The sequence below is a fragment of the Corapipo altera genome, unplaced genomic scaffold (assembly GCF_003945725.1).
Source record: "Corapipo altera isolate COAL_440 unplaced genomic scaffold, ASM394572v1 60972, whole genome shotgun sequence".
NCBI classification, from domain to species: domain Eukaryota; kingdom Metazoa; phylum Chordata; class Aves; order Passeriformes; family Pipridae; genus Corapipo; species Corapipo altera.
In genome coordinates, this window is record NW_020885013.1 from 645,628 (window position 1) to 706,929 (window position 61,302).

Here is a 61,302-nt window from a genome sequence, read left to right on the forward strand (position 1 = left end):
TCTGAACAGGTTTTTGTTGGATTTTAATGCTTTCATGTAACCCTGGTTAATTGGAAAAAAATGCTCAACACATTGCAAGATGAATTAAAATTGGAGCAACATATTAACTCCAACCACATGATGCCAGGGTAGACATTTATCTTCCCTAATTATGTTGTGTATTTAGTACTTAGAGTTTAATATTTTTATGGTTAAATGAGAAAGATGTATGCTGTAGAAAAACACCAGCAGAAAACATGAGCTCACATTTAATTTTAAATTTAATTTGTCAGACAGAAGTTATCTATGTACAATCAGCGTGTGTTGTAATAATTCTAGTAGTAGAAAGCCATTAAAATCTAAAATATTAACTGGTTGCATAGCACATTTGACATTATTGCCCATTTCAAGAGGGAAAACAATAAATTTCCAATAAATTTTGTCTGATTTGCATTCAAAAGTGTTCAGATATTGAACACTCATTCTTTAAAACAAATCCAAAACATGTATCTGAAGCATCCGATAAAAAGGGGACACTAAATGGAATAAAAAAGTTTCTGTCCCCATTTTTGCATTCTGAACAGTGATTTCATAAAGATATTTTATTAAAAAGTGTTAGCATACTGACTCTGTGATAAGAAGGACTGAGTAGGTGGGGAAAGGAACAAGCAAAAAAAAAATCTCATTGAATTGGTTTGCAAAAATTTTCAGCCATTTATTTTATTTTGAAAAAAGACATTATTACAGTTGATCACAAACAGGAGAAATCCTGGTTATTTTACAGTTATAGGTACAGAACTTAAATATTCAATCTTGTGATGAAAAGCAGCAAGGTGGTTGCAGTGTACAATGTAAATAAATAGCTTTGAAAAGTGAACAAATGTCCTTGAGAATTCTTTTTTAAGAAAACAAAACAAACTCCTCATTTCTCCCTGAAACATGATCACAGGTCAGTGTTTAAAAATTCATTTGCAAACATAATTTAAACTGTGTTCACTGTAAAAACAGTTTTATGAGATCCAGTCTGAATAGGGCAGTGTTGAGGTCCCTGTAAAAGTAAACATTTTCCATTTCTTAAAGAGGGGAAAAAAAACCCCACCTGCCACAACATTTGCAGCACAGTGCAGTATAAATTTTAAATACAAAAATATTTTTCTATTGTTGGGATAATAGACCTTGCATCCTGGAAAGAAGTAACAATACTGCTAGTGACAGAATATCCAGTCCATATCTTTCAAGTCACATAAGGCAATTATTGTGTTAGTTTACTGTATATGGCTAAAAGATGGTCCAGAAAATGTCAGTCTTTGTTATGTTTTCCAGCTACTCCATGTATGTTCAGGTGTACTTTTGTGATCTGATGAGTGTTCAAATGGAGATCTTGAACCATAAGGAGACCTCTGATCTAATGGTGACCTTGGACCACTACCAGAAGCTCTGTGGTCCATTTGCCAGTCTGAGTGGTACCTATAATCTCTGGAAGATTTATGATGGCTGTACTCTGAAGTGAAACGGTGATCTGAATGTATCCTGTGGTCTGAATGGGAACGGTGATCTGAATGAGGTCGACTGTCTTTTAAACTTCCTTCCAGGTTTGACCTGTGATCTCTGCTCCTGTGGTCATCCAGCTTTCTATGTTTACTATCACTATAGTATCTGAAAAAATTTACTTATTACTGAACACATAGTAAGAACTACAATTATGTCAATTCAATAGAACTGCATAAGAGAAATATCTTTGCAATTCTGCATTGCTTAGAAAAGATTCTTTGGTGCTTACTACAAGCATACTGCAAAACCAGGAAGGGAATTCTTAACAGAGCAATTTACCTGCTGTCTTGTTTATAGTGATCCCAGTCTCTGTGGTCTTTTCCATTGCTGAAGCCTGAATAGGACCTTTTCCTTGAGTCACTTTTCTTATAAGCATCTCCCTGATACCTGTCCTTATGATGATCATGGTACTGTGACAAATATCTGTCAGAAGAACTGTCCCTGCTACTGTCATCATGGTTTGTATTCTCCTTCAGTCTTTCAACATCTGTTTAATAAAGCAGAGGTTATAAGGAAGTCTCATATAGTATAATTTTTTTTCTTCATCAGTTCAAACAGCACTTCTATCTGTCAGATTTAAAGCAATGTGAAAGTGGCATTATAGTTTGCCAGAAACAAGATCTAAATAATTGAAAGACAAATGCAGTAACGTAAACGAACTGAGAGAAACCTTGGAAGTAAGGAAGCAAGCAAGATAGAAATGTAGATATGTAGGGCTGAGAAACTAAATTTTTCAATCTTACAGACTGAATGGAGAAGATCAGTGTGGTCCAAATGAGCAGTGAGTAGAGACCAGGTGCCTTTAGCAGAGCAATTTGAAACAAAATGGTAGGAAGTTCCTCTCAAAGAAGAGACAACCCTAGTGTGAACACCAGCTTTAGAGGTACACCTTAATGAAAGGTTATTAGTGGTATTCCTAAAATACATTATACTCATTTTAAACCCATGATAACATACTCTAGGTTTTATATAACATGGTATAAAACCAAGTATTACAAGAAGGTAACAGTGGGAGCACAGAAAAACAGTATTATTGCCAATAATAAAAGACATCCCATATAACTGATTGCTAACCATGACTTCAGGGAATATCTTTCTTATGATATGGTGACATTACAACTGCTACAGACAAGTATAGAGCTTCCAAGAAGTTTACAAGTGTTGAGTTGGTCTCTCTCCCTTCTCAAAATTAAATACAAAAAAGTGTGGGTTTTTAAAATTAATTTATTTACTTTAAAAGAATGGTCAAATAACTTGCTACTAAAATCAGTAAGTGCCAAATTTATTCCATGCTCAGTTGAATTTCATCAGCAAACTAGTGAAGTTATGCTAAGTAATCCTATTTCTATGATATCCATCAGTATGGGAGTTCTAGGAGACAGTTTTAAATTTATTTCACTTTACATAACATCATTTAAGATATACAGCACAATAATATGCTCAAGATTTCTTACCTGGATTTCTAATTACATGTGTATTCACGTTGTTGCTAATATTCTGGTCACTGTGCTAAAAGAGACAAGTATAAAAATAATCATTGATAAATCCCAGAGTTGCATCTGAATTCTTCAGAAAATATCCTAAGAAAACAGACTAGTTTACTACGAACAGTAAAATACATTTAAAGTGTATTGAGTGTAGACAATTGATACATAATAATAACAATTATAAAACTTAGAATATATATTTGTATATTTAGAGAGTCTGAAAGTATTACCTGAGATTCTTGGCGTTTTTTGATTGCATGTTTATACAGCTTGTGCAGCTTTCTGGCATCAAATTCTGTAAACTTAGAGACAAAAATCCACAAGTTTCTGAGGAAAAAGAAAGAGAGGTTATAATTTTCCATATATTAGTTTTTATTGTGTCATTGTATTGGGTTTGCATGGCCAGGTTTTGGTAACAGGGGGGCTACAGGTGTGGCTTCTGTGAGAAGTTGCTAGAAGCTTCTCCCATGTCTGACAGAGTCAATGACAGCCAGCTCTAGGATGGACCCGCCGCTGGCCAAGGCCAAGCCAGTTAGGAATGATAGTAACGTCTCTGTGATAACATATTTAAGAAGGAAAAAAGTTGTTGCACAGATGAAATGGCAGCCAGAGAAGAGCAGAGTGAGAACATGTGAACAACTCTGCAGACACCAAGGTCAGTGGAGAAGGAGGGGGAGGAGGTGCTCCAGGCGTCAGAGCTGAGGTTCCCCTGCAGGCCGTGGTGCAGACCATGGTGAGGCGACTGTCCCCCTGCAGTCCATGGAGGACTGCAGGGGTGCAGAGATCCACCTGCAGCCTGTGGAGGAGACCCACGCCAGAGCAGGTAGATGCCTGAAGGAGGCTGTGATCCCGTGGGAGGTCCATGCTGGAACAGGTTTTCCTGGTAGGACTTGTGATGCTGTGGAGCAGCCTGTGCCTGAAGTACTGCACCTCATGGAAAAGTGACCCACGTTGCAGCAGTTTGTGAAGAACTGTTGCCCTTGGGATGGACTCAGGCTGGAGAAGTTCATGAAGAACTGTCTCCCGTGGGAGGAACCCCATGGTGGAGTGGGGGAGGGACTCCTCTCTCTGAGCAGTGACAGAAACAACTTGTGATGGACTGACCGTAACCCCCATTCCCCATCTCCCTGCGCCACTGGGGGAGGAGGAAGTAGAACTTGGTAAGAAGGGAGGGGTGAGGGGGATGGTGTTTTTAAGATTTACTTTACTACTTATTATCCTGCTCTAATTTTGTCAGTAATAAATTTAATTAATATCCCCACCTTGAGTCTGTTTTGCCTGTGACAGTAATCAGTGAGTGATCTCTCCCAGTCCTTATCTCAGTTCATGAACCCTTCGTTATTCTCTCTGCCCTGTCCAGCTGGTAAGGGGAGTGATAAGAGTGGCTTTGATGGGTACCTAGCATCTAGCCAGGGTCAACCAACTACAGTCATACAACAGAACATGGACTTAAATGAAATTATTTCAACAGTACTTCAGTAAACTGAAATCATTGTAAAGTCCGTTACACAGATTATTACCTAGCTGCACAGCAATCATTACTTAGTTGCATTTCAAACTTCACAGAAATTAATTACTTCAGGAATTTGTCATTTTGTAATAGTTATCACAATGACTGCAGAATGAAAAGTGCATGAAAACTAGTGTTTAGTTCAGAAACATCTCGAGTGTGTACATTCAAGAAGCATCTATCTGCTCTTTCACTGTGATGATTTAAACGTTATAGTTTTGGCCTAGAGGTTTGCAAAAGTAGACACAACCAGACAATGGTGTGCCCAGTGACATCTGTATAAGAAATATAGCATGAATACCTTTACTAAATTCTGTCTTATTAAAGACTGATGAAATACATGTTTTAATAATCTATGTATGGTACTGTAGCGTTATTAAGAATTAACATTATAGTAGCTCTACTATACTGATTCTTCACTGAAAGGGTGTTCATGAATTGGAACAGGTTGCTCAGGAAAGTGGTGGAATCATTATCCCTGGAAGTGTTCAAAAAACATGTGGATGTGGTACTTGGTGACATGGTTTAGTGGTGAACATGGCAGTGTTAGGTTAATGGTTGATGATTTTAGAGGTTTTTTCCAACCTTAACGACTTTATGATTCTGTGATCCTACTATGAATTTCCACTTAAAGAAACATAACATTTACCAAAGTGTCTTTAAGACATGGATATTGTTTTTGTATTTCAGTTCACCCCAATATTTTAAAATAAAGCAAGTACAAACAGCAGAAATATTCTGTTAACAACAGACTGCAAGAAAATTAAACACTTGACTGAGGAGTGTCGTATATGGAGGTGCAACCATATTTGCAACCGTGAAGGAATTAAGTACACTTTATGACAAAACAAACTCAAATTGTATTAAGAACTTAACAACAAAATATAGCAAGTTTATAAACCAACATTTTTCTTATTGTTTCCAATGTTATCACCTCACAGATGCATAAGAACACTTAAAACTCTTCTTTCATTTTGAAATACATTTCTGGGTATGGCATAAATATTTTCTGTCAAGTCAGTTCACATCTGATTTAATTTTAGAGAATATTTTTAAAAAGAATAAAGGATTCTGCAACTCAAAATCAAAGTTAAATACACAAATTTATAATGGTCTGTTTTTAGCATGAATAAAAAAACCAAAACAAACTTCAAAGTTGAAAAAGCCAGATTCTTTAATGATAAGAACTTTTTCACTAAACATTAAATAGTTATTTTGTTTGCTTTTGGTTTTAAAAAGTATACTCCACCTACTGGACAAAATGCATTGCTACACAAGTATAAAAAAGTGAATCCAATAAAAGTTTGAACCATCTATAATCATCTTTTTATAAGTCTGTCATAGGTTTTCTTGTTTTAAAGAAAAAAAAGGAGGGGAACTCTGCTTGGAATTTTTTTTTCCCTTTACCACTGTGAAAGAAAGGTGAGAGCAGGGGGGCTGCTTGAGAGGCTGCCGTGCCCCCTGGGAGGAGATGGTTGGAGTGAGCACACACACAAAAGCCCCACATTCCAAGCTAATGGTTTCGGTGGCTGTGGGGGGAGGTGAGCTTTTGGTTTTTTTTTCCTTCCTCTGGGGAGGGAACTTCACTCCTTTGTCGGACTCAGGGAGGGTGTGTGGGAGGAGAGAGAGCTCCTTTCCCCCCTTCAGTGGGGGGTCCCGTCTGGCCACCTTCGGTGCGCTGGGCCTCACGCCGTGGCCGCCAGAGCTCAACAGTGCCCCCTGCTGACCACCAGAGAGCAACTGCACCCTTTGCTCCACCAGAGATCCAACAGTGCCCCCTGCTGGTCGTGGTTAGAACTGTGCTGAAAGGTGAAAAGAACTGGGGGTTTTTTTTGTGGGAATTTGGGTGCAGGACTGTTGGGGTTTTTTTCTTTTGTTGCGTTTACCTATACACATATATTCTTTAATAAAGAGTTGTTATTTTTTCTTTCTCCACATTTCCTCGACTCGAGTCTCTTAATTTTGGAGTTAAAATTGCTTAGAGGGAGAAGCTTGGTTTTCCTCATATCTCTCCCTCCTTAGCAAACACTTCTGTCTTGGTAAAGTGAGACAAAGTCCTTATTTAATACAGCAGAAAAGTAAAAGAAAGGGAGAATAAGACACAAATAATTAAAAAGTGTTCTGATTAATAGAAGCTATTATGGATTTCCCATTTTCAAGAAATACCATGCAGAATAACTTACTTTCTCCACTGTTTAATTTGTTCAGGATTTGTGTACTCCTTTAGACATTCAGTAATGTGGTCCCCAATTTTGATTAGGCACTGTCTAGTATGCTCCAGCTGTTCCCTTTCAGAAAGGCCTTTCTCTGGTCTATCCAATTGTTTCAATGCTGCTTTGACAGGCCTCATTCTTTCTTTGCACTATAAAATGTAAAAAAGGAATACATTAATTAAAAAATAAAAACATAATAAAAATTGTAAAACATAACTCACCCTTACATATGCAAGGACAGTACTGTTGTAAGCCAAATGAAAAAACAAATCTTTGCTTGCAGCTCTTTTAGTTTTACTACAAGGTTTCATTTGGAAAAAGTAGTTTTTTAAATAGTTGAAAATTTACTCCTATATGAAAGTATTAAATTATATGTAAAAAATATTAAAGATTTAAGAAAGCACTAAGTTAATATAAAAGATGTTCTGAGAGAAAGGAATTATTATAACTAGGTTTTCCAATCATGGGTTTAACTTTCAGCACAAGTATATAGGACTGTTATGGTTACAAGCCAGGGAAGAGAGTTATAGCGATCAGTATTCATATCATTACATCATCTGAAGGGGGTCACCCCGCCCTCCCGATGCAGGGAGTTGGAGGGAAGGGGGGGGGTTTCAATGCAGGTAAAATTTGTTTCTGGGGTCTCAGCTGTGGCTGGAAGCCATCCCTGCCTGGTGGGGACAACAGAAATGCCGGGAACCAGAAGTACGCCATCTTGCCTTGGTCACTGAAACAGTGTGGACTGTCCCCAAAAAAACCATGGAGAAATTTGGTCCCTTCTGCCACCTGCCAATTCTCTTCCTCCCATTTCTCCTCCAGAGTGCTAGTACAGAGTTTCGGTGCTGAAGCGGACATCTCTGAGGTACGACTGAGCCAGCTGGGAGACACTCCGCTTAGCTCGCTGCTGCTGCTCGCCTGGCGTGGTATGGCTGCACACCCCCCCCTCGCCGCTACGCTTTGCTCACTGCTCACCCAACGTGGGACAGCTGCACCCCCTGCTGCTCGGAAGCCAGGGAACAAAGAGACTTCGAACTGGTACCACCGCTGCAATTAAGACCTGAAGGAGGGAGTTGGTGGGGAAAAAACCCCTCCATCATTTTGTTTCCCCTTTGTTCCTGGGGGACCACGTGGGTGGTGCATTCCCCTCTCTGTGGGTAAATTGTTTCTTCTGTATTTTGTAGTTACTGTTATTTCCTTTTAGTAAACTGTTATTTTTTTTCAATTATAACCTCCTCTCATTTTTTTTTTTGGGTTCCTCTATAAAAGGGGAGAGTTCATCTTATTAGAGTTCCGACCTCCCAATATTTGTCTTTAAACCAAGACAAGGATAAGACTTATTTTATTTTTTAGAACCTTGAAAGCTATACAAACTCAGTGTCAAGAATGAGATGATGCCTTAAGCCCCTAAGGGTTTTTTATTTTTCTAATATTTGTAAACCTTGTAAGTTTTATAAGTAGATTTTAAAAGCAGCAACCCTCACTCCCTTGTCCCTTTCCCTGTAGCACCCTTAGTTTACACATTCCTTAACCCTCTTACCCCATTCTATGTACCCCATATCACTCCTACCCCTGAATCCAGTAGAAATGCTTAGTCTTTTGTCAAGGCAAGGTCTAGACTATTAAGGGAACAGCCATATCAGGGCCTGAATAACAAAATGAAGTCAAGAACTAGGTGACTATGTACCCTTTGTGCTCTGAAGATGGTGAAGATGATGAAGTAGGTGGTCCCAAAATACACCCCAGACCCATTTCTCAGGGGTGGACCCTGGGCGGTTCAGAGTAAAGGCCACAGGGTGGACACATTTGGGATTGGATAGATGATATTATAAAATGTAGCATCTGGGGCACAGCGGGTGCCCGTGTCGTAACATCTTTGCCTTGGCATAATAAACCCTTTCTTATCTCACCCCTAATTAACTGCTCTGGAGATTTTTTTGAAGCACCTAAATCCCATGGCATCAGCGAATATATTTTAAATAGATACTTTCTGCAATAATTAAACTTGGCATTCAACAGAGGATCAGCATTCCTCTGAGCAGTTTTTAAGTCTGAGTTCTATGCAGATACTAGGATAAATCTAGTTTAGGTGTGCCTAAATTAGTAACACTGATGACAACACATAAGTACTAATAGATATATTTCCTATGTGTATTCTTGAATTTTCACACTAATTCAAATGTGTTAATAGTACTCATGGCTAGGCTTCGCGAATGAAGATTTGGGAAGGCACTATCCACATTTGCTACAGGCACGCTGGTGGCTTATGAGGCCAATACGTGACAGGCATGTCCGGCTGCAAAAGGCACAGCAGAAAGACTCCTTAGAAGGTGTATTCTGCAAGACACGGTTCTTTCTGCGTTGCCTTTTTTCCTCGAGAGTGATCCTGCATGTGTTCTCGAAGGAGACAGTTGCGTTATAGATGGTGTGTCTCCAGGTCTCCCGATTTGAGGTCAGAGTAGACCAGTTATGGTGATCAATAAGGCCAAGGCTGAGATGTTGTTTCAGGGAGTCCTTGTATCTTTTCTTCGGGGCTCCTCTCATGCGGCAGCCAGTGGAGAGTTCACCATAGAGCAGGATCTTAGGGAGGCGGTGGTCCTTCATCCTTGAGACGTGCCCTGCCCATCGCAGCTGCGTTCTCAGTAACATGGCCTCAGTACTTGTGACAGCTGCTTGCTCTAGTACAGATGTATTGGTCACATAATCTGACCAGCGGATGTTAAGGATTGTACAGAGGCAGCGTTGATGGAAGCGTTCTAGGAGTCGCAGGTGGTGGCGGTAGATGACCCATGATTCGGAACCATATAAGAGAGTAGACAACACTATGGTTTTGTAAACACTGATCTTGGTGCTTTTCTTCAAGTGTTTATTACACCATACTCTTTTGTGGAGTTTTCCAAAAGCACTATATGCCTTAGCTAACCTGTTGTCTATCTCTCCGTCGATCTTACCATCTGAGGAGATGAGGCTACCAAGGTAAGTAAACTGTTGGACTGATTTGAGCTCTGATTGGCCAATGGTGATGTGGGGATGATGGGGGACTTCCTGAGGTGCAGGTTGATGGAGGACCTCTGTCTTCTTTAAGCTGACTTCCAGCCCAAAGAGCTCAGCAGCATCTGCAAAGCAGGATGTTAAACGCTGCAGGGCTGCTTCTGTGTGGGCAACAAGGGCGGTGTCATCAGCATAAAGCAGCTCCCGGACAAGATGGTTTAAGATCTTGGTGTGGGCCTTCAGTCGCCTTAGATTGAATAGACTTCCATCAGTACGGTATCGAATGTAGATACTGTCCTGATCATCGCGGTCTGCTGTGACCCTTTGGAGCATCATGCTAAAGAAGACGGTGAATAGGGTTGGAGCGAGAACGCACCCTTGTTTCACACCATTCTTAATTAAAAAGGGTTCAGAAAGTGTATTGCCATATCTGACTTGGCCGTGCTGATCCTCATGGAGTGAGATGATCATTTTAAGGAATTTAGGGGGACAACCTAAACGTTCCAAAATCTGCCACAGACCTTTTCGACTCACAGTATCAAAAGCCTTGGTGAGGTCGACAAAGGTTACATAGAGACCTTTGTTCTGTTCCCTACACTTCTCTTGCAGTTGTCTGAGGACAAATACCATGTCTGTGGTGCTCCTGTTGGCTCTGAAACCACACTGACTTTCAGGAAGAATTCCTTCTGCTATAGTGGGTATTAGTCTGTTCAAGAGTATTCTTGCCAGGATTTCGCCAGCAATGGAGAGCAGAGTAATACCACGATAGTTTGAGCAATCTGATTTAATACCTTTCTTCTTGTACAAAGTGATGATGATAGCATCACGAAGGTCTGATGGTAGTTCACCGAGCTCCCAACAGTGCACCACAAACTCGTGGAATTTGGTGTGGAGTGCAAGGCCCCCATGTTTCCAGACTTCAGGTGGAATTCCATCAACCCCAGCTGCCTTGCCGATTTTCACCTGCTGTATGGCCTTGAGGGTTTCTCCTAAAGTGGGGGCAGTATCCAATTCATACTTTACTGGTTGTTGTGTGATGGACTGAATTGCTGAATCTTGGACTACACGGTTGGTACTGAAAAGAGTCTGAAAGTGTTCAGACCATCGATTCAGAATGGAGGTTTTATCTGTTAGAAGGGTTTGACCATCAGTGCTGAGTAGAGGGCTTTGTACCTGGTATGTAGGCCCGTATGCTGTTTTCAAGGCCTCATAGAAACCTTTGTGATCACCTGTATCTGCGCATAATTGAGTTTTTTCAGCTAGATCGATCCACCACTTGTTCTGGATGTCACAGAGTTTCTGTTGGAGTTTGCTGCATGTGAGACGAAAGGTTGTTTTTCTTGCGTGAGAGGATTGGCAGGGTAAGGTGTGCTTGGTGGGCGGTTCTCTTCTTCCTCAACAAGTCTTGGATTTCTTGGTTGTTTTCGTCAAACCAGTCCTTGTTCTTCTTGAGGGAGAACCCTAAGGATTCTTCAGAGGATTGCAGGATGCTGTTTTTAATATGGTGCCAGATTGTTTCAGGAGAGGAATCTGCAGAAACTGTGGGAATGTTTTCGAGCCTAGTTTGAAGGTTTGCCTGGAAACTGTCTCTTACTGTGGTTGATTGGAGATTGTTAACTTGGAGTCTTCTCCTTGGGATGTTGCCCCTTTTTGGTTTGAATTTGAGCTTGAAATTGAGTTTACAGCGCACAAGTCGATGGTCTGTTTGGCATTCTGCGCTGGGCATCATGCGGGTATGGTGGACATCGCGGGCATCTCTCTGTCGAACCAAGACATAATCGATGAGGTGCCAATGCTTAGAACGGGGGTGCATCCAGGTTGTCTTCAGACTATCTTTCTGCTGAAAGATAGTATTAGTGACGGTGAGTTGTTGCTCTGCACAGAATTCTAGCAGAAGTCGACCATTATTGTTGCAGTTTCCAACCCCATGCTTGCCTAATACTCCTTTCCAGGTTTCAAAATTCTTGCCTACTCTGGCGTTGAAATCACCAAGGATAATGATCTTATCGTCTGCAGGAACCTTTTGGGTAAGGAGGCACAGGTCAGTGTAAAATTTATCTTTTTCAGCAGGGTCAGCTTAGAGAGTTGGGGCATATATACTAAAGATGACAACATGTTGCTTGTTGTTTAGTGGAAGGCGTAGGGAGATAATGAGGTCAGAGTGACCTGTCGGCAGATTTTCGAGTTTAGGAACAATGGAGTTTTTGATCATGAAGCCGACTCCTGAGAGGTGTTTTTCGGTTCTGGGCTTGCCTGACCAAAAGAGTGTGTAACCGGCACCATGTTCTCTGAGGTTGCCTTCTTCATGAAGGTGAACTTCACTGAGAGCGGCAATGTCGATGTTGAGACGAGCCAGCTCATGGGCAATTAGGGCAGACCGACGCTCAGGACGTCCGCTATCCGCAGAATCGAGCATGGTTCTGATATTCCAACATGCTAGAGTTAATTTAGGTACACCTTTGGAGGCAGGTGCATGCCTTTGTCTTTTGATCTTTGTGCGACCGCATTGGAAGAAGATGCCCGTTGGCCTGCGGTTAACCAACCGGGTGAAAGTGGAGATGTGTGTTAATAGTAAATACAGATAAAACAGTTAGTATGTTTTAAATTATAGACGCTTGCTTGGAAATACCATTCAATCACAATGGCACGGTAGACAGATGAAATGCATATTTTTACCTGTCACAAGGCAGACAAGAAGTCAAATGAGTTAGCCTCAACAACCCACAACAGTAATTTCCATTTTAAAATATAAACATGTTAGTTAGATTTCATCTGATTATGGCATAATGATGAATATACCTTCCAGAACAGAGGACCTGGCCAAAAAACGTTCTATATGCAAACCCAACCTAGAATTGCTCCCACTTAGGAAGAGAGGCAAGTCTGTATATCCAGAATCAAAAATATGAGGGATTTTGGAGAACATCACCATCACTGTGGCAACATCTAGGGACAACTCAAAAATCAGTGAAGCTGTTCCATTACCAGTTCATGCCATTAAGTAATTAAGCAGTTACATTACCTATTGCACTAACCACAGTTTAAAGCAACCTTTAAAAAGACAGTTTACAAAGTACACTGCTTAAGTGTAGATGTGAACAGAGAAGCACAATTGTTCATGGGAATAGTGTGATTTTCAGTCACCTGGCCACTCACAAGATATCCTGGAAATTATGGATGAGTCACTTATAACATCATTTAGATAAAAAACAAATCACAAAACAACAACCCCCACATAGATAAACTGGTCAGTACCATACCAATGAGAAAACAAGATAATTTGCTTCTCATAGCCAGCACCACAGTAGACCCAGTAAATCTGTCTAGCAGTAACAACTGTTGAGAGCTGAATGATAGAACTTTCACAGCAGAAAAGTAGCTGCTCAAAATAACTCCTTAGCATCTTTCCAAAGGCCCCAATAGACCTATAAAATGTTACATACCTCCCTTTTTTTCTTCCAATATTGATTCTGTTGCGGTCAAAAGTAGTGATATAACTGAAATTCTTTTGGTATCAGAGATATTACTTGGGCAAGATATTTCTAAGGACTTTAGGATTTGTTCCTTCCTCATTCAGTTTTGTCCTTTAAGAAGCAGTATCCACAAATTATTCTTGAGGATGGATCTTCACAGTCTGTATTTTAAAACTGTCCAGCACACAGACAACTAGACAAATACTCTTCACTATACTGCATAAATGCAATAAAATAAAACTGCTGGCCTGAAAACAAAACTGAATTTAGTATAGCGTCAATAACCTTTCACTGATCTAAGATTTTACTGGCAATAGATATCTGTATTATAATGCCTAATAGCATCAAAAACATCAGAAATTGTGCTCATTTAGAATATCACGTGTAAACAGTAAGTTATCAACAAGTGACTTACCACACTGAATGTCTTCTGATCCAGTTCTTCAGATTCATCTGATATTGGAACTGGTTCACTAGTTGCAGTAATATGAACTGGAATATCCAACAATGAAACTTTTTTATTTTTTTCTTTATTTTCAGATTTGATTTCATTTACCTAAGAACAAAATATGAAAATTTATCTGATAAGCAAACCTTATTTTTGGCCTGGAATTATACTGTAATTAGGCAATCACTGTATTTACTGCATTCTCTTCAATAATAAGAAAAAAAAAAAGAAAAAATCTGACATTCAGTGACAGTACCTTTTATTTTCTCTCTCTGAGGGATGCAGAAGGAGAATGGACAAGTTTCTTTGCACCACTTGCACTCTCAGTCCCATTAAGCTATGGATCTTTAAAGAGGCAATTTCCCATTTCATTTGCCTGTCCTTGTAGTTACAAGTGGTAAAAATAAAACTTCACATGACGCAAAAAATTTCAATGAAATGACAACTGTAAAGTGAATGATCCAAAATATCTTTTCAACTCAAAGTCATTCACAAAACCCTAGTGGTCTTTTCTAGTGCTATATAAGAAAAAATAAACCTAGTTACCTTTTCTTCCTTTACTTCTTTTTCTTTCTGTATGGATTCTTTTACTTTGTTTTCTCTCTTTTCTTTAATATTTTTAAATTCTTTCTTATCCTCTTTTTCTTTTTTCTCCCTTTTCAGATTCCTCTTGTTTTCTTTTTCTCTTGTCTCTCTTTTTTCTTCAGCTTCCTTCTTTATACCAATATCTGGTTCAGGTTTTTCTTCATTTTCTTCTTTTGCTTTAATTTTTTTATGTGGACGTTTCACTGAAACAATCTTATCCTGCAATACACAAGCATATATGTCACATCGAGTTCCTAACTATACAAATTTTGTAACCATCACATTAAAATGCACTTTTTTTCTGTGTGTGATTTCTTTAGACATAGGTTTAACACCTATCAAACAGAGTTGGATGCAGTTGCAAAACAAAATGAGGACTACTCACTCATTTCCTTGATATGACACAAAACAAGTCTTGATTGGGCAGGGGTAATGGGGGTGTGTGAGAGATTAAATCCATTTAACTTTCATATTACCAAAGAAATCTGCCCCGTAAAAGGTAGTTAAGCTGCAAAGAGTTAAAAACAATAAGGAAGTAGGCATCACAAGACTGAGCTGATTTTTCAGGGCATTGTGATGATAGAAGACCTCTGTTCTGGTTAGTTTTGTTCCAGTAAGTTTTGACTGACCACAAATTAAATGTCACAGTCACAGGAGAAGGGAACAACTTTCTCTTTTTCAGAGATGTTCCAAAGAATCTAGTGTTCTTTCAGCTACCTTCAAAGTCACAAAATTAGGTGTAACGTGGCCCCTAAACTTAATCTGTTGGGTTTTTTTCTTCTCTCTGGTGGTTTCTGCTGTGTGATAAATTTAAATAAATGACCCAACAAAAACAGAGTCCTAAAGGAATACATCAGAAGTAATAAAAACACAACAAAGTTGAGTAGCCTGTTAGAACAGTATCTATTGAATAATAGTCAAACTTGACATCCACAAGTCCATGGGTCCTGATGGGATGAATCCACAAGTGCTGAGGGGACTGGCAGACATCAATGTTAGGCCACCCTCAATCATCTTTGAAGGAGGACCTAGGGAAGTAAAGGCCAGTCAGCCTCACCGTTATCCTTGAAAAGGTGATGGAACAGCTCATCCTGGAGGTCATTTCTATGCACATGGAAGACAAGAAGATGATCAGGAGTAGTCAACATGGATTCACCAAAGGGAAATCATACTTGACCAACCTGATTGCCTTCTACAATGGGACAACTGGTTGGATAGATGAGGGGAGAGCAGTGGATATTGTCTACCTTGACTTCAGCAAGGCTTTCAACACTGTATCCTATGATATCCTCATAGGCAAACTCAGGAAGTGAGGGCTGGACGAGTGGATGGTAAGGTAGATTGAGAACTGGCTGAATGGCAGATCCCAGAGGGTTGTGATCAGTAGCAGAAGCATTCACTTGCATGTCTCAAAACATTGTTTATTCATGCTGTACTTTCTAATCAAGTTTAATTTTTTCCCGAGCCTGAACAAAAGTTGTTACCTGAAGAATCATTATCAGTAGTAATAATGGATTAATCAGAAACACTAGTTTTATATTCAGATGTTATATTAAAATATTAAAATTAGAATTGCATTTCTAAAAGATACAATTTTTATATGAATGATATTTACCTCATTATACTCATCATCATCAGAGTTTTCTGAGGGTGGTGATGAGGAGTCACTTTTTATTTCTTCTTTAATTTTTGCAGCCTTTGTTACTCTATTCTTACTTCTTGTTTTCTTCCTCTTTGAATTGCCCTGAATGCAAATTAGTACTTTTATTATGTCAACTGACAAGTGTCTGCATCACAGTTGCAGAAAAAGATTTTGGTTTTTATGTTAAAGAAATCATTCATTTATTGCCACTAATGATCACCACTTTTCTCAGGACTGGAGACCAAGCCTAATGCAACAGTAGAGAATATATACAAATAAGGGAGAGAAAAGCAATATTAAACTTGCAATACATTCCTTGAGTTAATCTCATATAATACTATTACCAATACAGAGAAAAATTACACAAAGCAGAGTGGAACTAAGAATAAAACAAATATCTGCTGACATTCCCATAGGCATGTTATCTCACTACTGAATATTAAGCTTAACTTACTGCACCAGTAAGCCTTTGCACTTCTTTTCTTGCAAGGTCTTTATTCAGTAATTTAATGAGGTAATCTGCACGGGTCTGCAACTGCTTGGCCTGGGGTTTCTTATCTGGATCATCAGGTAAAATCTGGGAACAGAAAAAGCTGAATTAAAAAAATAGGTAAAAACCAAATCCACTCCAACTATACCTGCAGGCATGCTTCAAGGAATGGAGAACTTAAACATTTAATTTTTCCTCAAACACACAATTAATGTAGTCTTGAAAATAGTCTCACAAAGTTTACAATAAACTCAAGAAACTAGCCTCAGGTTTCTGTTTCCACTCTCATAGTTTATCTGAAAAATTCAGAGCTTCTGTACCATTGTCATCCACAGATCTCCAAGTTCTGCCTTGTGCTTCTAAATGTATTAACTCATTACCACAGGATATGCCAGAAGCCAAAAATATAAATGAGTGGTTTCATAAAACAAGCAAATTAATGGAAGGCAGGGACAGGATATCCTTAAATAGATTTATATACAACCCTAGCTCCTCAAATCTCAAAGCTACAGGTTGTTGGCAGAATCACTGAGTTTGCTTCACTCCAGTTTTTCCCTAAATGTTTCGCACTAATTCTAAGCAGCCATTGCACTACTTCTAATCCGATAAATACAGCCATTCTCATGTTGCAAATGAAAGACAGTTTCAAGCAAATGAAACAGGGATAGGAAAAACAAACCAAAATCCCCAAACCAATTTCCCTCCAAAAGATCAAAAATAAAATTATAAAATCACAGAATCATTTAAATTGGAAAAGACCTCTGAGATCATCGAGTCCAACCACTGAGTGATCACCACCTTGTCAACTAGACCATGACACTAAGTGCCATGTCCAGTCATTTCTTGAACACTGCCAGGGATGGTGACTCCAACACCTCCCTGGGCAGTACATTCCAATGCTTAACAACCCTTTCTGTTGATGCCTTAAGCCCCTAATGGTTTTTTATTTTTTAGTATTTGTAAGACTTGTAAGTTTTATAAGTAGGTTTGAAAAGCAGAAACCCTCCCTTCTTTGTCCCTTGTTCCTTTCCCTTTCCCTCCAGCACCCTTGTTTATACATTCCTTAACCCTCTTCCCCCATTCTATGGTCCCCATATCAGCCCTATTTCTGAATCTAATAGAAATGTTTAGTCTTTTGTCAAGGCAAGGCCCAGACAGTTGACAGAACAGCATATCTGGGCCTAAACCACAGAATGCGTCAAGAATTACGTAATTGTGTACCCTTTGTGCTCCGATGATGATGAAGATGATGAAGTAGGTGGTCCCAAAATGCACCCCAGACCCATTTTAAGGGGGTGGACCCCGGGGCGGTCCAGAGAAAAGGTCACAGGGTGGATACATCTGGGATTGGATGGATGATGTTATAAAATGTAACCTCTCGGGCACAGGGGCCCGCGTCTTGTAACATCTTAGCCTTGGCAAATAAACCCTTTCTTATCTCACCCCTAATTAACTGCTCCGGAGATTTTTTTCAGCACCTAAATCCCACGGCAACACTGTGAAGAAATTTCTCCTGATGTCCAACCTGAATCTCCCCTGGCACAGCTTGAGGTGCTTGGCCTGTCGCTAGTTACCTGGGAAAAGAGGCTGATGCCCACCGTGCTACAACCTCCTTTCAGGTAGTCGTAGAGAGCAATAAGGTCTCCCCTGAGATTCCTTTTCTCCAGGTTAAACAACCCCAACTCCCTCAGTTGTTCCTGATATGGTTTACTCTCTAGACACTTTACAAGCTTCATTGCCCTTCTCTGGACATGCTCCAGCCCCTCAATGTCTTTCCTGTAGTGAGGGGCCCAGAACTGGACACAGTACTCAAGGGGTGACCTCACCAGTGCCAAGTACAGAGGGACAATCACTTCCCTGGTCCTGTTGGCCACACTATTTCTGATACAAGCCAGAATGCCATTGGCTTTCTTGGTCACCTGGACACACTACTGGCTCATGTTCAGCTGGTTGTCGACCAGGACCCTCAGGTCCTTTTCTGCTGGGTCTTTTTCCAGACACGCTTCACCAAGCTTGTAGCATTGCATGGGGTTGTTGTGACCCAAGTGTAGAACCCAGCACCTGGCCTTGTTGAACTTCATACAATTGGTCTTGGCCCATTGATTCTTGGCCCATTGATTCAGCCTGTTCAGATCCCTCTGCAGAGCATTCCTACCATCCAGCAGATCAACACTCCCACCCAACTTAGTGTCATCAGTGAATTTACTGAGGATATGCTTGATCCCCTTGTCCACATCATTAAGATATTAAACAGGATCAGGTCCAACACGGAGCCCTGGGAACAGCACTAGTGACCATCCACCAACTGGATGCAACACCATTCCCCATCCGGTCCCATAGACTTATGAGTGTCTAAGTGGCACAGCAGGTGGCACTGCTTCCTCTTGGATTGCAGGGATTCTTTTCTGCTCCCTGTCCCTGTCTACCAGCTCAGGGGGCTGGTTGCCCTGGGGATAATTGGTCTTACTGTTAAAGACTGAGGCAAAGAAGGTGTTAAGTACCTCAGCCTTTTCCTCATCTTTGGTGACAATGTTCCCCTCTGGGTCCAATAAAGAATGGAGATTTTCCTTGGCCCTCCATTTTTTGTTAATGTATTTATAAAACCACTTTTTATTACCTTTACAGTAGTGGTCAGATTGAATTCTAGTTAAGCTTTTGTCTTTGTAATTTTCTTTCTACATGACCTAACAACATCCTTGTACTCTTCCTGAGCTGTCTGCCTCTTTTTCCAAAGGTCTGTAATTAATTCAAATTAACACAACTAGAGTATCTAAACTAGGGAAGCAGAGGATGGAAGAGAGAATTCAAGTGACAGAGATACAAATACATAGAAATATAGAAACATAGCAGACTCTAAGAAGGTATACTTCAACTGAATACACAAAATCTTAAAATCTAATAATTTACCAAAAGGATACAAAGGAGTACAACTGACCTAACTTCTGCGCAATTTCAGTTATCATAAAATAAGCTCCTTCAGTAACTGTTCTTATTAGGATTACCACCTAAACAAAAAAAGTCCTTGATGAAATTTTGTAGATGACATACCTTCTGTGTCAAACTGAGATCAGGATCCATTTTTATCATTTCCCAGCTGCCATAGCCATATTCATAGATACCTATTAACAGATTGGAATCATCTTCCTTACCCCAATCTATATCAAAATGAGCTGCCTTGGTGTGGCATGGGATGACATATCTAGTAGAAATAAATTAGAAATATAGATAAGCAAACTTCTCAAACTTAGTAAGGGATAGGAGAACATGCCACACAGCACTAAGATCCTGGTATATTTAGTAGGCAATCCAGATAACTATCAGGCTTTCTTACAATTTCTATAAAATATTTATTAAAATCAGTATCAAAACATGTTTTAAAGCAGATCAAGATATAAAAACCAGACATCTATTTGTGGCCATGGACTGAGTCAGAACTGGTTAACTATGAAGATAAGCTTAACTGTTAAATGAATAAGCAGATAGTCTAGGGAATATGATACACAGGGTAGCAAGTTAAAAAGTTCACAGGGCTAAACAACTACTAACAATTACCATCTGCTCCATTTTGACAAATATTGCTTTCTCTCAGGTAGAGGTGACACAAAGCAGCTCCTCAACAAGCCTAATTTCTAGTCTGGAATAATTAAGAATAACTGAACCCAGTCCCCAATGAATACAGTTCAGAAGCCAAAGCAAATACTGGTTTCTAAGGAGAGGAAAGAAAGAATAAAGAAAGGATGTGGTGCAGAATGCTGCTGCCAGTTCTTAGAGGTAATGGAGTGACATGGGTGTCCCAGTGTACTTTGAGTCTGAATTGCTTAAATATACACGAAAAAGTCTTAAATAACATTATGGGTTCCTTTAGGAAGAAAAAAAAATACCTTTTCCTTTCTTCTGGATCTGCAGGAATGGATTTGTGCAACGGTGCCAACTCTTCTTCATGAGAAATGACTAGCTTTGCATTCACCTGCACTCCTGATATTCGAAATGTTGGGCCTTTAACTTTCCCAAATCTACCTCCTTAAAATAAAGGATCAAATTATTAAAATATTTAGCCTCTACGTGTATCTTATAGACAAACATAGAGAAAAAAGAAAGTTTGATGCTATAGCAGCAGACATTCAATTATAAGAAATGAATTTTTCTTAACCAAATGCTTTAATTAAACTCCAGAATCTTAAGGTCTTCCACTTAATAGTAGTAAATTAATTTTAAATTTCATGGTAAAGCAAAAACATACTGCATTCTACTGTGACAACTCACTCAGGGAAAGGGGGAAGAAAAACAAAATCAAAAAGTCCTCTTACTAAAATCCTTTTTCCTAAATCACCTAGCATGCTAACATTTTGTTAATGTTTTCCCCTAACACAATTGTTTTGTTATAATCAAAGTGCAAGAATCATTCAGATCTCTTGATACTTTTTGTTCCTCTCCCCCATCCCCAAACACACTTTACCTGCTCTTTCTTGTCCAAAGGAATTGTCCTTTAAAGACTTAATGCATCCATTATGTACAAGTTCTCCCAGACGTCTAAGGTCCATCTCAGATTTATCAACTAGCTCAGCATCTCTAGCTATAGCATCTAACCTGGAAGAAAACAAACGTTTTTACAGCTCTAAAACTTCAGTATTACGAATGACTTCTTCAGATTTTGAAACTAGAGAAGTGATCATGTAAGTTATCATTCACCCACACTTGCTATGCTGTGTACAATTATCAAACAAAAAACCTAAATGATTGTCACTAATGCAGATTAAACAGGACAGTAGGTAAAGTATAAAGAAAAAACAAGTAGTCTTGCCAAATTTAAAGATTTGTCAAACTGGCTGTCTACATACATACCATATATGATGAAAGGAAAAAAAATAAATTCATGTTATAGTGCAGGCAAAAGATTAGGCACATTATTTTCTCTTCAACCTAAGGTTTCTTGGTGTACTGTTCTAATTTTAATGGAAACAAGGTACCAAGTTGCTATACAAATATAAGCAAATAAGTTTACCTTTCAAGTGGGCCACCGAATTTCTTGTAACTCTTGATAAACCTAGTAACATAAAATAATTTTGCAGTTAAAAAAATGTATGCTTAACTACGTTGATGTTAAAAATGTATTTGTAAAGTCTTAGTACAAGGTTATGTGGACAATGCAAAGAAAATAAGAACTAGAGAGACTAGGACAGCTTAGTATATGAAGACAACCCACATTTAAAGCCAGAGTTCTATTTGGTTTAATGACTGATAGAAATAAAACAATAGAAGATGCAATAAATTTCAAAAATTTCTTTGCTAATTAGTTTCACAAGACAAAGAATTCAGCAATGTGATGTGTCTAATAGAAATTAAATGTAGATTTATGGTAAATCAAGAATTCAGATATTATGTTAGGCCTCTCATAATACAGAGAAGCTAGTTACAATTTTATGGTTATTTTAAGACAGGAAAACATAACATGAAAGATAAAGGAATGCAAGCACAAGAATACCCCTGACAAAAGCAGCAAACCATTATATATTAGATAAAATGAAAAGGAAACAAGGTTCTTTAAGGTTATTTATATAATCAAAAATATTTTATAAGCTTTACAGCATTTTAGAGAAATATGAATACAGAAGCAATGTAGCATTTCACAAGTCAATCAAAGTAAAGCAAAACAATTTCTACTCCTTCTACCAAAGAAGTATTTTTAGCACCAAATATTGTGGGACCGGTTGTACAGATTCACTTATGTACTGGTTTTCGCTGAGATAAAAGTTAATTTTCTTTGGAGCACCATACCTGCTAGTCCATTTTGGATTTGTGAGCAAAACAGGCCTTTTCTGCTTCTCACACCACTCCGCCAGTGAGTAGGCTGGGGGTGCACAAGAAGTTGGGAGGAGACACAGCTGGGACAGCTGACCCCAACTGACCAAAGGGATATTCTATACCATATGATGTCATGCTTAGCAATAAAAACTGTGTGGAAGAAGGAGGGAGAGGGGATGTTCGGTGTTATGGTATCTGTTTTCCCAAGTAACTGTCACACATGATGAAGCTATGCTTTCCAGGAAATGGGTAAATGCTTGATAGTGGGAAGTGGTAAATGAATTCCTTGTTTTGCTTTGCTTGTGGATGTGGTTTTTGCTTTCCCTATTGAACTGTCTTTATCTCAACCCACAAGTTTTCTCATTTTTACCCTTCTGATTCTCTACCCGATCCCTCAGGGGGAGACTGAGCAAGCAGCTGTGTGGTGCTTAGCTGCCTATGGAGGTTAAACCACAACAACTTATCAAAATGGATTTTTTTTTTTTTTTTTAGCTTTAAAAAGCATCATATAACATTAATACAATTACAATGGCAAGAAATTTAACAAAACAAAACATTGAACCCCATGTTATTCCTCACCAAAATAGGTTCAAATTCTGGACATAACAGTTCCTTATGTCAGCACCCGAAACTACACAGAGTAAAACCTTAAATGCCTAGAATAAAAATTTTCAACTAAATTCATGAAAAATAGACTGTTTTCCATATTTTCAAACTCCAAAATGATAAAAAAATATGTTTTGTCCCTTTAAACATGCATGTCCCCCCACATCTTACCTCCTAATCTCTGCATCACTAAATCCTTTAATATTTTCTCGAGGAATAGTTCGAGGTCTTCCACGTTTTTTTGGTCGTTTTCTTTCTGAGACTGAGTCACTATCAGATCCAGAATATCTTCTCCTCCTACTGCGTTTCCCTTCACTTCCATTAAAGCTGATCTGGAATTTCAGATTAAGTAGTTCAAAGCTACATGACTAAAACATTTTATTAATATATTATCTAGCCTCTCAAAAATGAGGGGAGGAATGTGTGTGTGGGTACCACTTGTGAAAACCACCCAACTCAAAAGTACAAGCCAAAACAACAGAAATAAACAACAAACAACAACAACAAAATCAAAGTTAGTTGATCAAAACTCAGAGATACCTGTTTTGCACAGTTTCTCATCCTTGGGAGCATATATATTTCTTCAAGCTCTTTTTGTCTTTCCTCCTCTTCTATTTGTCGTCGCTGGACTTCTGGAATGATTTCTTCCCAGTTTCTTAAATTTTGTTCTGGTTCCAACTCAATGTCATCTTCATCCATATTGGAAAAGTTAGCCACCTTATATATTGGAACATAAGTATTTTCACCAAATCAGTACGTGATTTTATTTAAACAAAGAGTCAGTAATTAATATATTAGGAAAACTTAGTTCAGAATGGCATATTTTATTTATTTGTGTATACACAAAACGTACACATATAAAATGCTTCATGAAGCACTCTCTAATGAAAGTATTTTCATATATGAAACACACACATCTCATGCAACATGACTGAATATAAAGATGAGAATATTTTTCTTCTTTTACAAGTTGAGTAATATAAAAACACTATGAAATGCATCCCCGATAGCTGTGATTGTTGTTTAATTTCCTTCAAAGCAGAAAGCAAGTCTAACTATATGTTGGAGTGAATATGAAAGTATAATAATGTAGAACTAACCAAACAATAATAAACAGTAGAAATCACAATATACTGCAAATGAATGATTAGCATGAAAATGATTTAGTACTCTACTGATCTAAAGAAGTCCTGCCCTGACTTAAACAAAACCAAGCAAAACCACACCAAACCTAAACAACAACAAAAAGATCCACAAAAACAAACAAAAAACCCCCCAACAAACAAAAAACCCTCACCACCCACAATTGGACTCACTCAGTATTTTAAGTATTAACCAGTTAAGCATATCTGGCATTCACGTTTACATGGGGGTTGAAAGGAATTTCTAAAAGTCATCAACTAAGAAATCCAAATTTCATTCTTTGTTTTCAGAAATACCACAGGTGTTTAACAGCATAAAGCATTAAATGAAAAACAGCCCTCCCCAGTATTCTAACAATTAAATCAAGGACTAATGTATTTGTAAATATCTTTCTTATTTTGTTAGTAAAATATATTATGTATTTTTACATGTTTGCACTGGCATTAATTACCCTGTATAGGTGAAAGAGTTGCATGCCAAAGAGTTGACTTACTGTTTCACCCATTTCACAGAATCACAGAACATGCTGAGTTGGAAGGGACCCACAAGGACCATCAAAGTCCAACTCCTGGCCCTACACAGGACATCCCCAAGAATCACACCATGTGCCTGAGAGTATTGTCCAAGTGCTTCTTGAACTCTGTCAGTCTTGGTGCTGTGACCACTTCCCTGGGGAGCCTGTTCCAGTACCCAACCACCCTCTGGGTGAAGAATCCTTTCCTAATATCTAATGTAAACCTCCCCTGACACAGCTTCATGCCATTCCCTCAGATCCTGTCACTGGTCACCACAGAGAAGAGATCAGTGCCTGCCCCTCCACTTCCCCTTGTGAGGAAGTTGTAGACTGCGATGAGGTCTCCTCTCGGTCTCCTCTGTTCCAGGCTGAACAGACCAAGTGACCTCAGCCGCTCCTCATATGGCTTCCCCTCAAGGCCCTTCATCATCTTCGTAGCTCTCCTTTGGATGCTTTCTAATAGCTCTATATCTTTCTTATATTGTGGTGTCCAAAACTGCACACAATATTCAAGGTGAGGTTGCACCAGTGCAGAGTAGAGCAGGACAATTGCCTCCCTTGACCAACTGGCAATGCTGTGCCTGATGCCCCCAGGACACAGTTGTCCCTCCTGGCTTGCCAGGGCACTGCTGACTCATATTCAACTTGCCATTGACCAGGACCTCCAGATCCCTTTCCACAGCACTGCTTTCCAGCATCTCATTCTCCAGTCTACGTACATCCAGAGTTGCCCCATCCCAGGTGCAGAATCTGGCACTTGCCCTTGTTAAACTTCATATAGTTGGTGATTGCCCAGTCCTCTAATTTGTCAAGGTCTCTCTGCCCTCAAGGGAGTCAACAACTCCTCCCCGTTTTGTATCATCTGCAAACTTACTTAGTATCCCTTCAAGTTCTGCATCCAAGTCATTTATGAAGATGTTGATGAGCACTGGGCCTAACATGAAGCCCTGAGGAAGCCCACTAGTGACCAGTCGCCAGCCTGATGGTAACCCCATTTACTATAACCCTTTGCACCTGACCCTTGAGCCAGTTACTCACCCATTGCATGATGTGTGAATGATATAAGAATGAAGAAAAGATGAATAGGTAAAGAAGAACAAAAAATAGCATTTATAAAGGAAAGTATAATTAAGGAAAGAGGGAGGTAACAGAGCAATACCTTGAACTGTGAAAGCAACTCATCTCCTACAGTCAGCGGGCCTGGTTCATTTTCTCGAGTTTCAGCCCTCTTCAGGATTTCATCTATATCCATTTCCTGAAACAGAAGTTTCTCTTTACAACAAAAGAATTCATATGTTTCTCTGTCCATGAAGAGTAGATGCACTGTTCCACTTACCTGAGGCTCCTCTTCTTCCCCTTCAGGTTCTTTAAAAAGTTCCTCAGCACCGAACTTCAAAATTGCTGACAACTCTTCCTTATTAAAAGGTGTTGAGCTGAAATACAGAAAGTTTCAAGTAAACACTTTATCTTATTGATTTGTTTCAAATTACTATAACCATGAGTCAAACTTCCTTTTGTCTTAAAACTTATATTTAATATGTAAAAAAAAAATTTACAAAGAAAATATACTTTGCAGTCTTTAGTTAGATAAGTGCTTACCACATATTTTTTGCCTTTTATTAACCAAATGAAATGACTTGCATTTTTACTCAAATAGTCAGGTATACTTAAGCATAAGGTAATAGGAAAGAATAAACAAATATACCTGGAGGGAGTAGAGCCTGTATGTAGTACGGTTTTCCCTGTAGTATCCATTCTCTGAATTACTAAGTGATCTAACACCATCTTTTTCTTGGCTCTTTCAAGAATATCTTCTTCTACTGATCCTTTTGTGACTAGTCGATAAATATTAACCTATGCATATTATAAAAAAGGTTTTATTTACCCGCTCACAAATTACACATGAAAAAATGCTCAGATGAAGTTAACAAAAAACCCTTGAGAAACATTAACCGTGATTACAAATCTTCTAAATCTTATTGAACTAGTATTGCGTATATGAAACCAGTCAATCATGTTATCACAGTCTCTACAGAAATTATTTTAAAAAAATAAAAGAAAGAAATTCCTAGACCTCTCCTCTTTAAACTTCTATGATTAAGCACAATCAGGACCACAAGGAAATGTGTTATGACTGATCACTACTTGAAGTCTTCTGCCAGAAAGAAACCCAAAGAGAACTACAAAGTATTAAACGAAGTAAAATGGATGCACCCAAAGTACAGTTGTTACTTTCTAGAATGACACAATGCCAATGAACATGGGACAAGTCCACAAATCCTCTCCCTATCCATATACTACAGCTGCCATGCAATCTCTCTGTATAGGGAGACTTAAAAAAAAAAATTAAAAGGCAAATTAGGAATATTAACATTTTTAGACATTTTTGGCAAGTATTAGTTATTAGTATTAGTTATTCTCAAAATATATAAGGACTGCAATGGCCCAAACAGACAGCTTATGGCTAACATAATGAAACCCTCCTTCAGGTTTGAAGTTTAAAAGACAAGTGTGTGTACCTGTTTCTTCTGTCCAATCCTATGAGCTCTAGCCTGCGCCTGCAGATCATTCTGTGGATTCCAATCAGAATCAAATATAACTACAGTGTCAGCAGATGCCAAATTTATACCTAATCCTCCAGCTCTGGTAGACAGTAAAAAGCAGAAGTCCTGAAATGATAAAAAAAGAAATAGTTTTATATATATTAGCTATAATATCCCTCAAAGAACCAACATGACACTTCTTTATATGCTCTGTGGAGCAGACTGTGAACTCATATACTTCTTTAAGTATATCATAAACATATATTAGACTTGTAATACAAAAAGTTGTTTGTCATGGTTAGAGTGAGTAAATTGTTATTAGAATAGAATAGACTATTTCAGTTGGAAGGGAACTACAATGATCATCTAGTCCAACTGCCTGACCCCTTCAGGACTGACCAAAAGTTAAAGCATGTAATTAAGGGCATTGTCCAAATGCCTCTTAAACACTGACAGGTTTGGGGCATCAACCATCTTTCTAGGAAGCCTGTTTTAGGGTTTGACCACACTCTCCATAAAGAAATTGTTCTTAATGTAAAGTCTGGACCTCCCCTGGGTCAGCTTTGAACCATTCCCATGCATTATTCCCATGCGTCCTGTCACTGGATACCAGGGAGAAGAGTTCAGCACCTCTCTCTCCACTTCCCCTCCTCAGGAAGCTGCAGAGAGCAATGAGATCACCCCTCAGACTCCTTTTCCCCAAACTAGACAGAGCCAGAGTCCTCAGCTGTTCCTCACAGGACATGCCTTCCAGCCCTTTCACCAGCTTTGTTGCTCTCCTCTGGATGCATTCAAGGAACTTCACATCCTTCTTAAATTGTGGGGCCCAGAACTGCACACAGTACTCAAGGTAAAGCCACACCAACACTGAATACAGCAGGATAATCACCTCTTTTGACTGCCTGGATATGCTGTATTTGATGCACCCAAGAATGCAGTTTGCCCTCTTGGTTGCCAGGTTCCACTGCTGACTCATACTGAGCCTGATGTCAACCAGGACCCCCAGATCCCTTTCTGCAGGGTTGCTCTCCAACCACTCCTCTCCCAATTTATATTTTTGTCTAGCATTACAACGTCCTAGGTGCAGAATCTGGCATTTCTTCTTGTTAGATATAGTGCCATTAATGATTGCCCAATGCTCCAACCTATCTAGAACCCTCCCTCTGCAAGGCCTCTTGTCCCTCAAGAGAGTCACCAGTCATATGTAGCCCCATTAATCTACAACCCTTTGAGCTCTGCCCTTCAGTTACTTCTTCACCTAATGCACCATGAACCTGCTCATCCCATAGTTGGACAACTTCTCCAGATGCTGTGAGGGACAGTATGAAAGGCCTTACTAAAATCCAGAAAAACTACATCTACTGTCTCCCCTCCATCCACTAGGTGGGTGACCTTATCGTAGGAGATCAAATTAGTTCGACAGGACTTTCCCTTTGTGAATCCATGTTGACTGCGCCTGATGATTGCATTGCTCTTTAAATGCCTTTCAGAGGTACACAGTATAATCTTCTCCATAATTTTTCTAGGTACTGAGATTAAACTATCAGATCTGTAGTTCCCTGGGTCTTCCCTCACGTCCTTTTGTAGATGGCTAGCTTCCAGTTAGCAGGGACTTCCCCAGACTCCCAAGACCTTTGGTAAGTGATCGAGAGGTCTTGCTGTAACAGCTGCTAGCTCCTTCAATACTCTGGGATGCATCTCATCAGGCCCCATGAACTGATGAACATTCAGTTGATACAGTTGGTCCCTTACAATTTCAGTGTCCACAAACGGAAAGTCACTGTTCCCACACTCATGGTCCTCTGACTCAGTGGATCAGGTAGCCCAAGATCTATCAGTATTATTAAAGACTGAGGCTAAAAACACATTGAATGCCTCTGCTTTTACTTCATTCCTATTAGTCAGGTGATCACCTTCATCTTCAACAAGTATTGGTCCAATGTTTTCTTTAGACCAGCTAGTATTTTCTTTAGGCAGCTAAGCACCATGCAGTCACACAATTACTTCTCGCCCATACCCCCAGTGGGACAGGGGAAGGAGAAAGGAAGACTAATAGCAGGGAAACTTGGGGGTCAAGATAAAAATTGTTTAGTAAATAAAGGAGAAATGAAAAAAGAGAAAGAAAACAGAACAAGTGATGCAAATGCAATCTCTCGTCACCTTCCCATGGGCAGGACTGATGTCCAGCCAATTCCCAAGCAAAAGATGGCTAACCTCCCTAAACCCCATTCTCTACTTTTTTATTGCTGAGCATGATGTTATATGGCATGGAATATCTCTTTAGTTAGTTCAGGTCATCTGCCTGGTTATGTCCCTTCTCAACTACTTGTGCACCACTCAATCTATTCACTGGAGGGGCAGAGTGAGAAACAGAGAAGGCCTTGACACTATGTAAACACTGTTCAGCAACAGCTAACACACTAGTGTGTTATTAGCACTGTTTTCATCACAAATCTAAAACACAGCACCATACGAGCTGCTATGCAGACAATTAACTCCAGTCCAGCCAGACCTTGTATAAGCATAAAGCAAACTGATATCGACTTCTCTTGCGAAGTTATCAGCTTCTCCGTGGTTTAAAGGAAGCAGCATCCTAGAAGATGAAAAAAAGCCACTTGGGAAGAAAAAAACAAGCAAAACACTGGCCAAAAATACAAACCCCCTTGTTGTTAAAGTCTCAAGTGTGCCCAAGTCCCTCTGTTTTTTTGTAAAGGAAACTAAAGTGTTTTGCCTGGGTCAATGCTCTTCAACATATTCATAAACAATGGGAAAATGAGATGAGTAATGAGGTGACAAAGTTTGCAGATGATATGGAGTTATTCAGGGACAACTACAAGGGACTACAGAAGGATCTTATGAGACAGGCAATAAAAAAGCACATGAAACTAAAGTGAAATAGGAAATAAATTTGAATTTCAAGTACAGTCAAAGGTAAGAGAAGCCATTACTGCTCAGGAATGAGTCCTTGGAGTTGTTGTAGATATTTCCATTAATACCTTAGGCTCAGTATTAGTAAAAAAAAAAAAAAGCATGACATTTTGACATTTATTATAAAACATCCACTTGTCAGATTACGTGACTATTACGTCTGTTCTAGAACAAGCAGCAATCACAAGTATTGAGGTCATTTTACTGAGAACACAGCTGCGCTGGGCAGGACACGTCTCAAGGATGAAGGACCACCACCTCCCTAAGATCTTGCTTTATGGTGAACTTGCCACTGGCTGCCGCAAGAGAGGAGCCCCGAAGAAGAGATACAAGGACTCCCTGAAGCAACATCTCAGCCTTGGCCATATTGATCAACATAACTGGTCTACTCTGACCTCCAATCGGGAGGTCTGGAGACACACTATCTATAATGCTGCTGATGCCTTTGAGAAAGCACGCAGGATCACTCTCGAGGAGAAAAGACAACGCAGAAAGAATCGTGTCCTAAGGAGTCTTTCTGCTGTGCCTTTTGCAGCCGGACATGCCTGTCTCGTATTGGCCTTTTTAGCCACCAGTGTGCTTGCAACAAATGTGGATAGAGCCTTTCCCAAATCTTCATTCGTGAAGTCTAGCCATGAAAATGATGAGGTGAGGTGATTAGGAAAGAAATAGAGAATAAAACAGGTAACAATTTTATAGATGTACAACTTCATAGTTTACCTTCATTCTTGAATGCTGTGTGAAACTTGGATCCCCCTTCATCTTAAAAACCGTACAGTACAACTACAAGGATTCCAGAAAAAGGCAATGATATCTGTACTAGAAATTTAAAACAGAACTAACTTCTGTATTTAACAAATATCTGAAGTTTATGTTATGAAATGAAGTCCTGTCTCCTCAACCATAGCAGAAACATAAGCTCAGCAGCTCAGCAGCAACTGACAAATGCTATGCTTCTATTACTGAAAGTATAGGACAAAAGATCTAAGATTATCAAAGGTATGGAATGGTTTCCATAATAGGAAACCTAAATAAACTAGGAAGCTTAAGTGGTACATAAACAATGGTTAGAAATCAGTTCTGCAGTTTCTTCCAGGGCAAGGAAATAAGAGGTAAAAAATAAAAATAACAGAAACCAGATTTAAAGCTATTCGACATAGTTTTTCTTTATGCAAGGATATACACAACTCAGTTCTGCCCATTGCCTAAGTAGGTTTTTGATGTCAAAAGCTTGTGTTAAAGTTCAGTGCTCCTGTAAAAACTGAAGGATTAAGTCCTACACAACAAAATAAATTAAATTCTTCAATTTCTAAACAGCACTTAAAATTACTTTGATAAAGAGCACTGACAAAAATCTAAAAATATAACTATGTTTGTTTGTTAAGAGTTGTAAACATTAGTCTCTGCCACAGCAATGGAATTTCAACAGAATACATCCCTCACTTTATTCTATCTTCAGTTTTTGTGCAATATTTGTTATATTTCCTGGGGGAAAAAAAAATAAAGATTAAAAAAAATCAGCCACCCACTAATACCATACCTCTGAGCCTTCTGCATTAAAATGATCCAATGCTTGTTTCCTCAATTCCCCTTTTATTGATCCATCAAGTCTCTAAAGAGTAATAATACAGTTAATAATACAGTTAAAAAGGCTCTCCTACCATATTCTATTAAGAGCAACTTGAATTCTCAATTGCCAAAATAATTGGGGAGGGGAATAAGAGTAATGTAACACTTCCAACTAATCAGTTTAATTTCAAAATACTATTAAGCATATAGTAATTGATAGTCTTTTACTGTACAAAAAAATTAAACTTTCATAAGTCTTTCTACAAAAAGGATACTTTTTTAAAGATAAAATGGTAAAGATCAAGGCTTCTTGGTTACTACCAGCAAAATTCTTACCTGAAAGGGAAACTGACGATACTTCAAATACTCTGCTAGGATGTCTAGCATCCTCACCATCTGAGAGAAAATCAGTACTCTGTTGCCACGTTCTCGTAGGCGAATTAGTAGCTTGTCAAGAAGGATTAGTTTCCCACTGCTACGTATTAAATGCTACAAGACAAGAAAACGTGTACCTCAAAATAAGTTCACCTCAACCCTAACATACACTGCAGATGGTTAGACATTCATTAACTGAACATGAAAGTTTTATAAGCATTTAGTCAATCCTGGTCTTGTAAAAACTCATTATAAAAGTGTTAAGCTCTCTAACTGAAATCAACAGGACTGGTATGTTTTTCAAATAAATGCATTTCTCAGCTCTGGCTCATAAAACAGCATCTTAACATTTCATTAAAATGTTAAGCAAATATACTGTGCTATGAGTTAGAGCAGTTACAGTGTAGACAAATTCTCTTCTACCAAATAAACAACAACAGACTACCTGAGTACTACTTGCTCCTCACCTTCTGTCTTTTGAACAGACCTAAGCATTGCTACTTGATCCTCTAAGTATTTTTAAACAATGCCTAATCAGTCAATTTTTTCTGGCAAGATAAAAGTGAGAAGAATCGTGTTAGTAGAAGTCAACATGCTTTAGCTAGGTTACAATGTTCAGCCTTCTCAGCTCCAGTGGAAACAACTAGAAGAGAAACTCAGGTGCATGCTGAATTTAATGTTGAAAACATTAGGTCTCTTTAGCTGAAGAGGTTCAGAATAAAAAACTGGGAGTTAGGTGCTTTTATTTTTTATGCCAGAAATGAGAAGGATGTATCATTCATAATTAGAGCTAACAAAGTTTATTCAGATGAGCCAAGGAAATCATTGTTACAAGTATGCAATTATTAGTAATAATGGCTGAACAGTTCTGATGAGATTAATTATAAATTTAAGTAGAGTGTGCAAAATTGCAAATTAAACATTCTTTAGCTTAGATAAGCATTTTATAATATAAAATAGTTTGTGCAGTGACAGTTTGTGATTTCAATCTAGTAGTTTTGAGTAAGTATTTAAAGTGTGAACTTAAAGTTTACAGAAAAAAAACCCTGATCTTTAGAAACATTTATGGTGCTATAAACTGTATAAATTATAACAGTGCTTTTATTTGTTGGTGTGGTTCTCAACAGTTTTAGTACAAAGATTAGTTAACCTTTCCAAAAAACCTCAAACTCTAAACCAACAATACAATCACAGGTCATCTTTAGTAGTGATGCTATAATTGCTTTCATTTATAGCAACAAAACAACCAGACTAAGCTTTGGATGTTTATTACTTTTATTTCCTTTCAGTTTGGTTGTTTGAGGGCATGCAGAGAACAGTATTTGATTACAAAAAAACTTAAAGAGATTCTGCAGATTACTTTCTGCTATCACATGGATTGTTGGTGTACTACTGCCAGTCACATACATTTGCATTTATATTCAATTTACCTGTTTATTTAACTGCTTTATTTTAATCTGGGTTTAAAATAGGTCTTAAGTTTATTTAGTCTGAAAATGCAGAGACTATTTCAATCTATTTTGTTTTTATTTTTATCATAATTCAAGCCAAGGATATTTTATTTAGTATTGATCTCTCTATTATTCAGTTCCAGTTAAGAAACAAACAAAAAGGTAATCATTTCACTTACCTGTAAAACCCAGGATGCACATTTGATAAAGAATTTGGTCTTTCTTAACATAATTTAATAAGAACAAATAAATTGCCAAAACACTATAAAATTATTGCATTCATATAAGAGATGTAAAATCACTTAAATTTTTTTTAAAAAAAAAAGTATTACCTGTAAGGCCTCCTGTCTATTATAGAATTCATTATCATCCGGTGGTTTAATGAGGTAGCAATGGTTACAACACTTCTTGAGTTCCATCATAATGTTCAAAAAGCCTGAGGTACTGCCTTTTGAACCTTTACTCAGGGCTTTATAATTCCTGGTTAAAATCCACCTATGATATAGAATGTGCACAATGGAAGTAATTTATAACCATTTGTGGAAATATGAAGGATGTAAGTTCTCAAAATTTCAGTTAAAATTGCATTATGAGAACTATTGCATCAGTAATTTTCATATAGATATGCCATTAAAAGAGCAGGAATTAAAAAGTGTCATTACTTACTTGTAATATTGCTTCTGCAATGCACTCATTTCCATCCTCAAAATTTGTTCAACCTTAGCAGGTAAAGACTTTTCTACATCTTTTTTAACTCTTCTAAGTAAAAATGGTTCAAGTTCTTTGTGAAGACTTGCATAACCAAACTCTCTCCCTTTGCCATGCTCCTCTTCAAAAACTTCCCAGGAAGAAAACCTTCAACATAGAAAGAATAAAGGTAAAATAATGACATACCATGAACACAGACACACAAAGACCATAAATATACCACACATGCACAAACACATATGGACTTCTTCACCACTCCCCTCTGTTTTATTAAATAAGTTTCCGAATTTGCATCTCACAAGAAATTCCAAATATTTTGTCTGCAAATAGGAGAATGGAAATTAACAAACTTTTGCAGAATGAAAATTCAAAACAAACTACTGAATTTTAATTTCTTCAGTGAAAACCCAGCATTTTGCTTTTCTGCATGGAAACACAGGTAGAACATTGCAGAATTCCATTATATTTCTCAAGAGTAGCATGAAAAAATAGTTGTATAGTTGGAGAAAGTGCAAGAGAACAGACAACTTCACATACCTTTTACAGTTTGTATGGACTAGCTGAAATGTGATTATCCTCTGGTATGTCCTAACAGACTAAGAGAATGCACTTTGTGATCAAATGAAGAATAGGTGCCAGACAACAAACTTAGTGGTTTTGTTTGTAAGGTTCTAAAGAAGTCAATGCAATGCATAGCTCTGAAACTAATTGGAGCTACAGTGCTTTGTATTTACAAGATATCTGAAAGGAACATGTGCTCTTATTTATTCCAGATATAAACAGAGGTCAGTATAATGTCAATACAGTAAACCTATTCTATGCAAACCATAAGGGCAAATTGGTTGCCTGAATCATAGAATCACAGAATATCCTGAGTTGGAAGAGACCCACAAAGATCATCGAAGTCCAACTCCTGGCCCTGAACAGGACCACCCCAAGAATCACACCACATGCCTGAGTGAACTACTGGATATCAGGCATTGTGGTATAATCTTGTTTTCATTCATGGTACTAACACAGAAAAGATGACATTCTCAGTCCCATTCTATTTCCATCAATCCATCTTTTTTCTGGACTGCTAAACCAGAAAAAGTGATAGCTGCTACCAAAACAGTTTATCAAGAGCAGCACGAAAAATATGTGCATCTATTTTATAAAAAATATTTAAACTATTTCACAATGCAATTCTTTATCTCTATTGATTCTCCAATCACTATAATATTTGACCATAAGAGACTTGACCACAAAAAAACCAAAAAAACCCAACCAACCAAACAAACAAAAAAACCCAAACAACAAAAAAAACCCCAAAACCCCAAACCCAACATCAACAAAAAACCCCCATCACATTCCTTACTTTTCTGGCATGATGAAGTGCAGCAAAGACCAAAGCTCTTTAAGGGAGTTTTGCAGAGGGGTTCCAGTAATAAGAAGACGATGATTAGACTTAAAGTCTATTAAAGTCTTGTACAGAAGGGAATCATCATTTTTTAAACGATGAGCTTCATCAACTCCTATAAATATCCAATTCAGACCACCAAGGAATGACTTCAAGAAATTGTGGGGGGAAGATATTATACAAGTTAATATATTATGCAATTTCTGACATTTTACACGAGGTTATACATATGTCATCACTTCTTTTATTTTAATAAAAAAAGGACACCTATATGTTTTTAGCATTAATTATGGGGTTTATGTTAGCTAGATTCAACAAAAGGCTATGTAGACATCTCAAGATTAAAAAGAAAGTATAAACCAAGTTTATACTTAGGGGGAGGAGGAAGGCAAAAAGTTGATCTATAAATTTTCAATTGACAAAAAAAAACCCAATCCACAAAAATCCACTATTGACTCTCTTCTTTTCATCATGTACAAGCAAATGAAATAGAAAGTCAACAAGCAGAACTTTTTTACTATAATTATCATATGCTGTTAGGATAAACAATAACTTTATGTACTACCATCACAAAGAGAGTAGTAATATAGATATATGTAATACTGCGCACACAAATACAAAGAAAAAACATGGGATTTCAGAGTTGTGAATCACAGGTGTTTGGGGTTAAGGACTGGTTTGTTTCTTCAGTTCCTAGATGACTGTCTAACAGGAAAGTAGAGATTTTGAGATGCAAAGAAATTACTACAGCAATGTGAAGCACAAACAAACTGAAGAAAAAGAAGTTTTACCTGCTTGATATGGGGGGGAAGGGAGGGGGCAGAAAGTCTCACCACCCATACATAAAATCTAAAAGTGCTTAAAGAAAACTTGACCTTCATACTTCCAAGAGTAATGCTGTCATATTCCCCATCCACTTAACGGCCCAGAACCCAAATATATGTCAACTCTAAAGGAATTTTACATTCTACAAATTATTTTTATCTCCCTGAAGAAGTAAGTGTGATTACCTTATCCTTCAGCAAAATTTCATAAGTTGTTAGAAGTATATTAAATTTTAATCGCTTGGTCTGTGGATGCATCCATTCATGAGTTCTTATCTACAAGAAGAATCAAGTAAACTATAAGCTAAAGAAAAATGGTCTTACTGATCAGGATGACTTCAGGTACTATAGCAATATAGATGTTAAGTGACATACAAGAATCTGATCATGAAAAAAGGAACATAACACATGAAGTTTTTTTTCTTAAAGTTATTAAATGGTGGGGATGTGTTTGTTGGGTTTTGTTTGGTTGGGGTTTTTTGTGGATTTCTTTGTGTGTGTGTTTTGGTTTTTTTGTGATTGGGTGTCTTTTGTTTGTTTTTGTTTTGCTTTTTAAACTTTAATGGATAAGGTTACTTATATTCCTCCTTTCAGGAAACAAATTAAGATTATGCCTGTCTGTCTTAAATGTTTATTTTACTCACCTAAATAATCGCATGAGAAAGGACAATTTATTTTCAAATGCAAGGTTGCATTTTTAATCCTTTTTATTATTAAGCAAGAATGAAATTTTTCACATTCATTCAGATCAGATCAAAATTTATGCTTTTAATTTGCATTTTAACCACATGCAATGTTTCAATTAATTATTTGCTCATTCCTAATCAAAATATTGGAGATTAGCATAAGACAGGAACATGAAGTGAGTCTTGTTTACCGCTAATCTTTTTCAATGATACAAAGAAATACTCACCGTATTTCTGCTAGTTATATCTCCTAAGTAAACAACAGCATTCATCTGAGGAGCCCAAGTTTGAATTTCTCTTTGCCAAGATGTCAAGGTAGAAAGTGGCACGACTAGCAAGAAAGGCCCATACAGTTGATGTTCGTGAAACAGGTAGTTCAGAAAAGAAATCGTTTGTATTGTTTTACCCAGACCCATTTCATCTGCAAGAATACAACTATTCCCTCTAAAAACAAACAAACAAACAAACAAAATTTTAAATGCTTTCAAGTTAAAAACAGCAAGACTAATTTAAGACTACTTACTTGCACCATGAGTGAGCAAGCCAGTTCAGTCCATTTAACTGATAATCTCTTAACTCTAAACCTTCATGTCCTCCAATATAAGATGGTTGTTTCTTTAGCGCAACAAACCTCGGTCTCTGTTTTAAAATCTGTCAAAAGCAAATTGAGCATCAGTCCTACTACTAAGTGAAGTTACCAAAATGTCTTCTTATAGAAACAAAGTAGCAGTAGGATTTTGTTTGGTCACCAAATCTAGTCTTTATTCATCACAGACATCTCGACCATATAACAATATCCATCCATTTGCAAGTTAAAATTAGTTTGCTAATCTAAATTCCACAACAGAAGTGACATGAACTCATTCACAAAGGTTACTTTTAAAACAAATTAAAGTAATAAACAATTCCATCTTTGAATGGCAATAAAATAAGTAGAAAACAAATATAGAATCATAGAATGGTTTGGGTTGGAAGGGACCTTAAAGATCATCTAGTTCCTATCCCTCTACGATGGGCAGGGACACCAAAGGTCATTCTTAAGAGTAATATTTCCTACATATATAAATATAGCTATCATTATTACTGCTTTGGACAGCATTAAAAAATATTTTATAAAATGCATTTTGGATGTATAAAATATATCAGCTTTTTTTAAATTATTGTAACTGTATAAATGCATTGAAACTACACACTCACCTTGAAGTCCTTAAATGGAGTGGTCTTGGATTGGTTTCTGCTAAAATACTCATCAATACATGCCTGAAATTTTTTGGCAATGAGAGCACCGTCTTCCCAGCTACATTCTGAGTAAGGCAGACCTTGCCATTTGCAATAGTAATCTGGATAACCAGCTGCTGATTTCTGATTTGAATGAGCTGCAGAAACATACCAGAGATACCAGATCAATATTTTCTTTCTGTATTTTAAGAAAACATTCATTTTAGGGGATAAGACAACATGAACTAGTTTCACAGCAAAGACAATATGACAACTTTTCATCAAAGATTTTGTTTTACCTTAAGTTGCTAGGAATATTAATAACCTAAATTTCTTAACTATAAATTCAACATGCAAGTAATAAACTTGCAATATTCTCAACACTGTTTTCCATGTGGAACTTTGTCACATACCAATTATCCTCTCCACTATTTGATACTGTTTATGTAGATCATCTGTAAGTTCCTGTTGGCAGTTATAATATTCCACGTCTTCTGGAGAAGCATTTTTCAGCCTGAAACGGGAATTTATTTGCAGCACTTACTACATTGTGTAGTTCTGAAACTAAGAAAATCTGGCAATTTTAAAGTTCTGAATGTAAGCACCATAGGAATGCTGCTTAGAGAGCTTATTTGAAGAAGATACAGCTCTGGAATTCCTGCTATAAAAGTGTTGCATCTGGCCTAGGTCGTTCATCACTGATGACTGAGGAAGCTTATCAAGAGAAATTACTATCAGCTATAGCTTGTACTAGTCATGCAGATAATTTACAATATCTGTTCTCAACACAGTAGTGTACTTCACATGGTATTTTCACAGAACAGCACTGATGTCTCACTATAAGAATCTACCTTATGAGTAGGAGTCACTAAAATTCCAGTACTATTCATAGATTATATTAAAGATACTCATTAACTGCAATACCAAAACATACCACTAAAACATAAGGATTTTTTTAATTTCTTGGTTCTGAGGTTTTGACAAAAGTTTGAGCCAAGAAAACTAAATGCTGTAATGTTTTGAGTGCTTCAGTCATTTCTGATTTTTTTCATCTCTGCAGCAATTCCCAAAGAACTCTGATCAAAATAACAATCAATCAGTGAGAAAATTAGTAAAAGTTAAGATTTAAAACAAAACCAGAAAACCCACCACTCATCTTGTTAAAACGTCATTTATAACAGACATATTAAAATCTAGGTGCAGAAGCTGCTTCCTTTAAGGCCTGATTTTACAAGATGTGTGAGTATTGTCACTTACTCAAGTAAAGTTGGTGTGCTCAGAATCTTACAGGACCATAAGGTGTTAGGGAAGCTTCAACTTTAAAGCTTTGTCTTCCTGTTGTACAGGCACTTAAAAACATCTATATTGTTACAAAAAATACGCAACATGGAAATAGTTATAAAAATACTCACCAGCGTTTTGTTTCCTGATCCTTTTTCTTATAGTTGTCCAGTTTCTTCATTCCTTTAACATTTTGTTGTTTCAGTGTTTCCTCAGTTTCCCATGTATTATGGATGTGCGACCAGCCTTTCCATTTAATAAGATACTGCATTTCTCCTAGTTCCTTTGACTTTTCAAACCCCGTATTTGGGTCACCATCTGCCTCAACTGCATAGATGGTGGTTGCAGCACCAGTAGCTAATAAAGAAACCACACTATAAGGTTCAATTAAACGTGCACTGCCATAAATTAACTAACAAAAAACACTGCAGAAAGCAATTTGTGATGCTCTTGTATGAGGATGCAACTTGATTAATTATATCTGCAATGCTTATGTCACTCTTCTTATTTGAAGAATTATGATGATTCAAAGATTCAGAAAAGCAACCAAAAAACACTGCATCTAACCTATAGTATCTCATTTCATGAGAATTTTCTTAGCATTCCTAGTTTTTCTAGTGATCCCCAGAGAATGTTCCACTAACACTCCTTGCTATCATCTTTGCTATGTCCTTCTCATCTCTGAGAATATAACAGATATTTGAAATTATGCTTAATCAGCCTTGAGACTTCAATAGCCTACTATTCAATTATTACTATGGATGCCATAAATGTAATTCATGGAATTGAAGAATGGTTGAGATTGGATGGGACTTCTGGAGGTCATCTAGTCCAACCTCTATGCTCAAACAAGGTCACCTAGAGCCAGTTGCCCAAGACCATGTCCAGATGGCTTCTGAATATCCTCAAAGAGGGGAAACTCCACCACCTCTCTGGACAACTCCAACATACAAACTGGTAACAACGAATGACTAGAAGGATGAGGTACTCAACAACTTTTTTGCCTCAGTCAAGGCAGGAACTGAGGAAGCAAAGTCCCCACCACTCTAAGTGAAGATGAGGTTCAAGACCACCTGAGGAATCTGAACATACATAAGTCTATGGGACCTGATGAGATGCATCCCAGAGTCCTGAGGGAATTGGCTGATGTAGTTGCCAAGACCCTCTCAGTGATATTTGTAAAGTCATGGTAATTGGGAGAAGTCACAGGTGACTGGAAAAAAGGAAACATTGTACCCATCTTTATAAAGGGTAGGAAGGAGGTCCCTGAGAACTACTGACCTACCAGTCTCACCTCTACCTGGGAAGATCATGGAACAGATCCTTCTCGAAGCTATGCTAAGGCACATGGAAGACAGGGAGGTGATTCAAGACAGCCAGAACGGCTTCACCAAGGGCAAGTCCTGCCTGACAAACCTAGTGGACTTCTATGATGGAGTGACTCCATCAGTGGACAAGGGAAGGGCTACAGATGTCATCTATCTGGACTTCTGTAAAGCCTTTAACATGGGCCCCCACAATATCCTTCTCTCTAAATTGATGGACTATTTCGTGGATAAAGAATTGGCTCAATGTCCCGATGGAGATCAGTGATGAGTGGTGTCCCTCAGGGGTCCATACTGAGACCAGTCCTGTTTAATAGCTTCATCAACAATATAGACAGAGGGACCAAGTGCACACTCAGCAAGTTTGCAGATGACACCAAGCTGAGTGGTGCAGTTGACACTCCTGAAGGACAGGATGCCATCCAGAAGGACCTGGACAAACTCAAGAAGTGGGCCCATGGGAACCTCATGAGGTTCAAGAAGGCCAAGTGCAAGGTCCCACACCTGGGTTGGGGTAAGCCCTGGTATCAATACAAGTTGGGGGATGAAGGGATCAAGAGCAGCCCTGTGGAGGAGGACTTGGGAGTACTGCTGGATGAAAGGTTGGACATGAGTCAGTCCAAAAAGCCAACTGTATCCTGGGCTGCATCAAAAGAAGTGTGACCAACAGGTCAAGGGAGGTGATTCTGCCCCTCTACTCCATGCTGGTGAGACCCCACCTGGATTAATGCATCCAGCTCTGGAGTTCTCAGTATAAGAAATACATGGATCTGTTGGAGTATGTCCAGAAGAGGGCCATGAAAATTATCAGAGGGTTGGAGCACCTCTCCTATGAGGACAGGTTGAGAGTGTTGGGGTTGTTCAGTGTGGAGAAGACTCCACCTTATTGTGGTCTTTCAATACTTAAAGGGGGTTTATAAAAAAGATGGAGACAAACTTTTTATTAGGGTGTTCTGGTTTTGGTTGGGATAGAATTAATTTTATTCATAGTAACTAGTATAGGACTATGTTTTGGATTTGTACTGGAAAGTGTTGATAATTCAAGGATGTTTTAGTTGTTGTTGAGCAGTGCTGAGTGAAGGCCTTTTCTGCTTCTCACACCACCCCACCAGCAAGTAGGTTGAGGGTTCACAAGAAGTTGGGAGAGGAGGTTTGTCTTCCCAAGCAACCGTTATGCATGATGTGGCCCTGCTGATGTGGCCCTGCTCTCCCAGAGATGACTGAATACCTGCCTGCCAATGGAAAGTAGTGAATGAATTGCTTGTTTTGCTTTGCTTGCGCATGCAGTTTTTGCTTTACCCTATTAAACAGCCTTTATCTCAATCCATGAGTTTTCTCACTTTTTTTACTCTTCTGATACTCCCCCCTATCCCACGGGGGAAAGTGAGTGAGCGGCTGTGTGGGGTTTAGTTGCATAGGCTCTGTTGCTATAGGACAAGGGGTATTGGTTTTAAACTAAAAGAAGGGAGATTTAGGCTAGATATAAGGAAGAAATTTTTTCTGATGAGTGTGGTGAAACACTAATAGGTTGCCCAGAGATGCCCTATTCCTGGAAATATTCAAAATCAGGTTGGATAGGGCTTTGAGCAACCTAATCTAGTTGAAGATGTCACTGCTCATTGCAGGGGGATTGGAGTAGATGACCTTTAAAGGTCCCTTCCAACCCAAACCATTCTATGATTTTGCTTTCCTCCAGTTCTCAGGCAATTCTCCCAGTTGCCACGATCAATCAAAGATTATTGAGACTGGTCTTGCAGGGACATCTGCCAGCTCACTCAGTACTTGTGGGTGCATTCCATCAAGGTCCATGGACTTATGTATGTCCAGTTTGCCTAAGTATTCCCTGACATGATACTCTTCCACCAAGGGTACATATTCCTTGCTCCAGACTTTCCCCTCAATCTCAAAGACCAAGGATTCCTGAAGACTGGTCTTGATAGTAAAGACTGAGGTGAAGAAGGCATTCAGTACCTCAGTCTTTTCCATGTCCTATGTTATCAGGACCCTGCCCCATTCAGCAGTATGCCCATATTTTCCCTAGTCTTCCTTTTGTCACCTATATAGAGGCCTTTCTTGCTGCCCTTTACAACCCTTGCCATATTCAATTCCAAGTGGACTTTGGCTTTCCTAACTGTGTCTCTGCATGCTTGGAGAGAGTCTCTGTATCCAGGTTACCAGTCCCTGCTTCCACCTTCCATATACCTCCTTTTTGGTTTTGAGTTTTGCCAAGAGCTCCTTGTTTATCTATGCAGGCCTAATGGCAATTTTGCCTGACTTCTTGCTCTTTGGGATGGGCTGTTCTTGAACTATTTCTCCCTAAACTCATTTTACTACTACCCCTCCATCTTTGGAATCTTATGTGGGGTAATTTTTAATTAAATAGTCAGTATTATAGCTGAAGCACACTAGCAGCAAGAAACAGGCTCACTTCTGTGAGGGCAGCCAAATAAGGAAGTGGACCTAACCAGATGTGGGGGACAGATATAGCAACAGAGCATGGCAATAGTAAAGGGCATGCAAAATATGAGAAGCATAGTCCAAAAGGTTTTTAACACAGCAGTGACACTGTGCATTAGAGTAAGGGGCTAGAGTAAGAATACACTGGAAAAAAGAAAGCAACACACAAGCAGGACACTGCATCCCATCAGCTGCTGGAAATATGACACTCCTACCATCATTCATAAAATTACTTTTAGAAGTGCACATGTAAGCATGCCACTGAAATTTTATATTCCACCATCCATTGCACTGTATTGGGACTATTTGGAAATGAATAACTGAAATCACAATCTCAATGGTTCAGCCTTCCCAACATCAGCCTTCATCATTCAGGCTACTGGTTAGCTCTTCTATTCATTCCATTTTTTCTTCACCCTCCCGTATACAGTTTATACCTATCAAGTATCAATAAACTGTACAAATAGTGAAGTAACAGTATGTTATGCATTTATGTGATATGGAACTATATTCCACTTCATTTTTTTCTTTTTGCATTACTTAAGAACTTAAGTTACTTATGTTCTTCTATGTTTTATTTTATAAGGTTTACAAAAGAAACATTCTTATGAATATGAAAAACAAAATAAGATTATTTTCCAGTATTTTAAAAGTTCTTTACAAACATCATGGGTTACCTACAGCTGAGAACAATTGCTGTTTACATGGCACCACAATGCAGTGCAGCATCTTAAGAACGCTGATAAAAAAATTACCTCCTTTTCGGCCAATTCGACTATTCATAAACTTCTCTATAGTTTCAAATTCATCTTCTTCAGTCTGTGGGACATCTTCTCCACAAACTTCCAACAAGTCATCAGAATCTGTCTTGGTTTCTTCAGCTTCTTTGTAACTAACATTGACTGTTGCCTGGCGACGAGATACTCTCTTGTCGTAGTCATCATCATCCAATGAATCAAGCTGCCTCTTTTTCTGTCCTGCAATCTTTTTGCTGCTTTTTGGTTCAATTCTTGAAGACAATAAGATACAACACAACAGTGGGGTTTCAACATGGACAACTACAAGCCTTCTGTATTTGTTTCTGAATACATGTATTTCATGACTGCTCAGTTACACCACCTTCAGTTGGAGCAGACAGGAAAGAGGTATTCAACACAAACCACTGGTGTGATAACATCTTTTGTAGATTAAAAAGAGTCTTCAAGTTCTGTAATAAATATTAATGTTTTCATTTGGCTGTACAGCAGTACAGTACTTTATTACGAATTAGAAATAGTACCAGGGTATCTAAAATGCAAGACTTCTTACCTGCTTGGAGGTTTCCGGTTTTTGACCTTGTTTTTTGGTTCATAGTCAGATTCACTATCTTCACAACTGCTTTTCTCTCTATCTTCATCTGATTCAGAATCAGAACTAGTTCCTGACACTGACCCTGACCCAGACATTTGCCAGTCTTCACTGTACATATTGAGAAACAAAATAGTAACTCACATTAGTTTTTGGGGGGGGTTGTTTTTAAATCAAGCATTCACCACAGGCTTACTGCTTTAATTTCAACATTCTTCACAGAAATAAAATTGATATAATATTCATTTCAGCTGGAATGACAGAAAATTATCATGGATGGATAACAGGTAAAAATATCCAGTGGCTTCAAAGGGAATTTAATTAAGTTTTCTGTTATCAAGAGACAGATGTAAAAAAACAAATTAAACTAAAAGTCTGGATTTCTGTATAAATTGCAGCTTTAATAATGGAGTTATTTTGACATGAATAAACCCAACGTCCTTAACAAGACTTTAGCTGGAAAGATACATGTTTACTGGAACTTACCTATGCTCAAGTAATAAACCTCTTCTCTAATAGTTATGTTCCCTGTGCTTCACGTGAATAATTAGCAACTTCAGCACAGGAACAAAAAATAATACAGAATCAGACAGAGAAACACACAGAAAGACTTCAACCATGGCAATCTGAGAGGCACTGGCTCCCAAAAGTCCCCACAAAGCTTCCAAATCAGTGCTTCACACCTATGCAAGATACTATGAGTAAGCCACTTGTGACTCCCAGTGGCCCTATCTCTGTTCTCCTGCTTAGCTGAGATCTACTTTGCAACAGGAAAAATGTACCCACTGATCAACAGTATCTTACCTCAGACTCTGTACAGAGAAATTTAATCTTAGAAGCTTGGGTAGGGGTGGAAGAAAAGTCTGGCATGCATTCTTAAAAGGTTGCTAAATCTTTATACTACCATCTATTACCAGGTTTAGGGATCTTTGACCAAGATGCTCAAACAGTACTAATGTCCTTCAAAAGTGTAATATTACTCAAAGACCTTTTCATTACATTTCAGATCAGGAAACCTAAGAATCAGGGCTTTGACATTTCTTTCAATTAAATATGCAGTGGTCCTAGAAATTATGTTTTCATTGTGGTCAATACATCTGCGTGTCTTAGAAATACTATAGAATGATCTGTCTCCTTAAAAGATATTTTTTCTGTAAGCTGTAAATTAAAAAACACCCAAACAACAACCCCTCCCTCCAATAAAAACAAACAAAAAACCCCCACCCCAAACCAACCAGCTCCGCCACTCCTATGCAAATCCACAACCTGTATTTATTTGGAGATATAGACAACACATAAAACACCATACTCTATAGGGTTTGGATCCTGTACTAAGTATATATATATATATAAATCAGCTCTGCATGTCAGATAACAACTGCAAACATACTTGTTCAAAATAGGTATAAATCAAAATTGAAGCACTGGATACATGAGGTTATTTGGTTACTACTTTCTAAACTATCTTTCCAGTAACAATGTTACTAGGTTTAATCACATTCTTAAGTAATAAAAGACTGTGAATGACAATTCATCACTAAAGAAGTACTATTTTGCATAGCAGGCTTTTTTGCCTCCTCCTCCCCCATCCAATTTCTTGAAGATATTATATTGACAACTTTGAATATTTAGAAGATTCAATTAACTGGAGAAGAGGAATGAGAAAACAATTCAATTTCTATACATTGTTCATTAAAAAAACCAAAGCAACACAACAACAACCAAACAAACCCCACAAAATCACAAACAAAACCACTCCCCCCACACAGGTCACTACCGATGAGAAGGTATAACCTTTTTCACAAACTATTTCATCTACAGTTTAAAACCAGCTCAATTTCAACTTGGCTTTATTGACTAGTCAAGATGATTTATTACTGTCAAACCTGTAATAATTTGGGGACAAAGGTTGCCTAAGTGTTTAAAAATTTGGCATTAACTATGGGATTCCAACTCAAATTTTATCTAAGACAACCTAATTAAGTAATTTCCTATTTCCTCAATAATTTTCAGAGGACCTTCAGCTCAAAAATATGCCACAAATAAGACTACAAAATAAAAAGTGCTGATGAATGCTTTCCAATAACACTGTAGGTAATACAGTCTCTTTTCCTCAGGAATGAATAGTGATATCATAAAATCATAGAATAATTTAGGTTGGAAAAGACCTCTAAGATCATATATGTTCCTTTGAGAGTATTTATTTTAAAATATTTCAAAACGCTAATCAAAATTGAGAAGTGCAAGATTATGTATTTTGAATGCAGAGAAATTAAGTCTGGGTAATTATAGGCATTATGTCACCATAACAGATATTATATTATTTATGAAAAATATCTTACTCTCTATGTTTTTTCTTCTTGGTTTCACTGGAAGAGTCATCTGCAGAGTCTTCACTGTTCGATGAATCCTGCAGATGAAGAAAAGAATATACATGATTCATTGCCACAAAAAGAATGAAGTTTTTTTAGTATTAAAAAGATAATTCAGCTCCCACTTTCAAACTGAAATCATATTCTTCATGTCTTATCCTCTTAACCCCCCTCAGTGTACCCACTGATATCAAATAAGATCAGGATTGCTATTGATTTCATATTTCTCCATCTACAAACATACCATGTCAGCAGAACTCTAGGAAACACTACAAAAAAACTGTCTTAAAATATAACCATTGTGCCTACATATAGTCATAGTTTAGACTGCTGTGAGTTAATAAATGAAGATGAAGGTTCTATCAAAAGCTTAATAAAACCTCTTGCCCTTGGAGAGCTGTCTCACCTTTCATATCCTCTGACATTTAAACACCACTAAGAAAATTTTTAGAATAGCATGTATGTTTCTTCTCTCTCCACTCCTAAACAAAAATTAATAAACAAATCTATGAACCCTCTTAAAATTATTTTCCTAAAACCAAACTCATAGAGATTAAACTTAGATAATTTTTACCCTGAAAAAAAGTCTTCAGGAATAGAGAGAACAGAACTTAGCTCTACGTAATTTTATTCTAACCAATGGAGTAATGAGAAATGCATTTTTACATTTTATTTCCTAACTTATGTTATTCACCTCTTCTGAACCACTGTCTGATGAGGGTGCCTTCTGCTGTTGTTGCTTCTTGAGCACTGTTGATCTCTGCGCAGCAAGGATACTTGGACTGGACTTCCAAAACTGAATTGGAATTCAGATACAAGAGTCATTTAAACCTATTGAAACTTTAAAGTTTACCACATACTTACCTGAACAGCATCACTACTAAGATAAATCTCAATTTTATCATTAATAAAAAACTCACTACAAAATACCACATGCATTAATAATATTGGATAGCATTTTATAGTAAGACTTCTGTAGAAAGGAATGTTATATAAGAATTGTAAGCACAATTTTTACAGTAAATATAACAATAGTTGTGCAGGCCTCTATTATTAAGATAATTTTTTTTTAAGTAAAAATTGATCTAGATAAGTTCTTCCAGGTCACTTTGCTGATATATTTTTGCTTCATATGGAAATACTGAAGTACACACAATCATAGAATATCTCAAATTGGAAGGGACCCATAAGGAGCATTGAGTCTAACTCCCTCCTCCTCGCAGGACTACCTAAAACTAAATCATATGACTAAGAGTGTTGTCCAGATGCTCCTTGAACTCTGACAGATTTGGTGCCATGACCACTTCCTCAGGTAGTCTGTTCCAGTGACCAGCCACCATCTCAAAGAAGAACCTTTTCCTAATGTCCAGTCTGAAGTTCCCCTGATGCAGCTTCATTCCATTTTCTTGGCCTATCACTGAGAGGGAGGAGATCAGCACCTCCCCCTCCACTACCCCTCTTGAGGAAGTTATAGACTGACATGAGGTCACCCCTCATCCTTCATTTCTCCAAGCCGAACAAGTCAAGTGATCTCAGCCACTCTTTGTAAGTCTTGCCCTCAAGACCTTTCACCATCTTGTTCACAGTCCTTTGGACACTCGGTTGGAGCATGGTGCTAATAACATCAAGGTTGCAGGTTCAATCCCCATACGGGCCATTCACTTAAGAGTTGGACTTGATGGTCCTTGTGGGTCCCTTTTAACTCGGAATATTCTGTGATTCTAATAGTTTGATATCCTTTATATACCGTGGCACCCAAAACTGCACATAGTACTCGAGGTGGGGTTGCACCAGTGCAGTGTAGAGTGGGACAATCATCTCCCTTGACTGACTGGCGATGCTGTGCTTGATGAGCCCTTTAGGCTGCAAGGGCACACTGTTGACTCATATTCAACCTGCCATAAACCCAAACCCCCAGATCTCTTTCCGCAGTGCTTGTCCCTCAATTTGTATGTATACCCAGAATTACTTCATCCCAGGTGCAGAATCTGGCATTTGGTCTTGTTAAATTTCATACAGTTGGTGATTGCCCAGTTTTCTAGTCTATCCAGATCTCTCTGTAAGGCCTCTCTACCCTCGAGGGAGTCAACAGCTCCTCCTCATTTAGTATTGTTGGTAAACTTAATATACATTCAATTCCTGTGCCCAGATCATTTATAAAAACATTGAAGAGAAATGGGTCTAATATTAAGCCCTGGAGAACTCTACTAATGACTGGTCACCAGTCTGATGTAACCCCATTTACTACAACTCTTTGAGTCGGACCCATCAGTCAATTATTCACCCATCATTTTATGGACTTGTCTAGCTGTATGCTGGACATTTTGTCCAGAAGGATACTGTAAGAGACAATATCAAAAGCACGAACATGAACAACAACAAAAACAAACAAACAAAACCAAACAAAAACCACAAGAAAAAGTATCCTTAACAGCCTTTGAATCTTACAGTAGAAAAGATTTTATTACCCTTCATGTATATCATATCATCCAAATTAAGGACATATTACATAGAGAAACAGAGGAAAGCTCAGGTAACTTTCATCCATTGCATTGAAGAGATTTCTAGACACTACTTTTTTTTTTTTCTACATTTGGCAGACTTTTCTCCCATACAGAAGACAAGACGTACCTAAGCCTGAAATTGTTGTACAATAATTTATTGATATGAAGAAGATAAGTATTAGAGAGACAACTTGAAAAAATTTAGAAATAGTAACATTATGTGTGGTTTTGTCTTAAAAAATATGCAATAAGTTAATAGGTGCTTCTGCATGATAAAATTTAGGTAATTATCTAATTGTAGGTATTTCAGGGATGAGAACTTAGCAGCCCTGTTTGTTATGAGAGCTAAGTATGTGACCTCATTAACTCAATCAACTCAACATTTTAAGTAAAAATTATGGGGGTTTTGTTTGTTTAACTCAAAATTGTTCTTGTAACTATTCTGTACAGAATGTTTTTTTCCCCACAAAGGGTTAATTTATGTTCTGTTTTACCTCAGATCCATCAACTTTTGGTGGTGGTTTAGCTTGAACTTGTTTCTTCTCTCTAGATGTGTCAGACTCTGAACCAGATTCAGAGTCACTGCTACCTGATTGACTGCTACTTCCATCACTACTGCTTCCAGAACTTGAACCAGATGCAGAAGCTGATGCTGACCCAGAATCATTATCCGACTGGCTGCAATTAGAAGTTAACAGGATATTATACAATGGTTAATTAAATAGGATTAAAAAACAGGTCACTTTAAAAAACCTTTAGCTTCACCTATAAATCAATTGTTAGCTTAGCCCAGACATACAGATAGCATACAAATGAATGCACTGGATTAAATAAATCAGGAATGAAAATTCAGAGTTTAATCAGATACTTTTCACTAAACCTTAAAAGAAGCAGGGGGTGTGGGGGTGGAAAGAGGAAGTGGCAGGGGAGGGAGGGAAGGGAGAGAAGAAAGAAGGAAGAACATTTATCATTAATTTAGGAGTCAAACAAAACTATTTTTCACCCACCAAAATCTTTACTTAACTCTATCAAACCCCACATATTTTTGTGTATACACACACACAATTGCTTTAAGTCTTTTTAGACTGTGTCATCCCCCCAATTTTTTATTTTGAGCATGCATTTCTTCAAAGCAAATATAAATTCTGTTTTGTTCCCCTAATTTTATTTTTTTCATTAAAAGAATAGGGGGGGAAAGTATCTTTAAGGAAGCACTTGCAAGTTACATTTCATGTTGTGATTTGGACCATCTTTATACAAAATATGACCAAATAGTTGATTAAATAAAGTGTTTTTAGAAGTAACTGGAAAACCAGAGGTGTGTTGTCACACATAATATAAATCCATGCAGACCATCTTATACTGTTAAAATAACAGCAGTAAAATTCCCCACACAGACAAACTCTTGAGCCACTGGATTATTCCACGTGTGCATCCATTTCACACTAGATTTAACATATTCAAATAAAATATTTAAACATTTATTTCATTACTATTCAAAAACATATAAACATTTGGTTTTCTAAAATAATTTTACAAAGGAACCAAGTTAAAACTTTAATCAAATTCCTCATTAGGTTAAATACTACCATACTTTTAAGATATCATGGGGGAAAACATTGGAATTACACTACCACACAAACAAAATTATTTCAAATTATGTACACTTGGGTTGCAAGTCTTTAAAAAGAAACAACCCCTCATTAAAGATGATAACAAAATTCAAAACAATAAAAACCCAAAAGCTAACATCAAAGTCTAAGCCTATCACTGACAGCACAATTCATCTGGCTGTCAACCAGCAAGAGTGTGTGTGGGGGGAGGAGGGGGTAGGTTGATCATCTTCTGCACTAGAACACACTTAATTGACAACATTTAAAGCCACAAAACAGAACCACTACTCTCCCTGTTACTAACACCAATTAAATTGTACTAGTGAGGGAAAAAAATTAATTAAGCTATTCACAAGCTGATTCCTGTAGACAGCACCTCAACCAACCATTTGCATCCGTTGACTTTGAAAGAAAGAAACAAACCAGGATAAAGCTTCCTTATTTTGAAGTGGGGGGATATGAAGAAATACAACTGCTGTGTTTACTTAGACTTGCTGGAGAGCAACAAAGCTGCTTCCCATTCCTGTCATCAAGGGCCTACTTCAGGCATGATGCTATAATGCTAACATATTAACCTGATGTGAAAAAGGAATCCACTGTAGAATATGACTGAAGTTTAAACCATTTACTAAAAATTAAAGGCAACTTCCACTATGTTTCACTAAAGATATTTTAAATACAATAGTATTATCATACACAACTCTCACCTTACCTTTAGTGTTGGGTAAATTAGAGCATTATAAAACAATAGCATTTCTCAGCATACCACAGTGCCATAAGTAAATGTCACAGGAACTGTGGAAGATGGTATATGAAAAGAAAAAAATTCAGCAAGAAGAAACCTTGAGACACAAGAAAATACCTACCAGACAAGTCTCTGTGACAAAATGCCACAAAAAATGCCTAAATCCTACGCTTAAATAAATAAGCAAAAACCACCTCCAAAACTCAACTTTTCCAAACATCAGAGAGAAAATCGATATGTTTATTTCTACCACTGAGATCACTGTAGTCTAAGAGCCAGAAGAGAACGAGTTTATTCCAAGGCAAATCACTAGCTGTCACATATTTCCAGGTGAAGACTATGTCCCTGTTTTTCCTGTACTTTGGTCAAACCTTACCAAAAAATATTTATTTTACTTTTAAAACATTTCTTCTTTCATAAAGTGTAAAACTGATATGTCATAATTTCAAACTGTCATTCGACTGACTTTTATTTTTTAAATAAGAACTTAATACTAGCATCCTTCAAATTCAATTTTACACTAACATAGGTGTCACGAACAAGGAATTCAATTTAGCCATTCCCTCTATCAAACTCACTGCCCCTGCTCTCTCATAGAAATATTTTTTTTCTTAAACCTAGGGGAAAATATATATATATTTATCTACACACACATAGATATGCATAAAAATAAAATGGAAAAATACAAACAGGGTATGCAAACAGGGATTGAGAAGGTGCAGCAGTTTGCACAGAGTGTGTGTGAGAAGGGCCGTGCACACTGCTTGTAGACCCAGAGCCCAGGGAAGTGTTGTAGATCTCTGCCATAATGGTGAGCACTTGCCCCAGAGTTAAAACCAGTGTTTCTACAGAGCCCCCGAGATGTCTAGTGCTTCCACCCAGACAGAACTGGTAAGGAAGGAGACATCAGTACAGATGGTAGGTTGCAACAAGTGCCCAGGCCCTTATCCTAGAGAAAAGGTAAGAACCTGCAAAAGATGCTCACAGGTCGATGATCTCTTGCATCAGGTGACCGAGTTGCGGAAACAGCTAAAAGGCTGAGCAGTATTAGGGGGGGCAAGACAGAGATAGATAAGTGGTTTCAAAACCATGGTCCTGTGGTGGACACCACAGAGAATGAGGCACCTTAGACCTTGGTGACTGTTGAGGAATACATTTGGTGCAGGTAGCTCGAGGTGCAGCGGCACTGTGAGCTGCAGGTTGAGCTCTGGGTGGCTGGAGCCTGAGGCAAGAAGCTGTGAACTGGCACCAACCCTTTGCACAACAAAAAGCACAGGGACCTGGTGCGAAGCCAGGTGACTGGACACTGAGAGACACAGCAGAAGCCAAGGACCCCAGATTTTCCTGTGAGGATATAAAAGTCCAGGGGGGTCCTCTGTTTGAGGTCCTTCCTCAGAAGCACCCAGTTTGAGCTGTTACTTTGTTATTTAGCTATTGCACCAAGATTAAACTATTTGAACCATCAGGATGTCTGAGACTCTACTATGGGAAACCTGGGGTCAAGCTGGTAAGGAAACCTGGTCTGTGTGAGTGTGGTGTGTGTAGAGAGTCAAGTGGGACACCTGTCAGCTCACTGGAGCTGCCCAGTGAGAAGGGGCTTTGGTCCTAGCACAGGTGGTGCAGGTGTGACTGCCAGAGTGGCTCTTGGATGGTCAGACAGGGAAGTTTCTTTAAGTGACCCACAAAAGTAGGACTGCTTCAGTCCTCACCCTCTGGCATTACAAGCAAAACCAAATATGAAGCTTTAACAGCTGTAGACACCCACAAGCAAGGTCCGCAAGGAGAAAGTGTAACAGGAGTACACACTGGATATCACAAAAAAAAAAAAAAAGACAAGTACTCATAGCAGGTGTAAAGAAAGGATATTTATTAGTTGCCTAGCATAACTTAGCATTAGTATCTAGGTGTGTTGAAGCCTTGGGCTGCAAGCTGTGAATTTTCACCTAGATATGTTGAACTTTTACCTAGTTAAATAAAAGGAGGCCCCAGAGCTGGTTCTAGTCAGCAGAAGCTGGAACCTTAGAGATAAGAAACAGACAGCCTTGAGACAATGAAGGGACCCAGTGAGGAATGGGAAGACCCCAGACCTTAATATTACTACTGGTCAGAACTGTCATGAGAGGGGTGAGGAATTAAGATCATAAAGGTATAATTGCCCAGGGTTTTCTTTGTTCAGGGTTCCTCTGTGGAGGCACCCAACTCGAGCTGTTTCTACCACTGTACCACGCAAATAAATTACCTTATTGGGCTTAAAACCTGAAACTCTGCTACAGTACACCTAGGGTGGAGAAACTTCTTTAACAGTGGGTGACTCTCTGTTAAGGGGCAATGAGGCATCCATCTGCTAACCTGACAGAGAGTCATGAGAGGTATGCAGCATTCCGGGAGCTACGGTGTCAGTTGTTGCCGAGAGGGTGCAACAAATTGTCAGGAGCACAGACTACTAACCTTTGCTACTGTCAGGGGCAAAGGTTTTTGGAAAAGTTGCAAGGAGGGAAAAGTGAGCATTTGCTCAAGGAAACCTTGGCTGCCAGGGAAGACCTAGCATGGGAAAGAGTTCTTTCTCACACATGGTGCTGTGTATGTTCTCTCTGTCTGTAGAGAAGTAACTCCCCTGCTACAAGAAGAGATAAGATTCTCACAGACATGCCTATGGGCCCCTGCTGGAAGACAGGCAGGCCGTAAAGCACAGGGGAGAATACAGCCTTAAAGCTATGTGCATGTGAAAGGTGTTGATATAAAAGCATCAAACTGTGTTTCCTGTTGTAAGGGTAGATGGCCTTCCAGGATGCCATTGGCCTTCTTGGCCACCCAGGTACACTGTTGGTTCATGTTCAGCTTCCTGTCAATCAGAACCCCCAGGTCCCTTTCTGCCTGTCTGCTGTCCAGCCACTCTGTCCCCAGCCTGTAGTGCTGCATGGGGTTATTGTGGCCAAAGTACAGGACCCAGTACTTGGTCTTGTTGAACCTCGTACCACTGGTTTCGGCCCATCGATCCAGCCTGGTCAGGTCCCTCTGAAGAGCCCTCCTACCCTCCAGTAGATCAACACTCCCCCCCAACTTGGTGTCTTCTGCAAATTTGCTAATGGTGCACTCAATCCCCTCATCCAAATCATCAGTAAAGATAGTAAACAGGACTGGGTCCACTACTGATCCCTGGGGGACATCACTAGTGACTGGCCACCAACTGGATGCAGCATCGTTCACCACCATTCTCTGGGCCCAACCATCCAGCCAGTTCTTAACCCAGTGAAGAGTGCACCTGTCTAAGCCGTGGGCCAACAGCTTTTCCAGGAGTATGCTATGGGAGATGGTGTCAAAGGCTTTGCTGAAGTCCAGATAGACCACATCCACAGCCTTCCTTCCCCTCATCCACCAGGCAGGTCACCTGGTCATAAAGAGATCAGGTTGGTCAGGCAGGACCTGACCTTCCTAAACCCATGCTGGCTGGGTCTGATCCCCCATGTGTCCTATAGGTGGTGTGTGATCGCACTCAAGATTATCCGCTCCATAACCTTGCCAGGCACTGAGGTCAGGTTGACAGGCCTGTAGTTTCCCAGATCTTCCTTCTGGCCCTTCTTGTGGATGGGCATCACACTGGCCAACATCCAGTCATCTGAGACCTCCCCAGTGAGGCAGGACTGTTGATAAATGATGGAGAGTGGCTTGGCAAGCTCTTCTGCCAGCTCCCTCATCGCCCTAGGATGGATCCCATCTGGTCCCATAGACTTGAGAGGATCCAAGTGGCTCAGCATGTCACTAATTGCTTCCTCCTGGATTACAGTGGGGCTATTCAGCTCCCCGTCCCTGTCTACTAGCTCAGGAGGCCACTTGTCCTGAGGACAATCTGTCATCTTGTTGAAAACTGAGGCAAAGAAGGTGTTAAGTACCTCAGCCTTTTCCTCATCTTTGGTAACTATGTTCGCCCTGATGCCTTAAGGTCCATCTAGTTTTTTGATTTTTCTAATTTTTATAAGTAGTTATATAGTAGAAGTAGATTTAGAAGCAGCAGTACTTATTCCCTTACCCTTAGCACAGAAACTACACACATTCCCCAACCCTATTACCCCATTCCATGCTCCCCATATCAATTCTACCCCTGGATTCTATTAGAACATGTTTAGTCTCACTAGGACTGTTCTGTTTAGAGAATGCATGTACCTTGGCCGAAACCGCAAAAGTACAGTCAAGAACTGGGTGAATATATGCCCCCTGTACCCCGAAGAAGATGAAGATTGATGAAAAAAGGGTCTTGAAAAGCCCCCAGTCCCAATTCCCCAGGGGCGGGACGGGGGTGGATCAGGGCAAAAGCCAGAGGTTGGGAAATCCTGGGATTGGACAAGCAGTATTATAAATTGTAACATCTGTACAGAGGGATTTGCGTGCGCGTCTTGTAATCTTATGCCTAGGCACAAATGAAAACCCTTTCCTTATCTCACCTTCGAAACTAAATTGTCTTGGAGTTTTTTTCTCCCTGAATTTTCTTTTAGGCATCAGCCCCCTCCCACCCCCGTGTCCAACAAGGAATGGAAGTTTTCCTTGCCCCTCCTTTTGTTATTAATGTATTTATAAAACCACTTTTTTTTATCCTTACCAGAAGTGGCCAGATTAAGTTCAAATTGTGCTTTTGCCTCTCTAATTTTCTTTCTTCATGACCTAACTACATTCTTAAACACTTCATGAGTTGCCTGCCCTTTTGTCCAAAGGTGAATAACTCTCTTTTTTTTCCTAAGTTCCTGCAAAAGCTCCCTGTTCAGCCAGGCTGGTCATCTTCCTCGCCGGCTCACTTTTCAGCACATAGGGACATCCTGTTCCTGTGCCTTCAAGATTTCTTTCTTGAAATATGTCCATCCTTCCTGGACCCCTTTGTTTTTAAGGGCTGTTTCCCAAGGTACTCTCCCAATCAGTATCCTGAATAGGCTGAAGTCTGCCCTCCTGAAGTCCAGGGTAGAGGTTTTGTTGATACCCCTCCTTGCTTCACCGAGTATTGAGAACTCCATCATTTCATGGTCACTGTACCCCAGATGGCCTCCGACCACATCTCCCACCAGCCCTTCTCTGTAACCAGCAGGTCTAGTGCGGCCCCACCCCTGGTAGGCTCGCTCACCAGCTGAGACAAGAAGCTATCCTCCATACACTCCAAGAACCTCCTAGACTGCCTCTTCTCTGCTGTGTTGAGTTCCCAGCAGACATCTGGCAGGTTAAAGTCACCCACAGGAACAAGGGTTGGCGATTTTGAATCATCCTCCAGCTGCTTATAGAATAATTCATCCACCTCTTCATCCTGGTTGGGTGGTCTATAACAGACTCCCACCAGGATGTCAGCCTTGTTGGTCTTCCCCCGATTCTTACCCATAGGCACTCAACCTTATTGTCACTAACCTCAAGTTCTACAGAGTCAAGAGACCCTCTAATATACAGAGTCACCCCTTCACCTCTCCTACTTCGCCTATCCCTTCTGAAGAGCGTGTAGCCATCCATTGTGGCACTCCAGTCATGTGAGTCATCCCACTAGGTTTCCAAGATGGTGATTACATCATAGCTTTCCTGCTGCATGATGGCTTCCGGTTCCTCTTGTTTGTTATCCATATTGCATACATTAGTGTACATGCACTTCAGCTGGGCTGCTGATTTCATCCCTAACTCTGGCTTACCACCCTTAGGCTCATCTCTGAAGAGCCTGGTTTCATCCCCTTGAAGTTCAACGAAGACAAATGTAAACTCTTGCACCTGGGAAAACATAATCCAGGAGCACAGCACAGGCTGGGATCTACCTGGCTGGGGAGCAGTTCTGTGGAAAGGGACCTGGGGGTCCTGGTGGACAATGAGTTTAATATGAATGAACAGTGAGCTGCTGTGACAGAGCCAACAGGATGCTGGGTTGCATCAACAAGAGCATCACCATTAGAGATAAAGAAGTCATTATTCCACTCTACTCAGCACCTTGTCAGGCCACACCTGGAATACTGTGTAAAGTTTTGGTCCTTGCTATACGAAAAAGATGTGGATAGGCTGGAGAGGGTCTAGAGAAGGGCCACAAAGATCATCAAAGAAACTGTGAAGCCTGCCATATGAGGAAAGGCTGAGAGAACTTAGCTTTGAGAAAAGAAGGCTTAGAGGGAGACCTTATCACCAGTATTTAAAGGGTGGTGACAAAGAAAATAGAGACTCCTTTTTTACATGGAAAAGAGGAGGGGGGGTAATGGGTACAAGTTACTCCTGGGGAGATTCTGATTGGATACAAGAAAATTTTTCACAATGAAAACAATCAGCTATACCATGTCAATTCACCATCAGAGAGCATCTCTTTCTAGTACTTTGCTTATGTAGATGTAACTTAACTGGGATATATGTGTGCTTGGCTTTTTATTTTTGTTTCACTTGTCTAGTGCTGACCTAGTAAAAATTTAACATAGTCATTACTTCTTAGTATCACCTAAGCAGGGCCCAGATTCACTCTGTCTCAGGACTTAATTGTAGCCAATTTTTTTTGCTGCAGTGTTTTAGCTAATGTATTCATGAAAGAAAAACAGAATTCTCCTCCCCCAGCCTCCCCATATTTTACTAAAAACACAAAATTACTGGCACGCTAAGGGGTAAAAAACAGTAATGGAGAGCAGCTTTCTTTACTCCCTAACACAGATACATTAAGCAACCCTTAGTTATTAAAAATGAATATAAATCTCTATTCCCTGTCAGGAGATTACTTATGACCCTCTATTGCATGAGCAGTAATTCAGATTAAACCCCAGTAATTCAGATGCTAACCCTAGGAGGAAGGAAGAAGTTATTTAAGAAAAGGTACACAGTTACACACATGTATGTGTTAAAAAAATCCCCCTTACATCTATCATCTTCTTACAAATAGGGGGGGAACTAAAGAAGAAGCAATTTCAAAATTTCACTTTAAATGCTACTACATTAATTTTGAATTTCCACAATTTTCAAACAATTCGAAAAATGGTACAAAGCAGCATTATGAGCTATCACATCTGAAGCCAAGCACCTGGAAAACAGTCTTGGTCCTCAAACAATATATTTGCCTGCTGGTGAGTGATGATTCACAAGAACAGCTTATTTTGACATTGGTATTAATGCCCTCTCCAACCTTCCTCCAACACACCACCCCCCTTAGTAGTGTCAGTGCAGTCTGTAGAAGAAATAGACGCAGCTTTTAAAAAACATCCTACCAACTTACAGACCCCACAAAAGTGGGCACAATTGAACAGGTCAATATTTCTTAAGACTGCTGTCCTGAAACAAAGTATAAACCAGTTCAAAACAATACAGAATTTAGGAAAAATAAATTTAAAATGTAAAGGGTTTTTCCTTTGGTAGTTTTTTTTTTCAATTTTAGTACATGCATAAACATTCCACATTGCATCATGACAGATTTCAGCTGCTTTTCTAAGTGTTTAAAATGCTACGCAGTCTAATACTTTTTCACCTTTCTTTAAGGAAAATTATTGACGTTGCAAAAAAACTCAACCCAAACCTAAAAAACTACTACTAGAACTCCTTACACTGCAACATTTGTCAGCATCACTCTAAGTTCAGAGAACTTGTTTGCCATAGCTTTAAAAATCTAATTTTTGAGTTTTCAAAGTTTGTAGGAAAAAACATACAAGATATATGTTTCATACACATTTCTAGCAGCTCAGATGACATTTTCTTGATCCGCTAAAAGCTATTATAGGGCAAAGTCAATCATAATCAGCTTGAGAAAAGTTCACATTCTTTTGAGAACTTGAAAGACAAGCAATCTCTTACTCCAACAACTTCTATCAACAGCATGCCAGAAGTGGTTTATTCTTTCTTGAGGTTGAAAAAGAAAAGATATACAGTTTAAGACATCATGTACATTTTCTAGAAATAATCACTGCAAGTTATCATTGCTAACCAAGCTGCAAGACAAAGCATTTCAGGCTATACCAAAATTTGACTTTTAAAACAGTTGTTCCATTCATCATGGCTAGGCTTCGCGAATGAAGATTTGGGAAGGGCTCTACCCACATTTGTTACAAGCACGCTGGTGGCTAAAAAGGCCAATATGAGATAGACACGTCCAATTGCAAAAGGCACAGCAGAAGGACTCCTTAGGTGGTATATTCTGCAAGACACGATTCTTTCTGCGTTGTCTTTTCTCCTCAAGAGTGATCCTGCATGTGTTCTCAAAGGAAGCAGCAGTGTTATAGATAAGTGTGTTTCCAGGCCTCCCAATTGGAGGCCAGAGTAGACCAGTTATGTTGATCAATATGGCCAAGGCTGAGATGCTGTTTCAGGGAGTCCTTGTATCTTCTCTTTGGGGCGCCTCTCTTGCGGCAGCCAGTGGCAAGTTCACCATAAAGCAAGATCTTAGGGAGGTGGTGGTCCTTCATCCTTGAGACGTGTCCTGCCCAACGCAGCTGTGTTCTCAGCAACATGACCTCGATACTTGTGACTGCTGCTTGCTCTAGAACAGACATATTAGTCACATAATATGACCAGCAGATGTTTAGGATTGTACGGAGACAGCGTTGATGGAAGCGTTCTAAGAGTCGCAGGTGGTGACGGTAGATGACCCATGATTCGGATCGATATAAAAGAGTAGACAGCACAATGGCTTTGTAAACACTGATCTTTGTACTTTTCTTCAAGTGTTTATTTCGCCAAACTCTTTTATGAAGCTTTCAGAAGGCACAACATGCCTTTGCTAACCTGCTGTCTATCTCTCCGTCAATCTTACCATCCGAGGAGATGAGGCTACCTAGGTAATTAAACTGCTGGACTGATTTGAGCTCTGATTCGCCAATGGCGATATGGGGATGACGGAAGACTTCCTGAGGTGCAGGTTGATAACTTCTGTCTTCTTTAAGCTGACTTCCAGCCCAAAAAGCTCAGCAGCCTCAGCAAAGCAGGATGTTAAACGCTGCAGAGCTACTTCTGTGTGGGCGATAAGGGCAGCATCATCAGGATAAAGCAGCTCCTGGACAAGGTGATTTAAGGTCTTAGTGTGGGCCTTCAGTCGCCTTAGGTTGAATAGGCTTCCATCAGTACGATATCAAATGTAGATACCATCCTGATCATCGAGGTCTGCCGTGGCCCTTTGGAGCATCATGCTGAAGAAGATTGTGAATAGGGTTGGTGCAAGAACGCAGCCTTGTTTCACACCACTGGTTATTAGAAAGAGCTCAGAAAGTGCATCGCCATATCTGACTTGGCTACGCTGATCCTCATGAAGTGATATGATCATTTTAAGGAACTTGGGGGGACATCCTAAACGTTCCAAAATCTGCCACAGACCTTTTCTGCTCACAGTATCAAAAGCCTTGGTGAGATCAACAAAGGTTACATAGAGACCTTTATTCTGTTCCCTACACTTCTCTTGCAGTTGTCTGAGAACAAATACCATGTCTGTGGTACTCCTGTTGGTTCTGAAACCACACTGGCTTTCAGGTAGAATTCCTTCTGCTATAGAGGGTATTAACCTGTTCAAGAGTATTCTTGCCAGGATTTTGCCAGCAATGGAGAGCAGAGTAATACCACT

At 38.9% G+C, this 61,302-nt stretch overlaps 1 protein-coding gene across 1 annotated transcript; it reads right to left on the reverse strand.

Annotated features, from left to right (window-relative positions):
* Positions 1 to 1,289: 1,289 nt before the first annotated feature.
* Positions 1,290 to 57,365, reverse strand: LOC113958940 (chromodomain-helicase-DNA-binding protein 1-like). Its single transcript, XM_027667579.1, has 36 exons — positions 57,289 to 57,365; positions 49,913 to 50,096; positions 47,609 to 47,710; positions 46,885 to 46,952; positions 44,504 to 44,653; positions 43,951 to 44,204; positions 39,545 to 39,770; positions 38,546 to 38,646; positions 38,112 to 38,290; positions 37,438 to 37,565; positions 37,142 to 37,358; positions 36,415 to 36,504; positions 35,363 to 35,553; positions 33,964 to 34,152; positions 33,630 to 33,792; positions 31,808 to 31,960; positions 31,443 to 31,514; positions 26,951 to 27,100; positions 26,137 to 26,285; positions 25,768 to 25,864; positions 25,591 to 25,686; positions 23,315 to 23,491; positions 22,946 to 23,106; positions 21,369 to 21,410; positions 20,823 to 20,953; positions 20,248 to 20,386; positions 19,415 to 19,565; positions 16,331 to 16,453; positions 15,850 to 15,978; positions 14,196 to 14,453; positions 13,617 to 13,757; positions 6,711 to 6,889; positions 3,248 to 3,344; positions 2,985 to 3,039; positions 1,810 to 2,017; positions 1,290 to 1,635 (listed from the first exon to the last, which is right to left on the reverse strand). The coding sequence occupies exons 1-36, from the start codon at positions 57,363 to 57,365 to the stop codon at positions 1,290 to 1,292; spliced, it is 5,373 nt and encodes a 1,790-aa protein (XP_027523380.1).
* Between the last annotated feature and the right edge of the window lie 3,937 nt (positions 57,366 to 61,302).

Bases quoted from the DNA above. Each gene is read 5' to 3' on its own strand.
- LOC113958940 (XM_027667579.1), bottom strand. From the start codon at position 57,365: ATGGATAACAAACAAGAGGAACCGGAAGCCATCATGCAGCAGGAAAGC. The intron at 44,654-46,884 runs GTAAGATATTTT...CAATATGTACAG, and splicing joins AAGAAGAAAAAACATAGAGA to TGAAGACTGGCAAATGTCTG. The intron at 33,793-33,963 runs GTAAGTAATGAC...TCTATATCATAG, and splicing joins TTGCAGAAGCAATATTACAA to GTGGATTTTAACCAGGAATT.